Raw genomic sequence first — 72,089 nt, forward strand, 5'->3', positions numbered from 1 at the left:
TTCTCCGAATTAGTTGCCAAATGCTTAAGCCTTTCTGCAGTTTCAGCAACTGTTTCTTCAATCATACCATCTAGTGGCGGAACAGGTACATCTTCAACAGTTATCATGTCATCAATTGATGGATTGTTGGCTGCTTCAAGTACAAATGGACATAATCATGAGAAATATCTTTTTCCCATTTTTACCCATTTTAGTGTGTTTTGGCATCAAAATGACTCCAAAATACTAAGATAACTCCTCAAAATGTTATCAAAAAACTGTATAATTTAGGAGTTATCAAATTCCCCATACTTAAACCTTTACTTTCCCTCAAGTAAACCTTATAAATTATTTCATGGGTATTAAAGTAAAATTACAAAGTTAAAAGTATGTCTTAGTAAGAAGTTAGTATTTATTATTCATAAGAAATAGTCTAAACTAGACCAAAGATTACAAGTAGTCCTAAAGGTTTTTAAGTCAGATTTATACAGTTTGGTCATCATTGGACTCTTTTGTTTTCTAACTTTAAAAAGTTTATGGTTCTCATTGGAACTCTTTTCTTTTGTTGGCCTTCATTGGGCTCTTTTTCCTTTTATTTCTTTTGCTTTCATGCTTAGCTTTTAGCTTTATACTTTGTAAGTTTTTCTAATTTGGCCCTTATTTTGGACTCTTTTTGCTGCCTCAGTGGTCCATGCTTCTTATGCGATATGATAGTGGCTATAAGCTTGCACTCGTTTCACAATTTTTGGCTTTTAACTTCTTATCTTAAACAAGTAATCCGATCTCGAAATTGAGAGTAGTTCTATTATTAGCATTAAGATTAAGTTAGTAAAAAGACATAAGTTTGACTAAGAATTTATACTTTCGAAAAATTGAAAAAATTTTAAAATTATACCCATTTTTCATCCTTTTCGGGAAAATTTTATAGTATTTTTTTTTCAAGTGATTAATCAATTCCCTCCCCACACTTAGATTATGCAATGTCCTCATTGCATTTATTATAAAATAAATGAAATAAATAAATAAAGGACATAATTAAAAATAAGGGAAAGAGTGATGTTACTCGATTTGTAGGATCATAGAATGATTTGCGAGCACTTTTGCAGACTTCTTTTGAATTCAATAAGTAACTTGACACAATATTAAATAACAAAAAACACAAAACACAATACGAACATAATATTTTATTAATAATTCTTCATTACTTAAACATTAAAACACTTATGAGCTATATTGCTCTTACATTCATAATAAAGCAATTAATCAATTAAAACACTTGGACATAATATAGTCCTAATAAACATATATAAAGGGATAGGTAGTTTTGATTATAGAGTCGTTTGCGCGTCTCTTTTCTTCTTAAGGAATTACTCCTTAGGCTTATTATCTTCACACTTACTTTTTTCATACTCATTTAACGCTTTAATTTGTTGCAAGAAATTCAATGTGATGTCAAGACCCCTACGAAAATATATTTCAAATGAAACACTCAACTCATGGATATGTTTTCTCACTTCAGTGCTAAGTTTATATTGCTCTTTTATAAATTCAGTAACAATTCTACCCACGGTAAAGTCATCATCATCTTCTGTATCAACTTTAACCATTTTCACATTAGAGCGAGGAACTTTGGATCTTGGAACTAACGAAAAAGATACAAATTTTGCACCATAACGAATAGTTAACGAATTATCATCATAGTTGATGGTAGCACGAGCGGTAGCTAGAAACGGAGATACTAGGATTAAAGGAGTTATTGGATCTTCTTTCATGTCCATTACAACAAAATCAATTTTGTAAAAAGCATAACCAACAATAACTTCAGCTTGTTTAACAATCCCTAATGGTTCATGTAAACGACTATCAGCAAAACACACATTTCCTTTGATTGGTTCCAATGATGGTAATCCTAAATGATTATAAATGGAGAATGACATAACATTAATGCTAGAACCAGTATCAGCTAATCCCATAACTGGAATTGGACCACGAATTAAGCAAGGGATTTGAAATTCCCCCGGATCAGTGCACATAGCAACCGGAACATCAGGTGATGAATATGGATCTACCAGATTAATTGTGAAGGAATAAAGAGGGCGAAAGCCTTCCTTTCTTCTTTCTTCCATCTGTCTCATAGTATCAGCTAACTAATCATCTTTATCTTCACATTCAGATTTTTCAAATTTTTCACTATTAACTTCATTATCCTTATCAACCTTTTCATTAAATTCTTCTTCCTTCTCATCAAACAACTCATGCATGAAAATTACCTCATCACGATCAAGACCTCGAACCTGTAGTGACCCGAACTTTTCCATGTTTATATATATTAATTGAGATTGATGTTTACATGATTAAATGTTTCCAACATGTTAAGCAATCAAACTTGTTAAGACTTGATTAATTGAAATATGTTTCATATAGACAATTGACCACCCAAGTTGATCGGTGATTCACGAACGTTAAAACTTGTAAAAACTATATGATGACATATATATGGATATATATATATATATAGTTAACATGATACTATGATAAGAAAACATATCATAAAGTATATTAACAATGAACTACATATGTAAAAACAAGACTACTAACTTAATGATTTTTGAACGAGACATATATGTAACGATTATCTTTGTAAAGACATTTAATGTATATATATCATATTAAGAGATATTCATACATGATAATATCATGATAATATAATAATTTAAAATCTCATTTGATATTATAAACATTGGGTTAACAACATTTAACAAGATCGTTAACCTAAAGGTTTCAAAACAACACTTACATGTAACGACTAACGATGACTTAACGACTCAGTTAAAATGTATATACATGTAGTGTTTTAATATCTATTTATACACTTTTGAAAGACTTCAATACACTTATCAAAATACTTCTACTTAACAAAAATGCTTACAATTACATTCTCGTTCAGTTTCATCAACAATTCTACTCGTATGCACCCGTATTCGTACTCGTACAATACACAGCTTTTAGATGTATGTACTATTGGTATATACACTCCAATGATCAGCTCTTAGCAGCCCATATGAGTCACCTAACACATGTGGGAACCATCATTTGGCAACTAGCATGAAATATCTCATAAGATTACAAAAATATGAGTAATCATTCATGACTTATTTACATGAAAACAAAATTACATATCCTTTATATCTAATCCATACACCAACGACCAAAAACACCTACAAACACTTTCATTCTTCAATTTTCTTCATCTAATTGAACTCTCTCAAGTTCTATCTTCAAGTTCTAAGTGTTCTTCATAAATTCCAAAAGTTCTAGTTTCATAAAATCAAGAATACTTTCAAGTTTGCTAGCTCACTTCCAATCTTGTAAGGTGATCATCCAACCTCAAGAAATCTTTGTTTCTTACAGTAGGTTATCATTCTAATACAAGGTAATAATCATATTCAAACTTTGGTTCAATTTCTATAACTATAACAATCTTATTTCAAGTGATGATCTTACTTGAACTTGTTTTCGTGTCATGATTTTGCTTCAAGAACTTTGAGCCATCCAAGGATCCATTGAAGCTAGATCCATTTTTCTCTTTTCCAGTAGGTTCATCCAAGGAACTTAAGGTAGTAATGATGTTCATAACATCATTCGATTCATACATATAAAGCTATCTTATTCGAAGGTTTAAACTTGTAATCACTAGAACATAGTTTAGTTAATTCTAAACTTGTTCGCAAACAAAAGTTAATCCTTCTAACTTGACTTTTAAAATCAACTAAACACATGTTCTATATCTATATGATATGCTAACTTAATGATTTAAAACCTGGAAACACGAAAAACACCGTAAAACCGGATTTACGCCGTCGTAGTAACACCGCGGGCTGTTTTGGGTTAGTTAATTAAAAACTATGATAAACTTTGATTTAAAAGTTGTTATTCTGAGAAAATGATTTTTATTATGAACATGAAACTATATCCAAAAATTATGGTTAAACTCAAAGTGGAAGTATGTTTTCTAAAATGGTCATCTAGACGTCGTTCTTTCGACTGAAATGACTACCTTTACAAAAACGACTTGTAACTTATTTTTCCGACTAGAAACCTATACTTTTTTTGTTTAGATTCATAAAATAGAGTTCAATATGAAACCATAGCAATTTGATTCACTCAAAACGGATTTAAAATGAAGAAGTTATGGGTAAAACAAGATTGGATAATTTTTCTCATTTTAGCTACGTGAAAATTGGTAACAAATCTATTCCAACCATAACTTAATCAACTTGTATTATATATTATGTAATCTTGAGATACCATAGACACTTATACAATGTTTCGACCTATCATGTCGACACATCTATATATATTTCGGAACAACCATAGACACTCTATATGTGAATGTTGGAGTTAGCTATACAGGGTTGAGGTTGATTCCAAAATATATATAGTTTGAGTTGTGATCAATACTGAGATACGTATACACTGGGTCGTGGATTGATTCAAGATAATATTTATCGATTTATTTCTGTACATCTAACTGTGGACAACTACTTGTAGGTTACTAACGAGGACAGCTGACTTAATAAACTTAAAACATCAAAATATATTAAAAGTGTTGTAAATATATTTTGAACATACTTTGATATATATGTATATATTGTTATAGGTTCGTGAATCAACCAGTGGCCAAGTCTTACTTCCCGACGAAGTAAAAATCTGTGAAAGTGAGTTATAGTCCCACTTTTAAAATCTAATATTTTTGGGATGAGAATACATGCAGGTTTTATAAATGATTTACAAAATAGACACAAGTACGTGAAACTACATTCTATGGTTGAATTATCGAAATCGAATATGCCCCTTTTTATTAAGTCTGGTAATCTAAGAATTAGGGAACAGACACCCTAATTGACGCGAATCCTAAAGGTAGATCTATTGGGCCTAACAAACCCCATCCAAAGTACCGGATGCTTTAGTACTTCGAAATTTATATCATATCCGAAGGGTGTCCCGGAATGATGGGGATATTCTTATATATGCATCTTGTTATTGTCGGTTACCAGGTGTTCACCATATGAATGATTTTTATCTCTATGTATGGGATGTGTATTGAAATATGAAATCTTGTGGTCTATTGTTACGATTTGATATATATAGGTTAAACCTATAACTCACCAACATTTTTGTTGACGTTTTAAGCATGTTTATTCTCAGGTGATTATTAAGAGCTTCCGCTGTCGCATATTTAAATAAGGACAAGATTTGGAGTCCATGCTTGTATGATATTGTGTAAAAACTGCATTCAAGAAACTTATTTTGTTGTAACATATTTGTATTGTAAACCATTATGTAATGGTCGTGTGTAAACAGGATATATTAGATTATCATTATTTGATAATCTACGTAAAGCTTTTTAAACCTTTATTGATGAAATAAAGGTTATGTTTTGTTTAAAAATGAATGCAGTCTTTGAAAAACGTCTCATATAGAGGTCAAAACCTCGCAACGAAATCAATTAATATGGAACGTTTTTAATCAATAAGAACGGGACATTTCAGTTGGTATCCGAGCGTTGGTCTTAGAGAACCAGAAAATTTGCATTAGTGTGTCTTATCGAGTTTGTTAGGATGCATTAGTGAGTCTGGACTTCGACCGTGTTTTCTTTAAAAATGATTGCTTAACATTTTTGTTGGAAACTATATATTTTTAACATATGAATATTATGTGATATATTAATCTCTTAACGTGTTTGATATTATGTGATAGATGTCTACCTCTAGAACAAGTCCCATTGACTCACCTAATAATAATGAAGAGTCAAATGTAAATTGGAATAATTTGTGGACTGATTCACAAGTTCCCGAAGAGGAACCGGAAGAAGAGTCGGAACCGGAAGAAGAATCGGAACCGGAAGAAGAATCGGAACCGGATGAAGAAATAGAACCGGTGGGGGAAATAATAAAACGGTTAAGTAAAAGAAAATCCTCAACCAACCGACCAAAGTTAATTATGGTCAATGGTGTTTCCGCCAAGGAAGCAAAATATTGGGAGGATTACCAATTCTCCGATGAATCGGATTCCGACGAGAATTCCGATGATGTTATAGAAATTACCCCAACTGAATTTAAAAAGGCAAAAGAAAATAATAAGGGAAAGGGCATAAAAATAGAGAAATCTAATTCCAACCCCGATGAACTTTATATGTATCGTCAACCCCCGAAGTCCTTAAGTTGTAACAATGACCCGGGAACCTCTAAACCACCAGGTTTTTCTAAACCAATGTGGACAACGACGGCTCGTATTAGGGGAACATCATATATCCCTAGAAACTTGGCAAAACGAACCAAAACCGAAGAAGAAGAAACGAGCGAGTCGGAATAAGATAGTTGTATTCGTGTGGTGTAATATATGTAATATAGTGTTCTTATGCTTTATGATATATGTAAAAATTGCTTGTATTAATAAGTATTTTTTTATGAATCTAACTCTTGTCTATTTTACAGTTTAAAAACACAAAATGGATAGACAACCCAATATTTTAAGAGACCTACCCGGAGACATGATTGATGAAATCTTGTCTAGAGTCGGCCAGAATTCTTCGGCACAACTATTTAAGGCGAGATCAGTTTGTAAGACATTCGAAGAACGTTCCAAGAATGTCTTGGTTTATAAGAGACTTTCGTTTGAAAGATGGGGGATATCACATTGGGAAACCCATAAGTTACGATGTGTTTACTTTGACGCATATATTGCGGGGAACCCAAATGCTATTTTACGCAACGGGTTAAGAAATTATTTTGACTCAATATATCCGAATATTGGACTTCGTGATTTAGAAAAAGCGGCTAACATGCAACATAAAGAAGCATGTTATGCTTACGGATTAGTAATGTTCGCTTCTCACCAAAGTGAGAACAAGAACATTGGGCTACAACTATTAAACAAAACGTTTCCACAAGTGACGGAGTCGGTAATTGGGGTAAGAAATGAGGTTTTTAGATTATTACGGGACTGTTGGACATTACGTAACCCTCGTCCCTTTGATGACGTTACAACACGCTGTCTTATCAACGGCCATAACGGTTATGTTGCACAAGACCAAGGATGGGAAGTAGTCCTAGTAAAACCAGAATGCATGACTTGTTTCTGGACGTATGAATTACGTGTATTTATTGCCTTTGCTGAACGACTTGTGTACTAGCTAGAATTGTCTTCACAACTATCTTGTATCAAAGTTATTGTGTGCTATATTTCATGCTTTATGTAAAATAAGCGGTATTGTAAGTTTGTAAAATATTGTATAAAAGTTTGAACGCGAAATATTATTATAATCAGTTTTTCATATAGAATTGTAGTAGTTGAATTGTATATTAGCTACTAAGTATGAACTTAACGGGTAGGTACTACCCGAATTTAAACTTATAAAACGCTAATATGAAGAAAAAGCTTTTATAAATGAGTTCATATTATGCTACGAAATACTATTAACTACTCTTAATATTCTGTATGATTAACTTGTTCCATTTAACTATTTTGAAGGAAATGGCACCGACTACTCGACACACCGTGAATATGAATGAAGAGGAATTCCGTACTTTTCTAGCTTCAAACATAGCCGCAGTACAGGCTGCGCTACATACCAACAATAACCTTGGATCTAGCAGTACAGGAAATCGTGTAGGATGCACCTACAAAGAATTCACTGCCTGCAAACCTTTGGAATTTGATGGAACCGAAGGACCGATCGGATTGAAACGGTGGACCGAGAAGGTTGAATCGGTGTTTGCCATAAGTAAGTGTACTGAAGAGGACAAAGTGAAGTACGCTACGCATACCTTCACAGGTTCTGCGTTAACATGGTGGAATACCTATCTAGAGCAAGTGGGACAAGATGATGCGTACGCACTACCGTGGTCAGCATTCAAGCACTTGATGAACGAGAAGTACCGTCCCAGAACCGAGGTCAATAAGCTCAAGACAGAACTTAGAGGGTTACGAACCCAAGGATTTGATATTACCACGTACGAAAGACGATTCACAGAATTGTGCCTATTATGTCCGGGAGCATTCGAAGATGAGGAAGAGAAGATCGACGCGTTTGTGAAAGGATTACCGGAAAGAATCCAAGAAGATATAAGTTCACACGAGCCCGCCTCCATACAACAGGCATGTAGAATGGCTCACAAACTAGTGAACCAGATTGAAGAAAGAATTAAAGAACAGACTGCTGAAGAGGCCAATGTGAAGCAAGTCAAAAGAAAGTGGGAGGAAAACGGTGATAAGAATCACCAATACAACAACAACAGCAATTACAACAATAATCGCAACAATTATCCCAACAATCGCAACATCAATCGCAACTACAACAAACGGCCCAACAACAACAACAACAACAACAACAACAGCAACTACAACAATCATCCCAACAACAATAATAACCGCAACAACAACAACAATCAGAAGCAACTATGCCAAAGGTGTGAAAAGAATCACTCGGGGTTCTGCACCAAATTTTGCAACAAGTGTAAAAGAAATGGTCATAGCGCGGCGAAGTGTGAGGTCTACGGACCAGGGGTTAATAGAACGAAAGGAACAAATGGTGTCGGAACGAGTAATGGCGGAGCAAGTAGTGTCGGAGCAAGTTATGCCAATGTATTTTGTTATAAATGTGGAAAACCAGGCCACATTATTAGAAATTGCCCGAACCAGGAGAACACGAATGGACAAGGCCGTGGAAGAGTTTTCAATATTAATGCGGTAGAGGCACAGGAAGACCCGGAGCTTGTTACGGGTACGTTTCTTATTGACAATAAATCTGCTTACGTTTTATTTGATTCGGGTGCGGATAGAAGCTATATGAGTAGAGATTTTTGTGCTAAATTAAGTTGTCCATTGACGCCTTTGGATAGTAAATTTTTACTCGAATTAGCAAATGGTAAATTAATTTCGGCAGATAATATATGTCGGAATCGAGAAATTAAACTGGTTAGCGAAACATTTAAGATTGATTTGATACCAGTAGAGTTAGGGAGTTTTGATGTGATAATCGGTATGGACTGGTTGAAAGAAGTGAAAGCGGAGATCGTTTGTTACAAAAATGCAATTCGCATTATACGAGAAAAAGGAAAACCCTTAATGGTGTACGGAGAAAAGGGCAACACGAAGCTACATCTTATTAGTAATTTGAAGGCACAAAAACTAATAAGAAAAGGTTGCTATGCTGTTCTAGCACACGTCGAGAAAGTACAAACTGAAGAAAAGAGCATCAATGATGTTCCCATTGCAAAAGAATTTCCCGATGTATTTCCGAAAGAATTACCGGGATTACCCCCACATCGATCCGTTGAATTTCAAATAGATCTTGTACCAGGAGCTGCACCAATAGCTCGTGCTCCTTACAGACTCGCACCCAGCGAGATGAAAGAACTGCAAAGCCAATTACAAGAACTTTTAGAGCGTGGTTTCATTCGACCAAGCACATCACCGTGGGGAGCTCCTGTTTTGTTTGTCAAGAAGAAAGATGGTACATTCAGGTTGTGTATCGACTACCGAGAGTTGAACAAACTTACCATCAAGAACCGCTACCCACTACCGAGAATCGACGACTTATTTGATCAACTACAAGGCTCGTCTGTTTATTCAAAGATTGACTTACGTTCCGGGTATCATCAAATGCGGGTGAAAGAAGATGATATTCCAAAGACTGCTTTCAGAACACGTTACGGTCATTACGAGTTTATGGTCATGCCGTTTGGTTTAACTAATGCACCAGCTGTGTTCATGGACCTTATGAACCGAGTGTGTGGACCATACCTTGACAAGTTTGTCATTGTTTTCATTGATGACATACTTATTTACTCAAAGAATGACCAAGAACACGGTGAACATTTGAGAAAAGTGTTAGAAGTATTGAGGAAGGAAGAATTGTACGCTAAGTTTTCAAAGTGTGCATTTTGGTTGGAAGAAGTTCAATTCCTCGGTCACATAGTGAACAAAGAAGGTATTAAGGTGGATCCGGCAAAGATAGAAACTGTTGAAAAGTGGGAAACCCCGAAAACTCCGAAACACATACGCCAGTTTTTAGGACTAGCTGGTTACTACAGAAGGTTCATCCAAGACTTTTCCAGAATAGCAAAACCCTTGACTGCATTAACGCATAAAGGGAAGAAATTTGAATGGAATGATGAACAAGAGAAAGCGTTTCAGTTATTGAAGAAAAAGCTAACTACGGCACCTATATTGTCATTGCCTGAAGGGAATGATGATTTTGTGATTTATTGTGACGCATCAAAGCAAGGTCTCGGTTGTGTATTAATGCAACGAACGAAGGTGATTGCTTATGCGTCTAGACAATTGAAGATTCACGAACAAAATTATACGACGCATGATTTGGAATTAGGCGCGGTTGTTTTTGCATTAAAGACTTGGAGGCACTACTTATATGGGGTCAAAAGTATTATATATACCGACCACAAAAGTCTTCAACACATATTTAATCAGAAACAACTGAATATGAGGCAGCGTAGGTGGATTGAATTATTGAATGATTACGATTTTGAGATTCGTTACCACCCGGGGAAGGCAAATGTGGTAGCCGATGCCTTGAGCAGGAAGGATAGAGAACCCATTCGAGTAAAATCTATGAATATAATGATTCATAATAACATTACTACTCAAATAAAGGAGGCGCAACAAGGAGTTTTAAAAGAGGGAAATTTAAAGGATGAAATACCCAAAGGATCGGAGAAGCATCTTAATATTCGGGAAGACGGAACCCGGTATAGGGCTGAAAGGATTTGGGTACCAAAATTTGGAGATATGAGAGAAATGGTACTTAGAGAAGCTCATAAAACCAGATACTCAATACATCCTGGAACGGGGAAGATGTACAAGGATCTCAAGAAACATTTTTGGTGGCCGGGTATGAAAGCCGATGTTGCTAAATACGTAGGAGAATGTTTGACGTGTTCTAAGGTCAAAGCTGAGCATCAGAAACCATCAGGTCTACTTCAACAACCCGAAATCCCGGAATGGAAATGGGAAAACATTACCATGGATTTCATCACTAAATTGCCAAGGACTGCAAGTGGTTTTGATACTATTTGGGTAATAGTTGATCGTCTCACCAAATCAGCACACTTCCTACCAATAAGAGAAGATGACAAGATGGAGAAGTTAGCACGACTGTATTTGAAGGAAGTCGTCTCCAGACATGGAATACCAATCTCTATTATCTCTGATAGGGATGGCAGATTTATTTCAAGATTCTGGCAGACATTACAGCAAGCATTAGGAACTCGTCTAGACATGAGTACTGCCTATCATCCACAAACTGATGGGCAGAGCGAAAGGACGATACAAACGCTTGAAGACATGCTACGAGCATGTGTTATTGATTTCGGAAATAGTTGGGATCGACATCTACCGTTAGCAGAATTTTCCTACAACAACAGCTACCATTCAAGCATTGAGATGGCGCCGTTTGAAGCACTTTATGGTAGAAAGTGCAGGTCTCCGATTTGTTGGAGTGAGGTGGGGGATAGACAGATTACGGGTCCGGAGATTATACAAGAAACTACCGAGAAGATCATCCAAATTCAACAACGGTTGAAAACCGCCCAAAGTCGACAAAAGAGCTACGCTGACATTAAAAGAAAAGATATAGAATTTGAAATTGGAGAGATGGTCATGCTTAAAGTTTCACCTTGGAAAGGCGTTGTTCGATTTGGTAAACGAGGGAAATTAAATCCAAGGTATATTGGACCATTCAAGATTATTGATCGTGTTGGACCAGTAGCTTACCGACTTGAGTTACCTCAACAACTCGCGGCTGTACATAACACTTTCCACGTCTCGAATTTGAAGAAATGTTTTGCTAAAGAAGATCTCACTATTCCGTTAGATGAAATCCAAATCAACGAAAAACTCCAATTCATCGAAGAACCCGTCGAAATAATGGATCGTGAGGTTAAAAGACTTAAGCAAAACAAGATACCAATTGTTAAGGTTCGATGGAATGCTCGTAGAGGACCCGAGTTCACCTGGGAGCGTGAAGATCAGATGAAGAAGAAATACCCGCATCTATTTCCAGAAGATTCGTCAACACCTTCAACAGCTTAAAATTTCGGGACGAAATTTATTTAACGGGTAGGTACTGTAGTGACCCGAACTTTTCCATGTTTATATATATTAATTGAGATTGATGTTTACATGATTAAATGTTTCCAACATGTTAAGCAATCAAACTTGTTAAGACTTGATTAATTGAAATATGTTTCATATAGACAATTGACCACCCAAGTTGATCGGTGATTCACGAACGTTAAAACTTGTAAAAACTATATGATGACATATATATGGATATATATATATATATAGTTAACATGATACTATGATAAGAAAACATATCATAAAGTATATTAACAATGAACTACATATGTAAAAACAAGACTACTAACTTAATGATTTTTGAACGAGACATATATGTAACGATTATCTTTGTAAAGACATTTAATGTATATATATCATATTAAGAGATATTCATACATGATAATATCATGATAATATAATAATTTAAAATCTCATTTGATATTATAAACATTGGGTTAACAACATTTAACAAGATCGTTAACCTAAAGGTTTCAAAACAACACTTACATGTAACGACTAACGATGACTTAACGACTCAGTTAAAATGTATATACATGTAGTGTTTTAATATCTATTTATACACTTTTGAAAGACTTCAATACACTTATCAAAATACTTCTACTTAACAAAAATGCTTACAATTACATTCTCGTTCAGTTTCATCAACAATTCTACTCGTATGCACCCGTATTCGTACTCGTACAATACACAGCTTTTAGATGTATGTACTATTGGTATATACACTCCAATGATCAGCTCTTAGCAGCCCATGTGAGTCACCTAACACATGTGGGAACCATCATTTGGCAACTAGCATGAAATATCTCATAAGATTACAAAAATATGAGTAATCATTCATGACTTATTTACATGAAAACAAAATTACATATCCTTTATATCTAATCCATACACCAACGACCAAAAACACCTACAAACACTTTCATTCTTCAATTTTCTTCATCTAATTGAACTCTCTCAAGTTCTATCTTCAAGTTCTAAGTGTTCTTCATAAATTCCAAAAGTTCTAGTTTCATAAAATCAAGAATACTTTCAAGTTTGCTAGCTCACTTCCAATCTTGTAAGGTGATCATCCAACCTCAAGAAATCTTTGTTTCTTACAGTAGGTTATCATTCTAATACAAGGTAATAATCATATTCAAACTTTGGTTCAATTTCTATAACTATAACAATCTTATTTCAAGTGATGATCTTACTTGAACTTGTTTTCGTGTCATGATTTTGCTTCAAGAACTTTGAGCCATCCAAGGATCCATTGAAGCTAGATCCATTTTTCTCTTTTCCAGTAGGTTCATCCAAGGAACTTAAGGTAGTAATGATGTTCATAACATCATTCGATTCATACATATAAAGCTATCTTATTCGAAGGTTTAAACTTGTAATCACTAGAACATAGTTTAGTTAATTCTAAACTTGTTCGCAAACAAAAGTTAATCCTTCTAACTTGACTTTTAAAATCAACTAAACACATGTTCTATATCTATATGATATGCTAACTTAATGATTTAAAACCTGGAAACACGAAAAACACCGTAAAACCGGATTTACGCCGTCGTAGTAACACCGCGGGCTGTTTTGGGTTAGTTAATTAAAAACTATGATAAACTTTGATTTAAAAGTTGTTATTCTGAGAAAATGATTTTTATTATGAACATGAAACTATATCCAAAAATTATGGTTAAACTCAAAGTGGAAGTATGTTTTCTAAAATGGTCATCTAGACGTCGTTCTTTCGACTGAAATGACTACCTTTACAAAAACGACTTGTAACTTATTTTTCCGACTAGAAACCTATACTTTTTTTGTTTAGATTCATAAAATAGAGTTCAATATGAAACCATAGCAATTTGATTCACTCAAAACGGATTTAAAATGAAGAAGTTATGGGTAAAACAAGATTGGATAATTTTTCTCATTTTAGCTACGTGAAAATTGGTAACAAATCTATTCCAACCATAACTTAATCAACTTGTATTATATATTATGTAATCTTGAGATACCATAGACACTTATACAATGTTTCGACCTATCATGTCGACACATCTATATATATTTCGGAACAACCATAGACACTCTATATGTGAATGTTGGAGTTAGCTATACAGGGTTGAGGTTGATTCCAAAATATATATAGTTTGAGTTGTGATCAATACTGAGATACGTATACACTGGGTCGTGGATTGATTCAAGATAATATTTATCGATTTATTTCTGTACATCTAACTGTGGACAACTACTTGTAGGTTACTAACGAGGACAGCTGACTTAATAAACTTAAAACATCAAAATATATTAAAAGTGTTGTAAATATATTTTGAACATACTTTGATATATATGTATATATTGTTATAGGTTCGTGAATCAACCAGTGGCCAAGTCTTACTTCCCGACGAAGTAAAAATCTGTGAAAGTGAGTTATAGTCCCACTTTTAAAATCTAATATTTTTGGGATGAGAATACATGCAGGTTTTATAAATGATTTACAAAATAGACACAAGTACGTGAAACTACATTCTATGGTTGAATTATCGAAATCGAATATGCCCCTTTTTATTAAGTCTGGTAATCTAAGAATTAGGGAACAGACACCCTAATTGACGCGAATCCTAAAGGTAGATCTATTGGGCCTAACAAACCCCATCCAAAGTACCGGATGCTTTAGTACTTCGAAATTTATATCATATCCGAAGGGTGTCCCGGAATGATGGGGATATTCTTATATATGCATCTTGTTATTGTCGGTTACCAGGTGTTCACCATATGAATGATTTTTATCTCTATGTATGGGATGTGTATTGAAATATGAAATCTTGTGGTCTATTGTTACGATTTGATATATATAGGTTAAACCTATAACTCACCAACATTTTTGTTGACGTTTTAAGCATGTTTATTCTCAGGTGATTATTAAGAGCTTCCGCTGTCGCATATTTAAATAAGGACAAGATTTGGAGTCCATGCTTGTATGATATTGTGTAAAAACTGCATTCAAGAAACTTATTTTGTTGTAACATATTTGTATTGTAAACCATTATGTAATGGTCGTGTGTAAACAGGATATATTAGATTATCATTATTTGATAATCTACGTAAAGCTTTTTAAACCTTTATTGATGAAATAAAGGTTATGTTTTGTTTAAAAATGAATGCAGTCTTTGAAAAACGTCTCATATAGAGGTCAAAACCTCGCAACGAAATCAATTAATATGGAACGTTTTTAATCAATAAGAACGGGACATTTCAGAACCTTATCATCTTTTGACTTTTCTTCTTTAGTAGCAGTCAACTTCTCTATTTCTTGATCATATTCTTCCTCAACCATATCAAATTCCCACAAATACTTTAAACCAGATTCATAAACATCAACCCTATTCACTTCTTTAATCACATTCACCTTTTCAAAACAAACTTCCTTAGAAACTTCAGATTCAACCGGAACTTTACCCTCGACAAGTTTGAATAACATAGTAACATTGCGCTCTAAGTTTCGAATGGACGCTTGATGATTATTTTGTACTTGGGAAAATTTAGCTTTTATGTTATCATTAGCTTCATTTTGATTTTTGATGAAAGGGAGGATGCTTTCTTCAAGATTTGATTTTTGAGCATTAGAAGGATTTGGAGTGAAGGGTGCTCTAACAGGAAAGAAACCAGGTGGGTTTTTATTATTAGCAGGATAAGGCGTATTATAATTATTACGGTAGTTCGGGTTTCCTTGAAATTGATTAACATACGAAACATTCTCAACTTGCTCCATGGTAAGACTAGCAACACAATCTTTAGTAGCATGAAGACCTTGGCACTTTTCACAACCTACCTTAATCATGTGCATATTTCCTTAGTAAGCTTTTCAATCTGCTTTCCTAAATTACCCAATTGCACATTCATAGCCTTAACCATATCTTCAGAATCAAAACTAACAGATTTTACCGAACGAGAAATATCTAAGTCTTGGTGCCATTCATGGGAATGAGCAGCCAACTTGTTAATCAGAGTTTCAGCTTCTTCGGCAGTTTTGCTCATAATGTTTCCTCCAGCAGATGTATCAGTCTCTCTTCTCGTAGCAATATCACAACCCTTATAGAAAGTAGTTACCTTTTTAAACTTATCCAAACCATGTTGTGGACAACCTCTAAGCATTTGACCAAATCGTACCCAAGCAGAATAAAGAGACTCATTATTTTTCTGACGAAAATTAGTGATTTCAGTTTGAAGGGTGACAGTTTTAGACACAGGAAAGAATCGAGTGAGAAACTTCTCAACCATCGTATCCCAACTAGTAATATCTCCTTCAGGTAACGAGTTCAACCATTCCCTAGCTTCATCTTTTAGTGACCATGGGAAGAGACAAAGATAAATAATATTACTTTCCACATTATTAATGTTAAACAGATTACAAATATCTTTAAAATTCCGAATGTGGGCATTAGCATCTTCCTTCTCCGTAACCCTAAATTGATTATCTTTTAGAAAATGAAAAATAGGACCCTTAATATCTAAATTTTCTTTTATTTCGGGCTGAGTAATAGCATGACCTAATCCTTCTCGAACAGCTTTCATTAACGCTTCCATTAGATCAGTCCATTTTTACTTGAACTTGATCAATAAGTTGAGAAACCGTGTCAACCAGGCCGACGGCTTCATTGGGAAGCCGACGGCTTCCTGTGCCTTTTTCTTGATCAACAAGTTCTTTCAATTTCTATCGATTCTGGAACATTCTGGTACTTTCAACCTCAAAGCCGGCGGCTTCCTTAGAACCATGCCGGCGGCTTCATATAGCCTATTTGCAATTTTCTTCATTTTTGATCATGTTTAATACATAACTTGTACATAATCATTAGAAATATCTTTTTCCCATTTTTACCCATTTTAGTGTGTTTTGGCATCAAAATGACTCAAAAATACTAAGATAACTCCTCAAAATGTATCAAAAAACTGTATAATTTAGGAGTTATCAAATTTCCCACACTTAAACCTTTACTTGTCCTCAAGTAAACCTTATAAATTATATCAAGGGTATTAAAGTAAAATTACAAAATCAAAAGTATGTCTTAGTAAGAAGTTAGTATTTATTATTCATAAGAAATAGTCTGAACTGGACCAAGGATTACAAATAGTCCTAATGGTTTTTAAGTCGGATTTATACAGTTTGGTCATCATTGGACTCTTTTGTTTTCTAACTTTAAAAAGTTTATGGTTCTCATTGGAACTCTTTTCTTTTGTTGGCCTTCATTGGGCTCTTTTTCCTTTCATTTCTTTTGCTTTCATGCTTAGCTTTTAGCTTTACACTTTGCAAGTTTTTCTAAGTTGGCCCTTATTTTGGACTCTTTTTGCTGCCTCAGTGGTCCATGATTCTTATGCCATATGGTAGTGGCTATAAGCTTGCACTCGTTTCACAATTTTTGGCTTTTAACATCTTATCTTAAACAAGTAATCCGATCTCGAAATTGAGAGTAGTTCTATTATTAGCATTAAGATTAAGTTAGTAAAAAGACATAAGTTTGACTAAGAATTTATACTTTCGAAAAATCAAAAAAAAATTAAAATTATACCCAAATTTCATCCTTTTCGGGAAAATTTTATAGTATTTTTTTTTCAAGTGATTAATCAATTCCCTCCCCACACTTAGATTATGCAATGTCCTCATTGCATTTATAATAAAAGAAATGAAATAAATAAATAAAGGACATAATTAAAAATAAGGGAAAGAGTGATGTTACTCGATTTGTAGGATCATAGAATGATTTGCGAGCACTTTTGCGGACTTCTTTTGAATTCAATAAGGAACTTGACACAATATTAAATAACAAAAAACACAAAACACAATACGAACATAATAATTTATTAATAATTCTTCATTACTTAAACATTAAAACACTTATGAGCTATATTGCTCTTACATTCATAATAAAGCAATTAATCAATTAAAACACTTGGACATAATATAGTCCTAATAAACATATATAAAGGGAAAGGTAGTTTTGATTATAGAGTCGTTTGCGCGTCTCTTTTCTTCTTACGGAATTACTCCATAGGCTTATTCTCTTCACACTTACTTTTTTCATACTCATTTAACCCTTTAATTTGTTGCAAAAAATTCAATGTGATGTCAAGACCCCTACGAAAATACATTTCAAATGAAACACTCAACTCATGGATATGTTTTCTCACTTCAGTGCTAAGTTTATATTGCTCTTTTATAAATTCAGTAACAATTCTATCCACGGTAAAGTCATCATCATCTTCTTTATCAACTTTAACCATTTTCACATTAGAGCGAGGAACTTTGGATCTTGGAACTAACGAAATAGATTCAAATTTTGCACCATAACGAATAGTTAACGAATTATCAGCATAGTTGATGGTAGCACGAGCGGTAGCTAGAAACGGAGATACTAGGATTAAAGGAGTTATTGGATTTTCTTTCATGTCCATTACAACAAAATCAATTTTGTAGAAAGCATAACCAACAATAACTTCAACTTGTTTAACAATCCCCAATGGTTCATCTAAACGACTATCAGCAAAACACACATTTCCTTTGATTGGTTCTAATGATGGTAATCCTAAACGATTATAAATGGAAAATGGCATAATATTAATGCTAGAACCAGTATCAGCTAATCTCATAACTAGAATTGGACCACGAATTAAGCAAGGGATTTGAAATTCCCCCGGATCAGTGCACATAGCAACAGGAACATCAGGTGATGAATATGGATCTACCGGATTAATTGTGAAGGAATAAAGAGGGTGCAAGCCTTCCTTTCTTCTTTCTTCCAACTATCTCATAGTATCAGCTAACCAATCATCTTTATCTTCACATTCAGATTTTTTAGATTTTTCACTATTAACTTCATTATCCTTATCAACCTTTTCATTAACTTCTTCTTCCTTCTCATCAAACAACTTATGCATGAAAATTACCTCATCACGATAAAGACCTCGAACCTTATCATTTTTTGACTTATCTTTCAGTAGCAGTCAACTTCTTTATTTCTTGATCATATTCTTCCTCAACCATATCAAATTCCCACAAATACTTTAAACCAGATTCATAAACATCAACCCCATTCACTTCTCTAATCACATTCACCTTTTCAAAACAAACTTCCTTAGAAACTTCAGATTCAACCGGAACTTTACCCTCGACAAGTTTGAATAACTTAGTAACATTGCACTCTAAGTTTTGAATGGACGCTTGATGATTATTTTGTACTTAGGAAAGTTGAGCTTTTATGTTATCATTAGCTTCATTTTGATTTTTGATGAAAGTGGGGATGCTTTCTTCAAGATTAGATTTTTGAGCATTAGAAGGATTTGGAGTGAAGGGTGCTCTAACAGGAAAGAAACCAGGTGGGTTTTTATTATTAGCAGGATGAGGCGTATTATAATTATTACGGTAGTTCGAGTTTCCTTGAAATTGATTGACATACGAAACATTCACAACTTGCTCCATGGTAAGACTAGCAACACAATCTTTAGTAGCATGAGGACCTTGGCACTTCTCACAACCTACCTTAAGCATGTGCATTTCCTTAGTAAGCTTTTCAATCTGCTTTCCTAAATTACCCAATTTCACATTCATAGCCTTAACCATATCTTCAGAATCAAAACTAACAGATTTTACCGAACGAGAAATATCTAAGTCTTGGTGCCATTCATGGGAATGAGCAGCCAACTTGTTAATCAGAGTTTCAGCTTCTTCGGCAGTTTTGCTCCTAATGTTTTCTCCAGCAGATGTATCAATCTCTGTTCTCGTAGCAATATCACAACCCTTATAGAAAGTAGTTACCTTTTTAAACTTATCCAAACCATGTTGTGGACAACCTCTAAGAATTTGACCAAACCGTACCCAAGCAGAATAACTAGACTCATTATTTTTCTGACAGAAATTAGCAATTTCAGTTTGAAGGGTGACAGTTTTAGACACAGAAAAGAATCAAGTGAGAAACTTCTCAACCATCGTATCCCAACTAGTAATATCTCCTTCAGGTAACGAGTTCAACCATTCCCTAGCTTCATCTTTTAGTGACCATGAGAAGAGACGAAGATAAATAATATTACTTTCCACATTATTAATGTTAAACAGATTACAAATATCTTTAAAATTCCGAATGTGGGCATTAGCATCTTCCTTCTCCGTACTCCTAAATTGATTATCTTTTAGCAAATGAAAAATAGTATCCTTAATATCAAAATTTTATTTTATTTCGGGCTGAGTAATAGCATGACCTACTCCTTCTCGACCAGCTTTCATTAACGCTTCCATTGAATCAGTCATTTTAATTTCTGAACCAAAAAGAGATCCCAAATTAGAATCAGGACTAGACGGAGTGCTAGATAATGAATCATCACTAGAAGTAGTTCCTTCTTGGAAATCTAATTTCTTAACAATTTTCGAATCCTTAGAAAGTTTAAATAATATATCAGGATTTGACAACGTTCTTTGTAAGACCGGTTTCTTAGACCGAGTAATCATGTGATCTAAAATCACGAAAAGAAATGTTTTAGGAGAAAATTTTTTAAGCCTTAAAGGATTTATGTATTTAAGTTTTCTATTTATGAAATATCTTATGATATACGTAAATTTTAAATTAATAAATATATTAAATATTAAAGACGTAATTAATAATATAAATATTAAATAACAACTTTTATCGCATAACAACGAATAATTAAACCTACACGGCCTATCGAATCTTTCAATACTTAAGTGACCCGTCAGCATCTAGGTTTGGGCAGGAGCCTTTAAATCGGAACCCCACCAACCCTCTCCTAAAGGAAGACAGTCATCACCTGTTTTCAAGAAATTTCAATAACCAAAGTATATCGAATTTCCGTATTTACCGCGCTACACTTCCCCTGAAGGAAGGTGCTCCACTTCCCCGGCAGCGGCATCAAAAAGTTGATGTGTTGAAAGTGTGTGCAGTAGTGCTTAGCTTATTCTTGAACTTTTAAATTTATAAAACCTTTTATTATTACACTTTAACACCCTAACGAGTAACAAAACCCGATCAAAGGTAGTAATTTAGGTTATCGTCCCATGAGAAGTGTCGGTATCGATAAGAGTTGTTTTATTATTTAATTCTTATTAAAGAATTAAAGATATATTTTTATGTCTTTTATGAGATAGATTTCTCTTAGGAAAGAGTTTGCTTTTATAGATAAACAAAACAAAATAAGGAATTGAAGATTCAAAATAAAATATAAATAAAAATCAAGATACAAGTAAATATACAAGTGATTACATGGACAATCAATTCATACGGGATTCATATTAGATAAGTTTCATGACTTATATAAACACAAACTAGAATAACAATCATAGACCAATTATTATCCCTTAATCGGTTAAACTAAGTGTTGCATAGTAATCAATAAGTAGGACTTAAAGCAAATGCTAGATATGTGATGTGTATAACTAACATCTTAATTCTTCATGTTCAATTCAATTACATGATACATACCAATCTTGTGATGAGGATCAATATGCAAATAGACTGACAAATTATATAAGTTATTAAATACCAAGTAGATCAACTCAAGTTACTAGCTGAAAGTCAATTACTACTAAGTTTTCATGCAATCATTAATTAAACAAATTCAAACGAAAGATCTTCGATTAAACCTAACAATATCAACTTCTATTATATAAGTGTAATTCAAATCAAATAAGTTTATCACTATTAAACTCTTTAATTTAGTTGCATGCAATTCAATTTAACAAGTTTGATGGACTAGATCTAAACAAGTAGCATGAATCAAATAATAGATTTATCGGATCAAGGACTAATCAACCCTAAAATCATGTTATTTAATCATTAAGCATGGCAAACAAGTGTAATCAAGCAAAACAGATTCGAAACAGTTTAAATATCATTACAGAAACTCAACCATACGGATTTGGAAAAGAACCAGAAACTGCACAGAATGAAGCACGAAGCCGGTGGCTTCCTTAACACCAAGCCGGCAGCTTGGGTGTGAAGCCGGCGGCTTCATCTGAATCCCAGATGAAGTGTAACTTTCGTCCACGTAATCACTATGAACATTTAGTTCATAGTAAAAGACGAACAGAAACGAATACAGAAAATAAAATAGACAAAACATTAAATTAAGGATAGAATCATACCTTGAAAAGAAGGTAGATGTAAAAATACTTGAATTAAATCTTGAATCTTGATTACAAAAGAGTAAATCTAACCTAAGGGTTTAGAGAAAACCCCTAAAAAATGACCTATCTACTTCTAAACTTTTGAACATATGAAAACTGAGACCAGGGGCTTCAATTTATAGGATTCTGGGGCGCTGGCCAAGCCGGCGGCTTCAATGGGAAGCTGGCGGCTCGCCTTGAGTCGGTGACTCCTCGTGCAAGTTAAACTTAATCAGCAAGTCAATTTTTGTAACCGTCATACTAAAGCCGGCGGCTTTAAGCCATGCCAGCGGCTTTACTTGATTCGTCGGATCTTTCTGATTTGATCTTGATTTTGTTTCCATTTTTACTTGAACTTGATCAATAAGTTGAGAAACCGTGTCAACCAGGCCGGCGGCTTCATTGGGAAGCCGGCGGCTTCCTGTGCCTTTTTCTTGATCAACAAGTTCTTTCAATTTCTATCGATTCTAGAACATTCTGGTAATTTCAACCTCAAAACCGGCGGCTTCCTTAGAACCATGTCGGCGGCTTCATATAGCCGATTTGCAATTTCCTTCATTCTTGATCTTGTTTAATACATAACTTGGACATAATCATTAGAAATATCTTTTTTCCATTTTTACCCATTTTAGTGTGTTTTGACATCAAAATGACTCAAAAATACTAAGATAACTCCTCAAAATGTTATCAAAAAACTGTATAATTTAGGAGTTATCACCAGCTCATCCAGAATAGCTATCAGTTTCATGGATTACCGAATGACGGTCCTAATTCTCACCTTTATAAATTCATATCTCTTTCGAACTCCTATAAACAGCCAGGGATAGGACAAGATATAGTTCGGCTATACTTGTTTCCCTATTCTCTCACTCATTATGCTCAAACTTGGTTCGAAGGACCGAAAAAAGATTTCATCACGTCATGGACGGAGATGGCTACTAAATTCCTAACCAAACATTTCCCTCCTTCTAAACAAATCAAAATAAAGAATGACATCATTAACTTTAAACAAAGTTATGATGAATCTCTTTACACTGCATGGGAGCGATTCAAAACCCTGCTGAAGAAATGCCCTAATCGCCAGCTAGAACGGTCAGCCCAAATCTGTACCTTCTACAATGGTCTTAAGGTAAATCATAGGACGACGATCAATGCATCAGCTCAAGGGAATCTGATGAACCAAACCGCAGTGGAAGCATGGGAATTGCTCGAGAATATGACAATGCATCATCATGACTGGAACAGTGGTGAAACAACTTCATCATCTGCCCCACTCTCTGCACTTAACAATCAAACAGAGGCCATCAAATCCCTCATGGATAAGATGGAATCTCTTGCTAAATAACTTGAAGAATTGAAGACGCAGCCGCAGCAGGTCAACCAAGCAACCAAGCTCATGCTTGTGTTAATTGTACCAACCCGCAACCTAATGAAGAATATAAAGTTTAGTACGAAAACCCTGACGGTTCAGTCTGTTACGTTCAATACCCAGCTCGTCCAACAAATCCCGGATTCAATCAACAACCCAGGGTTAATCAATTTCAGCGAAGCAATCAGCCTTTTCGCTATCGATATCCACCTTATCCAGCCCAACAATCTCAATTGACCTACGATCAACTACTTCCACTCACTGGTTCACCAGTCGAGGAAAATTCTGCTACCACCCAAATTACAAAAGCAACTAACCGCACTCTCGGAGCTGATGATCAGTTGACTCAGTTCATTCAAAGACAATAACAGCTAAATCAGAGAACTGCAGCCAGGCAAGATCAGACGGAGATACTAATGAGAAATCAATTGGCTCTGCTCAAAAGTCTGGAGACGCAGCTCGGACAGTTATCACAACGCCTTGAAACTCGACCAGTAATACTATCCAAAATCCCCACATAGAAGAAGCAAAGCAAATGGATTCTGTAATCCCAGAGGAAGAACCACGGAGAAGTTTAGCTAGGCTCAAGAACAAATCGACATATACTCAGAAGCTTACCCCGGCAACTCCAGTTCGAGTACCCTATCCTGGAAGGCTACAGGAGGAACCATCCAAGCTTGATTCCTTTAAACTTGATGGAAGATTCCTGGACACTATGTCCAAAGTCCCCAACCAGAAGAGATACATACGTAAGCTTCTCTCTACAAAGGAGAGGATACCAGATTCTAACAATATTCCTCTGAGTGAAGAATGCTCTGCATTACTTAGGAACTCTCTGCCACCAAAGCTAGGAGATACGGGCCGATTCGTTTTACAATGTTCAATCTACTAATCTGGAACCATTCATGCGCTAGCAGATTTAGGAGAAAGTATCAACCTAATCCGCTACTCTCTCTACAAGAGATTAGAGTTAGGAGACTTGTCACCAACTAAAATGACAATCCAACTTTCCAATCACACAATTCGATATCCTAAGGGCATAGTTGAGAACGTCTTGGTGAAAGTCAAAAAATTCTTGTATCCTACGGATTTCATAGTAATGGATATCAAGGAAGACCTACACACCAGTAGTGTTAGGAAGATCTTTCATGAATACGGCTAGGACTGTCATTGATGTGTACAATCAAACCTTGATCTTACGATCACATGGGGAGAGCGTTACCTTCCAAATTGACCGACCAACCGATCTTTCTGGACAAGCAGAGATGTTTGCTATTTCCACCAGACGGATCACTTCCGATGATGAGTCTTCACCACCAGCCGATGATATTGAGATGGGTGTCAAATCACAGTCTGTAGACGACCCAGAAATGGAAGAAGAGGATCCCAGCGAAGAAATAGAGGAAGAGGAGGAATCTGGAGAGGAAGAGAAAATGGAAGACGTAAAAGAAACTGCGACAATACCCGCTTTAAGCATTGAGCGTCACGAAGAGTTAATGAGGCTTGAGACGGAAGACCACTGTTTAATCATTCGCTTCAAGAAGAAGACTGACAGGGCTGAGGTTAAGGATATAGAAATTTATCCTACAAGTATCAAAGTGGAGAATCAGAATACTGAAGAAACCCATTCATTAGACGCATCCTCAGAAGAACAATATACCGATGATGACGAGGAAGAGCAACATGAAGACATTCTGAATAACTCACACTCTCCAACCGAACCAGATCAAGGGGAGCCAGACTCTTCTTCAGATCGGATTCTGATCATATCCACACACGCAGACATGATAACCTTCATCAATGATACCGATGAATTTGAAGATATTCTCGAAGCCATCTGTAAATCAACAAATGATTTTACGCTACGCTTAACAGAACGAATCATGGCTATCCGAGAAGAACACAACCTCTATCTCTAAAGAGAAGACAATGATGTTGAAATCCTAGAAGAATGCATTCAAGACTTTATCAATTCTCTTCACGATCATATCTACTGAGAAGAAAGGCAACGAGCGCACAATTCAGTGGTTCGCACTATTCTTGAGACAAGATTCTGTCGAGATCAGAAGATCATTTACCCTAAGGTTTATAACGCCTTAGCCGGATCTGCACTTCCGTTCTCAGCAAACCACCGAGCACTACTGACTCTCATCCGGAAGCACATGGATCTTTCCACCGGAAGCCCGACTTATCACTATGATTTGCAAATGATCGAGGATATTCACAGCTTTTTTGCTCTCTTGGAAAGAGATAATTTCGAAAGCACACCAGATAGACTAATGATTTACGTAACAATTGATCACCATGCTGATCTGATTATCAAAGAGTTACGAGACGCTGTTACGGAGGAAGTAAGGTGAAACAATCCATTATCTCATCTTGAACCAGATCGAGTCATAATTGCCACCTATGTTACGAAGCAGATGTCACGTATCTTCCACGAATCCACAGATCTAAGTTTCACATTTAAAGCTGGATGTCGGGAGATATACTCAAAGACGGTGACATTAATGCTCGGGTCCGGATTGCTATTCACTTCTTTTTAGCTTCGTCTTTTAACAAATCTGTGCAAAGCTACAGACTCTTACTGTGGAGATCACCATTCTGAAGACTTCGAGATTCTAAAGATACAGTTTCTAACATTGTTTGAAGACCTTCGAAATGAGCATCCCATCAGAGAAACAATCACCACCAGCACTGCTTCTATGATTGACATTCATGGGTCAACCAGCAGAGCCGTGGATCATATTCTCATCGGACTTCAAGACTTATCAAGAGCCGAAACTTCGCACTACTTATCTTTCAGAAGATCTTCAAAGGAAGTACCGGACCTTCTACCACTATTGGTCCGACACTTTCTCAGGATTTATCTGGCAAGACTCACGTTCCCTCGAGAAGACCAGGATTACAACCATCAGCAAGGAATGTTTGCTTTTTAAAGCGTCACTACGATCGAGCCAACGACCTAAAACAAAAGCGCTTCTTAGGAGGCAACCCGTGCAATGAAGTAAAGTAGAAGAATAAAGGATGATAAATGAGCCGATCAATAAAAGACGCAAGGATTGAAAGCCGGCTGCATCTGCTAGGGGTATTTCTTTCTTTTCGCTACTAGCTCAAGATTCAAACTATGCCACATCCTAGCTTATCACTAAGTGTGGGATTCCAACCCAATTAAAACACCAAACAAATACTCCTAAATCTTTAACTAAAACTCCTAAGTGTGGGATACACTAGGAACATTGAGGACAATGTTCGTCTAAGTGTGGGATGTTGGTATAATCTTTTTATGCTATATTAAAATAACCCATTACGAAGATTCCAAGTCCTTAAGCCAAATTTCAAAAGTTTTACAAAAGAAAGCCTTTCGGAAAAAGTATTTTTGAAAACCTGAAACGTTTGTTAGTAAAAGTAAGGCTTAAGTAGGGTGGAAATCTTGTTAGGTTGAACCAAATCTCTAATAGAGCATTGCATGACTAAGGCATTATCGACCTAAATTGATTATGGTGAGGCACCCCAAATAAGACCAACATTTATCTTTAATGCTTCACTATTTTCCATTGAGAGTGACGATGTTTGTGCTCAGAATCAGAACTTGCTTTAGATGTACATTTCCAAGCAGCGAAACGTGATTCGGTTATAATCAGAAGAGCCAGCCATTTGTCAAAAATAAACCTTCCACACCTCCACTACTTGTACTCCACCACCACATCCACATCATCTTTACTATTACTCAAAAAATCCAGAAAATGAGATTCCTTCCGAAAACCCAATGTTATAAACCCGTCAAGTATCATGGAAAAGGTATTGAAAAAGTTTACCGGCAAAAACTTTCTCTAGATGAAGTCTCCAATATATATATATATATATATATATATATATATATATATATATATATATATATATATATATATATATATATATATATATATATATATCAAGTTCTAAAAAAGGAGCAGAACTAATAAAGAGAAATGCCGAAGAAGAACTTGACTGAAATGATTATCAAATGAAGAAAAGTTCAAAAGTGCCTCTCAAACACTTCAGCACTCCTATCTATCCGAATAAAAGTATGTATAAAGACTGCATTACCCTTTTTCTCACCCCTGTAAAACAACTTCACTACCACTCCAAAATTCCTTTTCCATCATTGACAAATGACCTAGAAGCTAAGATTACTACCGTTCTCGCATTAGCAGCAAGGAATTGAGTCTTTTTCAAGCCTATGATAATGGGTGCCGCATGACTGGATATGAGTGAATTCATTTCTTAGATCTTTAGGGAACCCTAAACACTTGTGTGATTTGAGTGACCCGTGAAAGCTAGCCTATGTCATGTAACCTCCTCGCATGTTTGCAGAGATAGTTTCAATCATAACATAGATGACTCACCTTATCTTTTTGCTCTTATAATAAAAGCAAACCGCTTAGGCTATTAGAAAAGAAACTCCGAAAAGATTTCTTAAGGAAATGAGAGTTTGCATGAGGACAAGCAAAGTCTAAGTGTGGGATATTTGATATCGGCTAAAAAGTCACGTTTTCACCCCGTTATTAAGGCCCAAAAACAAGAAAGATTCGAACTTTGTCAGAAAAATACCCACTTCGTCTGTTAGAATTGAAGAACAAGTAATTATGAAGACAGTGCAAAAGAAGCAAGAGAATCGGAGCTAAAACGAAGATTCTAGAGCGAAAACGGCGAAAGACAAGAAATCAAGTTACGATCCAGCAAACCAGCAATCCAAACGGCTTGCCAAACGTGCTGCCAAATGGCTTGCCAGTATGACAAATGACCTTCCATACGCCCAGATCAAACGGGCACGTTAAACAGCTTGCCTTGGCAAACGGGCCCTGCAAACGGCTTGTCAAACGGCCTGCCAGCCGTTTGCAGGCAAATTTCATGCTTATTTAAAGGGTCTTTGTCATTCATTCCAACACACACTTCAATTCACATCTTTCTCTTTCTTGTACAATATTAGTCATACTTTCAAGGTCTTTGACTCCATGCGGAAAACCTAGTACCCGGAGAAGAATGCTGAAGATTGTATTAGGAGCGGTCTGGAGTCTTGAAGTTGTCACTTTTGTATTCGAAACACGTTTAATCTACTGGTACTTCTATCCTTTATCTTTATATAATGTATTCTATCATTATGTTCTGTGATATTGTTGCCATGATTAGCGAGTAGTTATCTTTAGTGTATGCTATGATGTAAGCAGTTATAATTCCAAAATAATGTTATGGTTTATGTATACTGTTGAAATGCTTTCCGATTATGCTTTAAACTCAATCGCTTTTCCAACTAATAGAACGTAGTTATTGGCTCTGTTATTGGGAAGTCGCGAACCCTGATTCAGAGTACACTATATGTGTCACCCCTTGGTAAAAGAAGTCTATCGGATACAACGAAAGATTGACTGAGGCACACCGGTTGTAGTAAGTCTATCGAGCTTTGGATTCTGTTTGAAGACTCTTTCGTAGTGAAACATCTGACTAGACCCTTAGTACATTGTCTTTCCCAGACCATGCTAGTGTAGTCACCAAGCATATAAACATCGTACGTGCACGCTGAAGCACATCGGTTGTTGTAAGCTGTACCTCTGCTAAGTAAGGCCATGGAACCCGGTCAGTGTTGATTAGTACACTGCACCATAATGCGGTCTCAAGCATTGCACCCCGCTTGAGGGATTCTTAGTTAATTAAGGAACTGTTTGTTTAGACCCATAAAGGATTGGACCTTTAGGATAACCGAACGGGTTCATGGAAGTCAGCTTGACTTGGCCATGGTGTTCTTTATGGTTGAACTCTTTTAAGGGCCTAATTATCTTTTAAAACCAATCATTAACGAAAGCATTGAAACACATCACGTCTCTCGGATATGGTAAACCATGTATTCTATTATGCTTAAGAAAGTTTAGACCTTTGTGCAAAGTTAATAGGTCACCCATCCGAGTCGCTCAATTGAATGAGCCGTCTGAACGTGTATGCCTGTAGTCAGACTGCACGGGCGTCGGGGGTAAGGGACGTTGCTGTCTATTCAGAATCTTCAAGCCTAACACAGTACCCAGTGACATGTCTTATGACAGGGGCGTTTAGGACCAGTGTATTGAATACAAGGCCTCTGCCTATTCATGAGCCAGCATTCCATAATCTCGGCAGAATAACTGATGAAATCATAGTATGCGCTTACTTTAACCTTATCTGAATTACGAATTTTATCGCATTTACTTTATCTGTCTTATAAACTAGAAAATCCCAAAATTAAGTAACCACTACTCCTTCATAACTATCTTAGGCTTAAATATAGGTTCGATTCTACTGATATCCCATAATTACGACTCTAGGTCATACTTCCCTTACTCATACTAAGGACTAGTATGATTTAGGCCCCGCTAAATATAAATTTAAAACAGTACCCCCCCTCTTGGTGGTTGATTCTGACGTGTTGCGACCTAACGACACCGCACAAATAAAACTGTCCGTTTTGGCCATATCACAAGTTTTTCGAATTTAAGATCCCGCTTCTTGTTTAATTTTCACAATTTGCGAGCCCGCAAAAGAACGCATGTGGAATGGCACGATATTAAGTAAAGGCCCAAGGAGTCCCTGGGCAAAATCATTAACAAGTATACTAAAGAGGTAGCAAACATTCCAGACCTACTAGAAAGTCAAAAAGTGTCAGGCTTTATACATTGTATTGACACTAAAATACATTTGTCTTTATGGCAATGATTGCGCAGGAGAGTTCCACAAACTTTTGCAGAAGCAGTAAAAGAAGCGCATGATCATATGCAATCTCAAGAAGATGTAAATCAAAATTGCGGAATGAATTTTCCGTATAAAAATAATGATGATGATCAGCATCGAGATCAAGGAAGGTCATCAAGATCTGGAAAAAGATATAATAGTGGTCTATCGCGAGGCGGTAATTACAACAGTAACAAATACCTCAAGAATGGAAATAATAGAGGCGGAGGTAGTTATAAGAATAGAAGTAATTACATTGATAACTACGCGCTCATCAAAGATCTTACAAAAAAACCAAAAGAAATACTAGCAATCGAGCCGGTATGTAAAAACGTAGATGCTCCGGCACCTCTTCCTGAATACACGAAAAAGGACAAAAGAAAATTATGTGATTTCCATGATGATTTTGGTCATGAAACTAATCAATGTTGGCAGATAATTGAAAGAGTAGTGCAAAAGTTAAAAAAGGAAGACTGCAACATCTGAAGAAAGCTGCAAAACTGCCAGGCGATAAGCCAAAGAAAGAATACCCTTGGCAAAAAAAAAACCCAGCCAAAAGGTAAAGAAGTTGAGAAAGTTATCAACATGGTAATTGGTGGAAGAACAAACCACGGCCGCAAGGCAGAAGTACCAGAAGAATGGGAAAACATTCATATTCTATTCGCGGAAACTACGAAAGAACCCTTGACACACCAATTACAATTAAGGGGCGCACCAAAAGTTGCGAGTACACAATAAAACGTTTGCATCTAGACACTGGTTGCGGTGTCGACATCATGTACGAACATTGCTTTAGATTATTATCTAAATCCATACGCTCGCAACTAATTGCGCCCACCAACATGTTATCTGGATTCTTTGGTGAATCCACGCAAATTGAGGTCATTGAGCTAGAGCTAGAACTGATGGATGATGACAATAAAGAAATGGTAAGAAGCACTATGGTCGGGTTTTACGTGGTACGGTCATACTCCCGATATAACCTTGAAAAATTTAGGCACAATTCCTGTTACGGTGCATGGTCTTGTGAAATTCCCAACACCGTTGGGTATAGCAACTATAAGATCAGAAAAGTAAGACGCAACATTCTCAGTGGTAGAACAAGCAGATGAACAGCCCAGTGTCAAAAAACAACTGCCTAGTTGTATGATCATATCTAATCCACGATACCCTGATCAGCAAATTAAAGTTGGTAGCAGTTTATCTGATGAAACAAAATTTAAGCTTTGTGATATACTGGCATCCAACAAGGACGTATTCTCATGGACAAAAGTAGATATGACCAGGGTGCCAAGAGAAATTGCAGAGCACAAGCTCAACGCAAATCCAAGCCTCACACAGTGGGACAAAAGAAAAGGGGTATGGTACCCGAAAGAAAGTGAATCTTCGAAGGTGGAAGTCGACATTGTGCTGGGCATTAAAGCAAGACTTGGTTTATGCTGAAAGGGTTGGGCGGATGAACTAACCTAACGTGCTTTGGGCACACCACACAACAAAAAGGCTTTAACAAAGATATACCATTCAGTTCAGTAGCAACATCGAAGAGCATAAACTCATTTGATGAAAGTAGCAACATCGAAGAGCTGCGTGAAAATCTCAACCTTATTGAAGAACGCAAAGAAATGGCAGTAATACAAGAAGCAATCAGCAAGCAAAAAATTGCAAGCTACTATAATAAACGTGTACAACCATTATCTTTCTAGTTGGATGATTTGGTTTGGCGCAAGAATGAAGCAAACAGAGTGGACGATATTGGAAAATTAGGCCCAAAATGGGAGGGGCCATACAAAGTTATTGGAATAAGCGATACAAGGGTGTATCGACTTGCTGATGTAAGTGGAAAATTAAATAAAACGCACCTGGCAAGCGCAAACATTGAAGAGGTGCTACATGTGAAAAGAAAACAACATGATTGATCACCTCATTTATCTGTTTAAGCTTTTTATTTTGTAATTTTTATCGTTCTTCTCATGTGCTGAAAGATTGCACAATTCCGCACTTATTCTTTGTACACGCAATATGCTAAAACATTGCACAATTCCACTGAAACATTGCACAATTCTGCTGAAACATTGCACAATTTCGATGAAACATTGCACAATATTTCGTTGTGCTTAAACATTGCACAATATTGCGCTGTGCTGAAACTTTGCACAACATTACGATGTGCTGAAACTTTGCACATTAGCGCAATGTAGTGCTATGTGCACTATCAACTTCCTTTTGAATTTGTTCTTGAAATTCCAAATCCAATTGAACTCCCTTTTCCTTGCCACCTCATATTGTAAAGTGTGCATTTTAAACCTAGTTTGCTTGACCCATTGCATATTTGTAACATGTATGCATATTATGAACTAGGCTAATACAAATGGTATTCTCATGTTCATCTTTTAAATCATTCCTAACCACGACTACATCTTTGATTTCCTCTTTCATGACTACATCTTTTATTTTTTCTTTTACTAATATTATGTTAAACTAAAATTGATTATTTTTATCAACTCCCTTAAAGATATCAACAACATCATCGTTGTTGTTTTGTACACGACTCGACTTATAAAATCCGTTCAAATCACAACCGCTATTATGCACATCGTTTGAAACCTTATAACAAGGAATAGATAGCAATGGTGAATCAGTTTGTTTATTTTATGATATTGTTAATATCTTCTTGCACCTTAGCTAAACAAAAATCACCATGAAGGGTTTTGTGTTTCAGTGTTTGAACATGCTAACACCATTCCTTAGCTTTCGGTTGCAACCCCCAAACAAAGATATCTATCACATATGATTCAATTAAACCCTTGTTTTCGAACAAAGAATTGAATGCTTCGTAATATTTGTGAACCGTATGATATGCTATTTACGATATGGATGAAATGGACGGTTTTATTCGTGCGGTGTCGTTAGGCCGCATGACGTCTGATTCAGTTGATCAAGTCAGCACACAGTGGTTTTGTTTATTTATATTATGCGGGGCCTAAATTTACTTTTACTTTCTAAGGTGTAGAAGATGTAAGTTAACCTAGTGTCATATTTTTTTGCTGATTAACGAATTGAAGATCAAGTGGATAATTGTCTTTTAGTAAAATTACCTGGATAAAAGATAGTAGTTGATTTTAGCTAAAGGTCCTAAATGCAGAAAAGTAAATAAAGTGGAAGGATATCCGAAGTATGCAGATCAAGAAATGTTGGCCAAGATATCAGTATTGGGTTAGGGAATGGTAATTATGCTTATGTTAAAACTATGCTTAGAATGATGTAGATCTGGTTGGATGAGCCAATTACACAGACCTACTTATCTCTGAACTCTTGGAGTTCTCTTTGAGCAGTGACAAGCATGTCACTTGGTCGTATAATTGAAAGGTAACAATACCTCGGAGGTTGTCCTCAGTAAAGTACTAGGTTTATTAGTGATTTAAGCTCTAATCCTAACCCTCGTTATCAGTTTAGGTAACTGAATAACAATGTGTCGTGTTGATTAAACACTAATCACAAACGGAAGGAATCCGTCGGGTTTAAGTTGGCAAAACCTTAAATGAAAACTAACAACCATTTTATCATACTAATGAGATCATAGTAATTCAAGCATTATACAGTATCATAGTTAACATAGTAATAGTAAAGCAGATAGAAACCTAATGAATACCTAAACAGTTGATATGACTAAGACATAAGGCAACAATCAAACAAGAACATGCAATAGGCTTGGGTCACACAGTTAAGGCACTAACTAGATCTTAACAGCTCCTAAGAGGTCTCTTTGGAACAGTCAATATGCATACTAGGTCATTCATGTCTCAATTCCTAAGTTCCGTGTCCTAAAAGTGCATTAAATGCCTCTCGGGAACTCCGGCCATACCGAGTTCATAGAATCTTCAGATACAGTATAACCAGGGGTCTTAATCCTATGAAGTAGCTAATTTCATATAGGTGGACAAGTCCTGATTACAACCTAGGTTGGTCAATCGTTAAGATACTAGCATACAAATCTATCGGACTTCCTAGTTCAGTATTATAACAATAATCGTACTAAATTAACATAATTACGCTAACCCAAACTTCTATCATGGCAACATACAGATTAATTAAGCTATCATGGTAATATCGGAACGCATTATTAAACATAAAAAGTAAGAACACATGCTTAATACAAAAGACAAGCGTTTTGGATAAAAACCTGAAACGGCCGAAGAAATCTACCCGAGATCGCAGGGACTCGCGGGGATATCCTCCGAAAAATAAAAGCTAGGCTAACTACTACTAAAAACTAACTAAAACCTTGAAAATATGAAATGTATTACAATTTGAGTGTGTGTTGAAATGGATGGAGAGAGCCCTTTAAATAGACTTGATTTTTGCCTACAAACAGCTGGCAGGCCGTTTGGCAGGCCATTTTTGGAGGCCGTTTGCTAAGACAAGCCGTTTATCGAGCCCGTTTGCTCTGACCATTTGGCAGGCCATTTGCCATACTGGCGGCCCTTTTGGCAAGCCGTATGGCAAGCCGTTTGCTTGCCTGGTCAGCCTAATTTCACTGGATCGTAACTTGATTTCTTGTCTTTCACCGTTTTCGCTCTAGAATTTTCGTTGTAGCTCCGTTTCAATTGATTCTTTTTGCATCGCCTTCTTAATTACTTAATCTACAAAATCAACCGAAAAAGTGATAATTTTGCTGACAAAGTTTAAATCTTTATTGTTCTAGGGCTTAATATTAGGGATACAAATGTGACTTTTTGCCCAATATCAAATACCCCACACTTGGCTTTGCTTGTCTTCAAGCAAAAAGCGGGAATATAAGGATCTTTCTAATAGACTCTCCCTTGCCCCACCCGTAGATCTTTTTATTATGCCTTCATCAGAAGTCGGCACGTCTTTCGAAAGTATTAGAAAAAGTTTCGAGCTTCGATGGTTTGGTCGCTAGATTTCAATTGCTTCCATAGTGAAAAAGTCGTATTTCCAACTCTCAGATGTAGAGTATACATGATCAGGTTCCTCACTAGCAGATTACTCATATCACCCAAGTGTTTAGGGTGTCTTATTCTAATTGTATTGTCGCTCAGAAGTCAGTCGTGTAACAGTTCTCATCATAGGCTTGGTAAAGCATCGATATCTCCACCGGTTAAGTAAGGACGGCATTGATCTTCTTCTTAGGCATTCTTTCAAGAGGAAGACGAGTTACAGGGTTTGGTTGGGAATTTATGGATCGGTGAAAGGTATCCAGATCTTTTGATTTTTGAGAGAATTGTTAGACTTTGATTCTTCAGAGTATCCATTTTGGATAGAGAACGGCTTGAATTCCGTAAAAGTTTTTTTCGGAAGAGGCGGATTTTGCTAAGACTTTGTCTAGAATTTTCTTTTGCTCTTCCGGCATTCTTCTTCAGGGCATCTTCTAAGGTTTTTCTTTTCCTTTATTCATAGAGACTTTGCTTTAGAGACTTTGCTCTTTCATAATTTTTTTTTATCGGCATACCCTTTCTTCATAACTTTTATCTTTCGTTCCTGGTGCCCAGAGAGGAAGTGATAATCCACTGAAATTAGGTCTTTGACCTATAAAAAACAATCAGGGGTTCGGAATCTTTCAACAAGTGTTTTTGAAGCGAATTTGATCGATCTATCTCTTTATTAATCTCTGGATCTTTTGATGAATGGAAATGAGAGTGAATGTGAATGGTGTATTTTGGGAGTGAATTTGGGGTGAATATTTATGATTCATCAACTCTTTATGTGAGTTGGTCGGTTTAAATTGCGTGGAGTGGAAATGGAAATGGATGGCTTTTTGTCTTCTCTATTCAGAATGATTTCGGAAGGAGTATCACACCTGCACCACGTATGGCGCTCACTAACCATTGGTCTTGAAACGTATGTCTGAACCAAGTTCTAACTTGAACCGTACACCAGTATGCTCATCAATTGAAATAACAAAGTACTGTAGATTTGATGGGTCGTACAGATACTTTGTGTCCAAGATTCCTTACCTTTTGGGGAGTAGGGGTCGTGCTTGATCATGCGTAGCCTTTTACATATTTTCTTAAAAGAAATCTTTTGACACAAAACATAAGTTTCAGCTTAATCTTTCCGTTCTAATAAATGTTCCGAAAACCGATTTCTAGCAATTTTATTAGATCTTTTGGGCAAAAACAAAGCAAGAATTTTTCAAAATTACCCAATATCCATTGCTTAATTACTTTTTAGACAAAAGAATTTTTTAAAACTTGGCATTTTATGGTTACTTGACCTTTACAACTTCTACCTTTAAAGCCTTTACCCATTACCCCACACTTAGAAGAACATTGTCTCTAATGTTCTATAGAAAGCATATTTTGATACTTTATAAATTAAGGACATTGACTTCTAAAATTTCGAAGTTAGTTGCGGGGGTTACCCTACACTTAGAGATTTTAGTGCGTTATAATCGAATAGGTTTGAGGAAGGATTACTTCCCTATGGTCGTGTTACTTTCCTAGTGATGGGCCTTCCTACGGTCAATCTCCTAAGGACCGGTCTCTTTTGATAATATTTCTGCATGAAGAACAAAAAGAGAAAGGCAGCATTTCCACTATATATATAACTTTTTAGTACAATGCTTCAAAAAGATAAACTAACATAAAGTGAAATAAAGTAAAATAAAGTAGTCTATGGGATACTATCCTGGTCAATGTGCTGAGTCAGCACTGTGAAGTAACTGAAGATATCATCATCCTCCTCTAGTCTCGGCAAGTACTCAAGAGGTTGCCCTATATCCAATTCAGGGCCTAGTAGTGAATCCAGACATATAGACAACTCCAGGTGGGATAGGCTCAGGAAAGGCTCCCCGTCAGGTATGCTCCCGGTGATCTCAAATGTCTAGGTCGTTGGTGGCTCAACTGATATGGGAATAGTGACTAAGTGATAACCCCTAGGTAGCTCAGTGACTGAAATTGGCTCGATGACTGGAGAAGGCGGCGTGATGTGAATAGGAGTAGCATGTGTAGGCATGCCAGCTGAGGCAACTGAGTGAACTGAGGCCGGTGTGTAATGCCTGGGCATAGCTTGTCGTGTTAGCTGAACACGGCGCGCTAGCCTAAATGAAAACAGGCCCAGAGTACTGCGCGGCATCCCCTTGAGCTGAAGGTATGCTCTGAGAGCTCGGCAGAGCCTCTGCTGGTCTCTGAGTAGTGCCCATGCAACATCAGGGTCACTTAAAGTGGCTCCATAATGTATCACCGTCTGTGGCTCATGTGTCTCTGGTAGCTGTGTGTGCTCGGCTGGTCTCCTGCTAAACGTCTAGATCGTCGAAACGGGAGGAGCAGGCGGTGATATGCCAATGTCCTCCTTAACACTCTCCAATATCAATCGCCTTGGGCCTAATTGCCCTGTTGATGGCCTGTTCTGATCAACACTGCTTCCAGATGAGTAAACTCTAGGAGTCCTTCTCCTGCGAACTGGGATGTAAACTGAAGCTTCTGAACTTGGCATTTTTCCTAAACACATTCAACAAACTTGTACGTACTAAGTGATCATATACATAGCATTATATATGTATATTTTATTTTCTAAAAGCCAAGAGTAGAATTACGCGAGCAATAACCCAAAGTTGCAGAATATTCACTGAAAATAAAGATAGCGGATCTGTTTCCGCATTAATAAAAGAATGCGGTTTATTCTGCTAAGTTTTTGCGGATAGTAAAGCAAGCCGCAGACCGCGGATATTTCGAATACTATAAATAGAGAGCATGGCCTCTCATTTATAGGTTGTTGATTCTCTGCCATTTTCCTAAAGTCTTTGTAATCTTCACTTGTGATCTTGCCCAAGGAACTTTACATTGCTTTCAAGGTGAATTATGTTAATTAACAATCAAGATCGAGTCGGGGTGGTTGATCACTTGATAGTTAAAGTGAAAGACGATCATCGGGGCAGAAAATAATCATCAAACATCCCATTCTCCATAAAAATCTCATTGCACTCAATCCGTAATTAAGTAACTCGTTAATTAGGGATTGATCAATTGGCACCATCCGTGGGACACGTCTTATGAATTAAACTTGAAATTTTTTATTTTGTGCCATCAAATGATTAATTGTCTTGTTTAATTCTAATCGTGTGTTATTTTGATGATTCACAGGCGAATACGTGTGTAATTGGCGGTAAATTTCTTGATTAATTGTAATAATGAGCAATATTGGAAATGATAGCGGTATGGCTGTCGCTGTGCGAGCAAGTGCCCAAAAAAGAGGACGAAAGCGAAAGTCAGCACGAATATATCAAATTTGGCAGTTTGCGCAAATTAGTTTTCCAAAAATGTAAAGCGGTGATTTCTCTGAAATGCCGATAGTAGTATCGTACAAAATTGCAAAAACTGGAATCACAGTTATGAAGGTTCATGTTGATAATGGCAGTAGCATTGATATTGTTTATGAACAATGTTTTGTTCGACTGCCGGAAAATATTAGAGCAAATTTACAACCAACCGCGGCTTCCCTAACCGGTTTTGCGGGAGAATCTTCATTACCTATGGGCGTTTTGCCCTTAGAGGTTGAGCTCGTGGATGAAAATGATGATGGTTTAGTGCGGTGAGCACAGCTAGATTTCTATGTTATACGAACCTCGTCTCGCTATAACATGTTGTTAGGTAGAACTACCTTAAGTAAGTTTGGAATTGTCCCGTCTACAATTCATGGCATGGTCAAGTTTGCAACACATAAAGGTGTCACGACAATATGTTCAAAGAGTATCATGCCCATCTGTGCGGCTGTCAATGTAAAAAGTGCGAGGCAGGAAACTGCTGATGCCGCGGACAATATGGTAATGATTAACCCTGCATATCCAGAGCAAAAAATTAAAGTGGGATGCAATGTTAGTGCGGATACTAGGAAGCAAATTGTGCAGTTACTTGTGCAGTACATGGATGTTTTTGCTTGGTGCAAAAATGATATGACTGGTGTTCCGCGTCATATTGCGGAACACAGACTTAATGTGAATCCAGCTTTAAAACCTGTAGTGCAGAAGCGAAGAGGCATGGCCCCAGATTGCGTGAAGTGGTTATGTGAAGAGGTAACAAAACTGGTGAGAGCTGGAATTTTGCGCGAAGTCCAATACCAATCATGGATTGCGAATCCAGTTTTGGTGAAAAAGCCTGATAGTTCTTGGAGAATGTGTATCGATTTCAAAGATTTGAATAAAGCGTGCCCTAAGGATAACTACCTGCTTCCAGAAATTGATTGAAAAGTAGAATGTTTGCATGCTTTTCCATATAAATGATTTTTGGACGCGGCAAGGGGTTATCATCAGATTCCAATGGCTCAAGAGGATGCAGATAAAACCGCATTTCATACGGGCAAAGGCATATTCTCTTATATAATGATGCATTTTGGTTTAATTAATGCGGGTGCGACATATCAACATTTGATTGACACCGCGTTCGAAAAGCAAATCGGGCATAATCTTGAGGCTTATGTAGATGATTTAGTAATCAAAAGTACAATGCAAGAGCGAATTATTGAAGATATGTGCGAAACATTTGACACATTGCGAAGAATAAACATGAAGCTTAATCCGCTAAAATGCAGTTTTGGCGAAACTGAAGGAAAATTTTTGGGATATCTTGTTACAGAAAAAGGTATTCAGGCTAATCCAAAGAAAATTGCGGCTATTGAAAATATGACCGGACCAAGAACGATTAAGGAAGTGCAAAGTTTGACGGGAAAGTTAGCCGCATTAACGCGTTTCTTATCTAAAGTTGCTGAAAGACAATTATCGTTTTTCAAGACTTTAAAAGGTTGCTTGAAACGAAAAAGCTTTGTTTGGTCAAGCGAAGCAGAAACCGCATTTCAAGAAATGAAGAAGTTGTTGAAAACTTTGCCTACATTAACAGCGCCAATTGATGGCGAAATTCTTTACCTTTATATATCAGTAGCAAATGAGGCTTTCGGCTCAGTTTTGATTGCAGAAAGGGATAAAATACAAAATCCTGTGTATTTTGTCAGCAAAGCTCTTACAGGAAGTGAAATAAACTATGCTCCGATTGAGAAGTTTGTGTACGCGCTTATTTTAACATCGCAAAGGTTAAGAAGATATTTTCAAGGGCATCCAGTGCACGTGTTAACTAATATGCCGGTCAAGCAGGTCTTAACAAAACCAGAGATATCTGGTAGACTCGCATTGTGGGCAGTAGAGTTAGGTGCTTATTAAATCTCTTAACTTCCACGCAGCGCTGTAAAGGGCCAGGTTTTAGTGGATTATCTCGCTGAAATGACTGGGGAGTTGGAGGTGATTAATGAGCAAACAACGTTAAAACCGGTACTTGGGAGAAACTTGGGATTTGTTTACTGATGGTGCTTCATGTGCAGAAGGCGCAGGTGCGGGTTTGGTTTTGGCAAGCCCAAGTGGTGAGGAGCATACATACGCATTGGGTTTTAATTTTGGTGTGACAAATAATGAAGCGGAATATGAAGCGTTGCTTGCTGATTTAAATATTGCGCGAAAAATGAATATCACTAAGTTGCGGGCATTTACAGATTCGCAATTAGTAGCAAATCAGTTTAATGGCTCTTTCGAAGCAAATGATTCTTCAATGCAGAAATATTTACAGTTATTGAAAGAATTGGCAGAGCGGTTTGAGCATTTTGAACTCGCGCAAGTGCCAAGAAGTCAAAATAAGAAGGTAAATGCTTTGAGTAAGTTGACCACCTTAACGTATAATGACCTAACGGTTGTGTCTGTTGAAGAAGAACAGCCAAATTGGATGGAACCAATCCTGCAATACATCTGCAATGATACTTTGTCAGGTGATAACCGCGAAGCTCGTTTAGTAAGAGAGTGAGCTCCAATGTATATAATTCAAAATGATATTTTATATCGCAAATCATACTGCAGTCCATTGATGAGGTGTGTTGGCCCAGTTGAAGCAGAAATGATAGTTGATGAAGTGCATAACGGTTCTTGTGCACTGCATTCAGGCTATAAAACTATTGCGGCAAAGATTATGCGGATGGGTTACTTTTGGCCATCTCTGTATCACGATGTTGCAAAGATTGTTAAGCGTTGTAAAAGTTGCCAAAGGCATGCTCCGCAAATTCGGATACCAAGACATGATATGATTCCTGTTAATTCGCCATGGCCATTTTACAAGTGGGCTATTGACATTGTAGGGCCATTTCCCGCAGGGCCTGGTAATGTCAAGTTTCTAATTGTGGCAATTGACTATTTTTCAAAATGGGTTGATGTTAAGGCAGTTCGCACTATCACTGGTGTGCAAGTGCGAAATTTTGTATTGGAATGCATTGTTTGTAGATTTGGTATTCCACGAGAATTGCTTAGTGATAATGGTGCACAAATAGCAAAAGATCCTTTTAAGACATGGTGAACTGATTTAAAAATAGTACAACAGTTTACATCGGTCACACATCCACAGGCTAATGGCTTATGCGAAGTAACTAATCGAGATATCGTAAGGGGTATTAAAAAGAGGTTGTGCGAAAAATGAACTGGTTGGGTAGATGAATTACCCAATGTGTTGTGGCACATTGAACTACATTCAAGAAGAGCACAGAGAAACACCTTTTAGTTTGGTATATGGCTCTGAGGCAGTAATACCCGAAAATCCTTGTGCCAACGCATATAGTCGCTAACTTCGAGAAAGAAGCGAATAATGATGTATTGGGCGAAAATCTGAATTTAATCGTGGAGCGAAGGTTAATAGCTGCTATTAGAGAAGTAAATAATAAACAGCAAATCGCTAAATATTATAATAAAAGGGTGCGTGCTTTATCTTTTGATATAGGCGAATGGGTACTACGGAATAACGATGCAAGTAGAGCTGAAAAGCTTGGAAAATTGGGACCTAATTGGGAGGGTCCTTATCAAATTATGGCAATTAGTGCAGCATGTTCATATAAGCTCGCAGATGTGGAAGGGCGAACTTTACCTAACGCGTGGCATGCCGCTTTATTAAAGCGATACTATGCGTAATTCTGCAAAAACTAACGAGATGGCCAAAATGTATAAAGTGCGAAGTTAGTTGCAAGGCCTATAGTTAATATTTATTCTATGTGTTCTTATGTTTAATTTTTGCAAGTCTTGATCACGCTTGTAGGAATTTCAAAAGTTGACACTTGTAAGAATATGTGAAGAGTTTATTTGTAAAATGCCAAAAGCTTATGAAATGTTTTGTATTTTGTTTCATAATGATGTGGTATTTCGCAATGTGTAAATAGCAAAGTGATGAAATTGCCCACTTTTGCAGAAGTATAATTATTGCGAAAGGAACTTTAAATCCTAAGTGTTTGATTTTGCCGATACTTAGATGCTTCGCAATACTAATTAATTGCCTAAGGATCGTTTTGGCGGACTTAGAAGATTCATAACGTATAAATATATACGCATACAGATTGTTTCGCAAAAGTACGCATTTGTTATGTGCACAATAATAGAAGTTGGAAATTGCAAAGGACAAGTCCCTGTTATGAATATTGTTAATGAAAGCGCTATATAAATAGAAAGTACTTGCAAATAGATATGAAAATATGAAACTTTATTAATAACTGCATAGAGATAGCTGCGTGCTAAACTTTACAAATATTATCATAGCTTTGATAAATCAAGCTCAATGATGTCTTTAACAGTAGCGTCATCCTGTTGACTTATCGCAGTAACTTTAGGGATTGGAATGTCCACTATGTTTCCTTGCGCAGTAGCAAAGGCGTCGCGAGCGTTAGCAAGCGGACATACACGGTCTTCAATCGCGGATGGAAGTGGATTTGGTATGGTGCAATGAGGAGCAATTTCATCCAAAAATTCCACTCTTTCGCGCAATCGTAGAGCAGCAGCGTAAGTTGAAAATTGAACGTTCACGGGATGCGAATTGAGAACTTTTCTGGCAAACTCCGGTAAATGTTGGCGGAGTTGGGTGAACTCAAGTTTTGCAGAGGCTGACGCAGCTTGAGCGTTGTCTCGCTCTGCAGTAAGTTTTGTTACCTCCTCTTTTTAATGAATTATGGTAGCTTGGAGGTTATTTTCTTTTTCAGCTGCTGCATAAACTTGCAGTTTTAAGTCATCCACCGCGGTTTTTGCCGCGGTGAGTTCATAGGAGAGGTTAACACAGCGCTTTTCGCTGTCTTCAGCCTTAACCTTCTCAGCATTGTACTTCAGCTGTTCAGCCTCAAGAACATTGAAAAATTGTTCTTGACGGCATATCACATCATATGCCGAATTGAAGCACATATAGAAATTCTGAACGAAACTGTTATGCGCGTCGAGCGCGGAAAGCTTAGAAAATTCACGGCGAAGCTCGCCTGGGATAGCCAACTTCATCTGTTGACACTGGTCCAGAGCAGCAGCAAAAGAGGCATAAGTATATCCCGGTAAGCCATCGATCCGCACACCATAAGAGTCAGGTGGAGTGCGGAAAAGCTCGGTAATTTGCTCCACGGTGTGTGGGCTAAGGTAAACTGGATTGAAAGGCGAGTCACCTGCAAAACAACGCAATTAATAAAGTAGCAGAATAATAGTGTCGGGAAAGTTATACGCATGAAATAATGTTTGCGATATACAAGTTTGCTGATCCCCTTCATAATTCGATGAAATTGGATTATCGAATAGGGTAGTGTCTTGTTGCTTGAGTTTCTTGCTTTGCGACGATGGTGATGTTTGGAATGGTCGTTTAGTAGAGCTCGGTTTAGATGACGGAGATTTGGATGTCAAATCAACGATAGGAAATTGTTTTTCCTGCTTGATTTCTCGCCCGGAGGATCCCGTCGATTTGGATTCATGACTTGTTAATAGTTTCGTAATTAGTGCCTTTGGGTTAACCTTGCTATCAACTTCGTCAATTTTCATTTTGGGTTGAAGAAGAGTTGTGATTGAAGAATTTGTAAAGGTTAATTGAGAATTTGGGTGATTGCGAAATATGTCAGATGGTGGGAAATTTGTGATTGTGGATCACGATATATATAGTGGAAGTAAGATTGGCAATTGATTGTGTTAATTAACTGTTGTGATAACTCAAATGGTAATATTTGAGACAACGGATAAAAACGGTAACCTTGTTTGCTGTAACGGTAACAAAGGTAAAGCAAAAATGACTTAATGCGGGTAATGGTTATGATAACTGCGGATTTTTAGAGTTTATCATGACACATTTCCTTCGCAAGATGTGCCATAATAAACTGGGGGGACTTGATCATACACATAGCATTGTATATGTATATTTTATTTGCTAAAAGCCAAGAGTATAATTACGCGAGCAAAAACCTAAAGTTGTAGAATATTCGCTGAAAATAAAGATAGCGGATCTATTTCTGCATTAATAAAAGACTGCGGTTTATTCCGCTAAGTTTCCGCGGATAGTAAAGCATGGCCTCTCATTTATAGGTTGTTGATTCTCTGCCATTTGCCTAAAGTCTTTGTAAGCTTCACTTGTGATCTTGCCCAAGGAACTTTACATTGCTTTCAAGGTGAATCATGCTAATTAACAATCAAGATCGGGTCGGGGTGGTTAATCACTTGATAGTTAAAGTGAAAGACAATCATTGGGGCCCAAAATAATCATCAAACATCCCATTCTCCATCATAATCTCATTGCACTCAATCCATAATTAAGTAACTCATTAATTAGGGATTGATCACTAAGCGCAAGTATGGCGCTTAGTTGTTAGTACACAGAGATAATATCTTAAGACTGAAAATAATTGAAATAAAAATAAATAAAAGTAAAAAGGATAAGTAAGGGGTGCCTCCCAAGAGCGCTTTGTTTATCAAGTTGTTACATCTCGACTTTTCCTTGTCAGATCTTCAGAATGGATCAAAGGAGAAGAGGTTCTCCTCCTTATCGTGGTCTTCTAGATAAGCTATTAACCGGTTGCCGTTGACTTTGAAGTTGCCAGTAGGTCCTTCCAATTCCACGGCTCCGTGTGGAAAAGCATGCACAACTTTGTATGGGCCACTCCATCTTGATCTAAATTTCCCAGCGAACTTCTTGAACTGAGAATTAAAGAGCAGAACTTTATCTCCAGGGGCGAACTTTGTAGGAATCAATTTTGTGTCATGCATAAGCTTCGTTCATTCCTTGTAGATGTATGACGTTTCGTATGCTTGGTCTCTTAATTTCAGCGAGTTCGTTCATTTGCATTTTTCGAGGTTTTGCGGTAACTGAGGGATCGAGGTTGTGGGTCTTCAACGCACAGAGAGCTTTATATTCAAGTACCAGCGGAAGGTGACAGGCTTTTCCATAGATCATGCGGTAGGGTGTAGTTCCTAGAGGATTCTTGTAAGCAGTCCGAAATGCCCACAGAGCATCGTATAGTTTTTCGGCCCATTTATTTCCATGATGGCCGACAGTTCGTTCTAAGATTCTTTTGAGTGCTCTGTTCGTGACCTCTGCTTGTCCGTTAGTCTACGGATGATAGGCAGTGGACATTTTGTGGGTGACTCCGTATTGTTGCATCACCTTCATAAATTGAGTATTATAGAAGTGTGTGCCTCTATCACTTATTATAGCATGGGGAGCTCCAAATCTACAGAAGAGTCTCTTCAGGAAGTTGGTGACGACTTTGGCATCATTAGTTGGAAATGCTTGGGCTTCGACCCATCTGGAGACGTAATCTACTGCTACGAGGACATATTCTTTCCCATTAGACTTTGGGAATGGGCCCATGAAGTCTAATCCCCATATATCGAAGATCTCTCAAGCTTGGATACTAGTCCGAGGCATGTCATTCTTCATAAAGATAATACCTTGCCTTTGGCATGCGTCGCAACGCTTTACAAGCTCTTGCGCATCTCGGAATATAGACGGTCAATAGAATCCTGATTCGTAGACTTTTCTTGCGGTTAAATTTGCTCCATGATGACCTCCAGTTGGTCCATGGTGACACTGGTGAAGAATCTCTGCTGCTTGTTTCTCATCCACGCACCTCTTGATTATCTAATCAGGGCAAATTCTAAACAGGTAAGGATCTTCCCAGTAGTAGTACTTAGCATCCCTGAAGAACTTCCTTCTTCGGGAGGTGCTCATCCCCTTTTGTACTACTCCAGCAACTAGGTAGTTGGCCATGTCAGCATACCAAGGAGTGTCAATAAACTGTGATCCTATGTGAGTTTGTCCTAAACTCATAAGCTGTTCCTCCAGAAATTTATCTCTGATATCTTGTTCAGCAAGTTTTTCCTTTGTTGGGTTCTCCAAACGACTAAGATGGTCTACTGAGACGTTCTCTGCTCCTTTCTTATCTTTAATCTCAATATCGAATTCTTGAAGGAGTAAGATCCATCGTAGGAGTCTTGGTTTCGCGTCTTGCTTAGTGAATAGATATTTGAGGGCTGAATGATCTGTATAGACTGTAGTTTTGGACAGGATGAGATAGGAACGGAATTTGTCAAAGGCGAATACTACAGCTAGTAGCTCCTTTTTCGTGGTAGTGTAATTCTCTTGAGCTCCGGTCAAGGTTTTGCTTGCATAATAGATTGGATGAAAATGCTTGTCTACCCGTTGTCCAAGCACAGACCCAACTGCGAAGTCACTCACATCACACATGATTTCAAATGGTAGACTCCACTCAGGAGCTATCATGATGGGCGCATGTGTTACCTGTTCTTTCAGATAGTTGAATGCTTTTCGACATTCTTCATCTTAGACAAACGGGACTTCCTTTCCTAGGAGATGAGTGAGAGGTCATGTGACATTTTTCCCTTACTGTGGTAGGTTTTGGAAGCTTAGTAATGGTCTCAATCATAGCCTTATCAACTTCTATTTCTGCTTTTGAGATCTTATGTCCTAAAACTATCTCTTCTTTTACCATGAAGTAACATTTTTCCCAATTCAGAACTAAATTTGACTTTTCACACCGGGTGAGCATCTTGTCAAGGTTTGAAAGGCATGAATCAAAGGTACTACCAAAGACTGAGAAGTCGTCCATGAAGACTTCCATACAACATTCAATCATGTCGTGGAATATTGCTACCATGCATCGCTGGAATGTAGCTGGTGCATTGCATAACCCAAAGAGCATAAATCAATATGCAAATGTTCCATAAGGACAGGTAAAGGTTGTTTTCTCTTGGTCCTTTGGATCGAGGGGAATTTGAAAGTAGCCGGAAAAACCGTCAAGGAAACAATAGTATTCATTTTCTGATAGACGTTCCAACATTTGATCGATGAAATGTAATGGAAAATGATCCTTTCGGGTTGCATTGTTTAGTTTACGATAATCTATGCAAACCCTCCAACCGGTGACTTCCCGAGTTGGATTAAGCTCATTATTCTCATTTTGAATTACGGTTGTCCTTCCCTTTTTGGGTACCACTTGAACAGGACTAACCCATGGTGAATCAGAGATAGGATAGATCAGACCGGCGTCTAGGAGTTTGATTACTTCTTTCTTGACGACTTCTTGAATCATGGGGTTGACCCTTCTTTGCCTCTGAATTGAAGGTTTGAAATCATCTTCCATGAAAATCTTGTGGGTGCAATAGTTGGGGCTGATCCCTTTGATGTTGGAGAGCTTCCAAGCAATTGCCTTCTTATACGATTTCAAAACTTGAATCAATTTCGCCTTTTCTTGTGGCGTGAGGTCTTTCGAGATGATTACAGGGAGTTGCGATTCTCCTTCTAAGAATGCATACTCCAGATTATCGGGTAACTTCTTTAACTCCAATTCTGGAGGTTCCTCGATAGATGGCTTCATTCTAGCTATTTCCTTTCGGTCTAACGAGTCATACTTCTCCAGGAATTCTGATTCTTCAGTAGCGGTCATTGATGCTATCTGTTCTTCATTTCTGGAAATCGTCCTTCTTAATGCTTCCTCTTCAGAAACGTCTTCTTTAGTTTCGAAGGTAGGTTCAAGAAACTCTTCACATTCCTCCTTTGATTGGGGCTCCTGATATACCAGAATGAAGTCTGTTTCTTCATTCGGTCTTCTCCTTAGTAGAGGTAAAGGAATGCCATGTCCTAGCGGTGCTATTTGAGTAGTCTTGCGAAGAAAGTTACTTTCAGAGAGGGGAGATATGTGCTGACTAAGATTTATGGCTGAATGGTTGTCAAGATTTCCTTCAGGAGGTGTAAAGAATAGATCCTTAGAAATTTGATCTTGACTACATATAGCCATAGTCTCTTCCAGGTATTCGTTGACGAGTTCTTGAAAAGAATCAGAGAGATTCACATCTTCTTCTTTAGGATGGTTCATGAGGCGATCAACATTGAATGTGATTTATTCTCCTCCAACCCATAACTTCAATGATTTCTCGTGCACATCAATTACGGCCTTGGCAGTATTTAGGAATGGTCTGCCAAGAATGAGTGGGACCTTCGTGTCTTCCTCAATATCCATAATGATGAAATCAACGGGAAATGCGAACTTATCCACTCTAACTAGGACATCTTCAGCTATTCCCCGAGGAATCTTAACCGATCTGTCCGCGACTTGGATAGTCATTCTGGTAGGCCTTAAGTCATTTAATCATAGTTTTTTGAATAATGAATAGTGCATTAGGTTTACACTGGCTCCTAAGTCCGCTAACGCATTTCTAACTTGGACATCTTGCAGGTAGCAAGGTACCGTGTGAAGGTATTTTGTATGCCCGAGAGACATATTAAAGTAATGCGGCTAATGTGTTATGATCCAAGTCGGGTCATACCTAATAACAAACTTACCGACACTTTATTTGTATTTGATCTTAACAATTGTATCATTGATTGAATACGCGACACTTGAATTTTAAGAAAAGGTTTCTTAAATAATTTTACTTGATATGTTTATATAAGTTATGGAATAACTTATATAACAAGGATTTAATTATTTATAGGTTAAATAATTAATTAAGTTATGTTACATTTTATAAAATTGGTTTTATAAAATATACATAACAAATAATATACAAGTTTATAAAATGTGTTTTATAAAATCATGTTTTATAAAAACTGATTTTATAAATTCAGTTTTTTTATAAAAGTATATTATAATAAGATCATTGGTAGTGGCATTGGAGGTTCAAGACACATGCTAGAGATTCTTCATTGAATGGCCCATACTTTTCCAAGTTTCTATAAGCATGCTCCTTGACTAAAAGCCATACACACATGAGAACATATCAAGCTTAAGTGCAAAAAAAAAAAAACTGCATTCTGCTGCAGTTTTGGCCGTGAGGTTTGGAGCTCCAAAGGGAATTATTCAAGCACATTTTGCAAGTAATTTAAGTGTCTAATTAAATCCTAACTAAATGCTAAGTGTTGGTGTATAAGTTTGGGGTATTTCTCCTTGAGGTTTCATCATTTTGAAGCTCCATTCTTCTTCATCTTGCAACTTTGAAACAACCCTCAACTAGCTTGAGGAGGTATAACTCTTACTTACTTGTTGTTATATGTAAGCATATTTCAAGACTTGATATTTACATGGAATTCAATTTAAATGGTTAAACATATAAACATGTTTTCTTAATAATCATGCTTCCGCTTGTTATAACTTTACATGAATGGGTTTTATGATCAAGTTAACATTATGAACTTGTTGGTATGTTGAATTCCATCAATGGTATCTAGAGCCGAGGTCTTTGGAATATGCTTCTTATATGGTTTATAAACCCATGAATTTTGTAATCTATAAACATGCATGAAAGTAGATTACAAAAACTTTTCGGGTTTGGAGGGTTGCTTGGTTTGGCCCAAATTCTTGGACACCCAAAATGGGTTTTGGGTTGTTCCATTTTGGTCATATTTGTTGTTCACAATCATAGCCACGACCTTGTGTTTGAATGGATGTCATTTGGTTGATTTATTCATTCATTTGGTTTGTAATAATTTATTCAATTTGGTTTGTAATAACTATTCATTTGGTTATGTAATTTATTTTATATTTGGTATGTAAAATAGATTAGGTTGGATTTTCATTTTTTTAGACAAAATGTATTAGGATATATTTTGTAAAATGATGAAGATGATGAAGACTTGAAGAACACATGAAGAAGCATTTGGATGCAAGATTAAGTGGGAGATTTAAAATCTCCTACTTTGTGTTATAACCCCATTACCGGTGGCATTTGTTTTCGGCTAAACAAATGTCCACCAAAATGTCTTGATTGTGAACATATGATTTTGCATGTGTGGTTGTTTTGTATGATTATGTGGATTGTATTTTTGTATGCTACAAGTTAATCACACAAGTCAACAACTTGAAAATGGCAATTTAATTGGTTAAATTAAAACATTATTAACGACATGCAAAATGTCAATTTAAATGGTTAAATTAAAAATGGCTAAAAGGACATTAATAATCAGTTGTTAAGAACATGATAAGGATCATATATATAAAATGGTTTATATCAAGTAATTGGCTAAAATTACAAGACTTGAAAATGGATTTCAAATGAACCATACACTAAATGCATGTTGGTGTATGGCATGATTGTTTTATCAATCTAGAATTAATGAAAACTTAAAATTCCTTATTAACAAGGTAAACAAGTTAAACGCCATCCTTTTGTGCCACACTTAAAAATATTTGGGAACTCATAACGGGATAAAGGTCACCTAACCGTTATGAGCAAACTAATATGATTAAGGTGAATTTCGCACACTTGTGGGATAAAGGTCACCTAACCACTTGTATGTTAAATTTACACGTTTACACAAGTAGGACGACTTGATTTGGGAATCATGAACTTAGGGTCACCGAAGCATGAGAAACAAATAGGCGTTGATGGGATAAATATTCCATGCAAAAGGATTGCATGATCCCATAACTTAGAAGTTGCAAGAGGATTGCAATTGTCATGCAATGACTACCTAGCTAAATCAAATGACGGGATAAAGGTCACCTAACCGAAATTTGGTTTACCGTTAGATTCTAAAATTTAATAAATATCAATTGGATTTAAAGGGTATTGATTGTTAAATTAAAATTAATACTTAAACAACTTTGTTAAATTTGGTAGATGGCCGCCAATAACAACAACAACATTCCAAACGCACCTATCAACTTTAACAACCTATCGTTGAGGTCAATCCTCGAAAAGGAAAAACTCAACCATACGAACTTCATGGATTGATTCCGTAATCTAAGAATTGTCCTCAAACTTGAGGATAGGGCGTATGTGTTGGAAGACCCCATTCCCGATCAACCGGACGAGGATGATACGGAAGGCATGGCTTATTGGAGAAATATTGCACCGATTCGTTGCAAGTTTCTTGCCTAATGCTTGGGACTATGATACCTGAACTCCAAAAGGATTTCGAGCATCATAGTGCATACGACATAATCACACAGTTGAAGGAGATGTTCCTTCAACAAGCTCGTGTCGAGCGCTTTGAAACGGTCCGAGCGCTTCATGCATGTCGGATGGACGACTCCCAATCCGTTTCATCTTATGTCCTTAAGATGAAAAGCCTAATTGATCGAGCAAACCGTCTAAATTGCAACGTGTCTAATGAATTAGCCACGGACCTTATCCTAAATTCCTTGTCAAAGAGGTTTGACACATTTGTAATGAATTACAACATGAATGGATGGGATAAGAGCATTGGCGAATTACACGCCATGCTTAAGACAGCAGAAGCAAGCATGGGTAAAAGGGCTTCACCCGTGTTTATGATCAATGAAGGCGGGTCCAAAAACAATAACACTTCCAAGCCGAAGGCGGCTAAGAGGAAAGGACCCACCTTCCAAGGTAAGGGAAAAGGAAAGGAGAATATGGTTACCCCAACCATCAATAACAAGAAGCAAAAGGTTGTCGGAAAGGCTAACCCCAAGGAAGATCCGTGTTTTAGTTGCGGTGAAATGGGCCACTGGAAACGCAACTGCCTGGTCTACCTAAAGGAGTTGAAGGAAAAGAGGGATGCAGGGCAAAGCTCAGGTAATGTATATATGGTATACATTGAGCTTAGTATTACTTCTTCTAATACATGGGTATTAGACACATGATGTGGAACACACATTTGCAATTCTTTGCAGGGGTTCAAAAGAAGTGATCAAGATGCGGGAACAACAAGTCTCTTCATGGGAAATGGAGCAAGGGTGCAAGTGAAAGCTCAAGGAGACTTTGTTTTAAAGCTTCTAAGTGGTTTGGAGCTTACTTTGAAAAATGTTTTGTATGCACCCGATTTATCATGAAACATTATTTCTGTATCCTGATTGAAACAATATGGTTTTAATCATAATTTCATTAATGATGATATCCATGTTTCTTTAGATAATGTGTTCTATTTCAAGGCTTCGCCTTCGAATGGTATTTATGAATTGGTTCATGATGACACATCATACAATAGCTCAATGTTCCATGCAAACACCAAGAAACTCAAAAGGGATTTGAGTGATTCCTACATATGGCATTGCCGCCTTGGTCACATAAACAAGAATCAAATGCATACACTTCAAAAGAATGGACTTTTGAAATCAAATGAACTAGACTCGTTTGATGTATGTGAATCTTGTTTACAAGGCAAAATGACTAAAGCACCTTTCAAAGGGACCTATGAAAGGGCTAAAGACTTATTAGGATTAATACATTCAGATGTATGTGGACCTTTTAAGCCCATAACTAGGAATGGTGAAAAATACTTCGTTACTTTCATTGATGACTTTAGTCGTTTCGGATATGTATACTTGTTAAGACATAAGGACGAAACTTTTGAAGCATTCAAGGAATATCAAAACGAAGTACAAAATCAACTCAATAAGACAATCAAGGTACTTCGTACTGATAGAGGAGGTGAATACCTAAGCGATGCTTTCCAAGATCATCTTAGAAGTTGTGGGATTATCTCGCAACTTACTCCACCCGGGACACCACAGCTTAATGGTGTGTCCGAAAGGAGGAACCGAACCTTAATGGATATGGTTCGATCTATGATGGCTAGAAGCTCATTACCTCTATCATTCTGAGGTTATTGTCTATGCTCCACGGCTCGTATACTAAATATGGCCCCAACCAAGAAAGTGGAACGAACTCCTCATGAGATGTGGTTTGGAAAACCTCCATCCCTATCATACTTAAAGGTATGGGGATGTGAAGCTTATCCTAAGCGTTACGTCCCTAATAAGTTGAATGCTCGATCCACGAAGTGTATCTTCATAGGATATCCCAAGGATGATATGGGATACTATTTCTATGTTCCAACCGAGCAAAATGTATTTGTTGCTCGAAAGGCTGAATTCCTTGAAACTAAGTTCCTAATGGAAGGAAATAGTGAAAGGAAGATAGATCTTGAAGAGGTTCAAGATCAAGCAGATGATACACAATTGGTTGACACTAGCACTCAACATGAAAATGTTGAGAATGATCAAATGGATGATCAAAATACACAAGACGTTCGCAGATCTGGTAGGATTAGTAATCCTCCTGAGAGATATGGGTTTCTCATGGATGGTTGCTATGTGGTTGATTTGGATGAAACAACAAACTACCAAGATGCTTTATCAAGGATTGATAAAGATAAATGGCAGGAAGCCATGAACGCTGAGATGCAATCCATGTATGACAACCAAGTTTGGGAACTTGTTGCGCAACCTCCTGGCTCTAGGCTAGTTGATTGTAAATGGCTTTTCAAAATGAAAACTGACATACATGGAAACTTGGATACATATAAAGCTAGACTTGTAGCAAAAGGTTTCACTCAAACTCAAGGGGTTGACTATGATGAAACTTTTTCGGCTGTGGCAATGCTAAAGTCTATTAGGATATTACATGCCATTGCTGCTCATTATGATTATGAAATATGGCAAATGGATGTCAAGACCGCTTTCCTAAATGGACATCTTGAGGAATATGTCTATATGGTTCAGCCTGAAGGTTTTGTTGATCCGAAATATCCTAAAAAGTTATGCAAGTTAAAGAAGTCAATCTACGGATTGAAACAAGCATCTAGAATGTGGAATCATCGATTTAATGAGGAGGCCAAGAAATTTGGCTTCATTAAAAATGGTGATGAAGCATGTGTATACAAGAAAGCTAGTGGGAGCACTATCATGTTCCATGGGTTATATGTGGATGATATATTATTATTTGGGAACAATATTTCGGAAATGCAAGGTGTTAAAACTTGGCTAAGTAAATGCTTCTCCATTAAGGATCTTGGAGAAGCACAATACGTTTTGGGGATTGGGATCTACAGGATAGATCCAAGAAACTGATAGGTTTGAATTAAAGTGCATACATTGAAAAGATCTTGAAAAGGTTCAAGATGGAAAACTCTAAGAAAGGTTTGGTACCTATTCAAAAGGGAACACTTCTCAGTTCATCTCAGTGCCCCACCACGAAAGATGAACAGGAGAGAATGAAGAAAGTCCCATATGCGTCTGTCATTGGGTCAATCATGTATGCAATGATATGCACTAGACCGGATGTGTCATGCGCTCTTAGCCTGACAAGTAGATACCAGAATAACCTAGGAAACAGTCATTGGATTGCTGTCAAAAGTATATTGAAATACCTTAGGAGGACTAAGGATATGTTTCTGATATATGGGTCTGGTGAGGAGGAACTCGCTGTAAAAGGTTACGTGGATGCGAGTTTCCAAACTGATCGAGATGATTCTCGATCACAATCCGGTTATGTCTTCATGTTAAATGGAGGTGCAGTCTCTTGGAAGAGTTCAAAATAGGATGTTGTTGCTTTATCCACTACAGAGTCGGAATACATCGCCGCATCATTGGCAGCTCAAGAAGCTGCATGGATGAAGAAATTCATCGACGACTTAGGAGTAGTCCCTTCCATTCAGGACCCTCTTGAGATCTTTTGTGACAACGAGGGTGCGATTGCTCAAATCAAAGAACCTCGTGCTCACCAAAAGACCCGTCACATTGAGCGGAGATTCAACTACATAAGGGATGAAGTTGAAAAGGGAAAGATATGTATTCGCAAAGTTCACACAGATCTTAACATAGCAGATCCACTCACGAAGCTCTTACATGGATCAAAACATGCAGGACATGTTTGTGCTTTAGGGCTTCGATATTCTAGTGATTGGCCATGATCTGTTTTAAGTATTGTAACAGAACGAAATTGTTTAAACTCATTAATATAATTATGGTGTTAATTTATTAATCTTGAGTCAGGTTCCTATTTTGCATATTTTATCCATGAATAAGCTATTATTCTAAATTCCGTAGTCGATCACATTTGTGGGAGCAAGTGTGAGGTTTAGACTATTATGAACTTGGGTTGGTATACATTCACGGGATGAATGTGGGGCAAGGTTGCAACCAAGGTTCATAGATATTTATGGGATACAAACATTGGAAGACCCGCCCTCAAGATTTACTAAATGGAGCCTTTGTGGTTGATCACATGTAATCTTGAGTAAAGGCGAATATCATTGTATCCTCTGACCTGAGATACATATTGGGTTCAGATATTTACCAAGTATTGTACCTTGATTCTTTCCTTCACTATTCTGAAATATGGTAGTTCATAAGGAAGAGCTCAGGTGTAATGCAAAGTATATATCTAGGACATATGTAATCAAGATGGAATTTGTCCCTCTTATTCGTTGAGAGTCAGATGTCTAAGGCCTGATAAAGTTAAGTCTAAAAGAGAGTGATCACTCTGTGTCTCTTGGATTTAACATGACATCTAGGACGAAAGGATAGAATGAAAGATTCACCTATTCATATTCGAGATGGGAACTCGAAAGGGATGATGTTATTGAATGGCACAAAGTCATGACATATTGGGGGTGATGGACGGTCGTTAGGTGGTATCCATCGCTTGCATTAATTTCTTATGTTTCTCGTGCAAATGGGAGATTGAAGGTATTTCGTATGCCCGAGAGACATATTAAAGTAATGCGGCTAATGTGTTATGATCCAAGTCGGGTCATACCCAATAACAAACTTACCGACACTTTATTTGTATTTGATCTTAACAATTGTATCATTGATTGAATACGCGACACTTGAATTTTAAGAAAAGGTTTCTTAAATAATTTTACTTTATATGTTTATATAAGTTATGGAATAACTTATATAACAAGGATTTAATTATTTATAGGTTAAATAATTAATTAAGTTATGTTACATTTTATAAAATTGGTTTTATAAAATATACATAACAAATAATATACAAGTTTATAAAATGTGTTTTATAAAATCATGTTTTATAAAAACTGATTTTATAAATTCAGTTTTTTTATAAAAGTATATTATAATAAGATCATGGGTAGTGGCATTGGAGGTTCAAGACACATGCTAGAGATTCTTCATTGAATGGCCCATACTTTTCCAAGTTTCTATAAGCATGCTCCTTGACTAAAAGCCATACACACATGAGAACATATCAAGCTTAAGTGCAAAAAAAAAAAAAAAAACTGCATTCTGCTGCAGTTTTGGCCGTGAGGTTTGGAGCTCCAAAGGGAATTATTCAAGCTCATTTTGCAAGTAATTTAAGTGTCTAATTAAATCCTAACTAAAGGCTAAGTGTTGGTGTATAAGTTTGGGGTATTTCTCCTTGAGGTTTCATCATTTTGAAGCTCCATTCTTCTTCATCTCCATCTTCATCTTGCAACTTTGAAACAACCCTCAACTACCTTGAGGAGGTATAACTCTTACTTACTTGTTGTTATATGTAAGCATATTTCAAGACTTGATATTTACATGGAATTCAATTTAAATGGTTAAACATATAAACTTGTTTTCTTAATAATCATGCTTCCGCTTGTTATAACTTTACATGAATGGGTTTTATGATCAAGTTAACATTATGAACTTGTTGGTATGTTGAATTCCATCACCGTGAATCTTCCAGTATCTCCTAACTTGGAGAAAATTACATGTTGTAACACTAACGAGCATTCTTCACTTAAGGGCAAGCTAACTATCTCTCTTAATCTCTCTTTGTTTGAAAGCAGTTCTTTGAAAAATTTAGCACAGTTGGGCATTTCTACTAAACATCTACTAGTCGTACATTCAAATGCAAATTCTTAATAATATCCCAATACTTAGCGAATTTCGCTTCTTGTTTTTCCTTCCCAAGCCTACCTGGGAAAGGTATGCGGGCGCGCGGAATAATTTCCGGGGCCTTTGGAGAGATAGGTTCCAGTGGATTGACAACTGGCTCAATTGACACAGGTTCCTTATCGGAAAAATCTTGTATGGGTATATTGACAGTTGTTTCCTTCCCTCCTCTAGTGATTACTAGGACTTCAAACTCACTACACTCTATATTGACCTTAGTGGTTAATCGTTTAAGCGTAAGCTGAAAATTAGTGATTAATTCTTCAAAAGTCTTTATCAAAGTGTCGAACTTGTTCTGATATTCTATGACTTGAAGGTTTATCGTGTATTGCTTTTTCATAAATTCAACTAAAATTTCTTTAGAGTGGAGAGTAGGTTTGTGCAACGGGAAGATTATATTATGATCCGAGCTATTTTGTTGTTTGTGTCCCATTTAGGGTAAGGATACCTTAGATTGGTTCTAGTAGCATCGGAGTTTCTAGGAATTGGTAAATTTTGAAGAGTGAGGGTGAGATCTTGTAACCTGGTTTCCAGCATTTTTACCGTTTGAGTGAAGACGTCATCCTTCTCAGCAGCTTCATTGTTCCAATCTTCCTGTTGTGCAGATATTGTGTCCAAGAGATTCCATGCTTCGTCTGCTGTACGGGACATGAATTTGCCTTACGAGGCCATGTCTAGGAGAGACTTATCATCCTTGGTCAAACCATTGTAAAGCGTACAGATTATGTCTGCCTGACTTAATGAATGATTCGGACATCTTTTAAGCAACATCTTTATTCTATTCCATGCTAGTCACAGTGACTCGTTTTCTTTTTGAGAAAAGTTTGTGATATCATTTCTTAAACAGGTTTGCAGGGAGGGTGGATAAAATTTGTTTAGAAATTTAGTGGCTAAATCCTCCCATGTATGGATTGAATTCGGGTTAAGTTCGTTAAACCATGCTAAAGCGTGTGCAGAAAGTGAATATTGAAAAAGATGAAGTTTTAAAATGTTTTTCTCATTTTCTTCCTTCTTAAAAGAGTCAACCAGACTGATAAATTTGTTTAAATGAAAGTTTGGAGCGTTAGTCAGTAATCCTTGAAATTTACAGATCATACTGACTAGTTTAATCATGTATGAACTGATTTCAGGAATTCCTTCGGTTCCTAAGGTGATTGGTCCTCCTCTTTCCTCTAAGCATGACTTATGCATAGAAGCAAGGGTGTCTTGTTGTTCCATTTTTTAGATTTTCTGTTTAAAAAGACTTAAAATAACTTTTAAAAAATATTAATTTACTAAAAGGATCGATAATTTAATAAAAATAATTATTCTTGAAATTCGGTCGCTAACCAGATCGGATATCTTAACTGATAGGATTTCTCACAGATTACTTGTATCGAGGTGGCCAGGCCAACTAAGGAGAGGCATGATCCTTTTGGTTCTAATATAATTGGAGACTGTTAGGAAAATCTAACAACCAAGTCCGTGTATAATTGTCTTTCATAGACACCACCAAACAATACTTTGTCTGTTTAAAATCTTTCTCAATCAAAATATTTGATCCCCGGCAGCGGCGCCAGAAAACCTTGATATGCTACTTACGATATGGATGAAACGGATGGTTTTATTCGTGCAGTGTCGTTAGGCCGCAGGACGTCTTATTCAGTTGATCAAGGCAGCACACAGTTGTAACAACCCAACCCGTTAACCAACAAAAACTGCAAAATAAAAAAAAATTCGAAGCAGGCCTGCCCAGGCTGGGTGCGCGGCGCGCACCCCTACCTGTGCGTGACGCGCACCCCTACCTGTGCGCGGCGCGCACAGGGCCTGGCAGCTCGCTGTCCAAATTGTTCCGTTTTCGTAAAAAGATCTAACACTTCCCATCATTTTTAGACGAAATGCTTTTCACATCATATTAGTATAAGTAAAACAAACACGAATCAATGATAAAATGAGTTTTGCATTGCGGGGCCCACATACGCTCAAAATACCATTAAGTACGAAATACGAGTTTCGACCACAAAAAGTTTAATTGCCAAACGTCACTAGAGCATGGTGTTTGGGGTTAAACTACCCAAATCTTGGTCGAACTTCCAAAAAGCTAAAACCCCCGAGAGCCATAATCCAAGCGAATACCTTTGCCCTTATCCAAGCCGGATCCTAAAAAGGTAAACAATGAGAGGGTAAGTTAACGCTTAGAGAATGCAATAATTATACACATACATATATAACCTACGTACTTGCAATCACATACACAATTACCTCATACACGCTAGCAATTTAAAAGACGTACCAACGCAAGGTATAACGCTAAATCTCCAAGACCACAAGCTAGCACAAACAATAGCATATATAACTCGAATAATATAAAGTGCCACACTACAAACACATAACCATGGTTAACCAATAGTACAAAGGAATGGTACTTCGAATTTCCCATCGGTGTTGCCAACAACCGTTAGCGTACAACGAATTATAACACTAACCTCGGAGTGGTATCGATCGCCCGAACTTTAAACCCACCCGTCACGTGTAATGTGGTAGCGAACGCCCGAACTTTAAACCCACTATACACGCCCACACACATACATGACATGGCATCGAACGCCCGAACTTAAACCCATATCATATATTGACCCGATGTGGTATCGACTGCCCGAACTTAAACCCACATCGAATCTCGTACAAGTAAATACATTATATACACACATGTATAATCATTCCACTCACCTTGTCGACTTGGCGAGATTTCCAACAATAACTTGTAACCTTCAAAGCGAGTCACCTAACATAATTAATTCTCAATTAATTCACATAATAAGTTGGACTTTCCACCAACTAGCCTCACTAGTGCATTTATGACCCATTTGCACTAGATTCACACATTAAAGGTCAAGACTCCCAACTAATCACTAAAAGCTAGTGATTAAGGTTCTAAGACTTCCATCAACACATAACTAGGGTGTTTTCATACTCAATTTATCCCGCTAGGTCAAACCCACCCATTTGACCCATTTCTAGTCAACCATAAACCCTAGAACCAATTTTACTAACAACACAAGTGAGCTAGTGAATAACTAACCATTTTAGACTCAATAACACTAATTATTACTTTGAAACCCTAGGTTAGTCATTCTTGAGTCCTCTTAACTCAATCTTACCCAAAACCTCCAAAATCACCAACAAAAGGTTTTATGTTCAACACTAACCCAAGTTCTAACCCTTAAACAAATTAAATTAGGGAAATCAAAATTAGAACTTACCACCACAACCAAAACGTAGCTATTGAGGAGATGAACAACTTTATAACTCGAGCTAAGACCCGAAACTAGCTCCTTCTTCCTTTACTTGAGCTTTCTCTCACTCAAATTTGGGTTTCTCTCACTAGAATTAAAGTAGAAAGAAAATGGTGGTTGAAAGTGGAGTTATGACTCCCAACCAACTGATCTGGTGGCCTTAACTCGTCCCCTAAGTGAAATTACCACAATGCCCTTCCAAAATATCTAATTAAAAAGGCAGAACCCGGCTACAGTAGGAGTGCACCGCGCGCACCCCTAAGTGCGCTGAGCGCACTTAGGCCTGATCAGAATCCGACTTCTGTTTAATTCCAGAATTATTCCCATGCTTTATGTACTATATTTACACTTATATACAATAGATATTAGGGTGTTACAACTCTCCCCCACTTGAATCGGAGCGCGTCCTCACGATCCAAGCCGCATGACAAGCAGGAAGATAAAGCAACACGAATTCTTTGGGTTCCCATGTAAACTCGGAACCTTTACTACGATGCCATTGGACCTTAAAGGTCATCACCTCTTTATTACGCAACATATTCACCTTTTCATCAAGTATAGCAATCGGCTCTTCAACATACTCTAACTTGTTGTTTAGCTCAATCTCATCCAATTTCATCCATGACGAATCATCCGCAAGACACTTACAGAGATGGGAAACATGAAATGTATTATGAATCCCCGCAAGCTCTTCGGGTAATTCCAAACGATACGCAACTTCACCAACACGAGCCAAAATCTTAAATGGTCCAATAAACCGAGGAGCTAACTTTCCTCATTTTTGAAACCGAATAATACCCTTCCACGGCGAAACCTTAAGCATCACCATGTCACCTTCTTGAAACTCGATCGATCGCCTACGTTTATCGACATAGGACTTTTGTCTCTCTTGTGCCGCTTTTAAACGATCCCGAATCATTTCGATTTTATCATTTGTTTCTAATACCAAGTCAGTGCTCCCGACTTCCCTTTAACCCACTTCACCCCAACAGATCGGGGTTCGACACCTTCTACCATATAACATCTCATATGGTGGCATTCCAATACTAGAGTGAAAACTATTATTGTACGAGAATTCCACCAAAGGCAAGTGTTCATCCCAACTACCACCGAAATCAATAATACACGCTCGTAACATATCCTTCAATGTTTGATTCGTACGTTCGGTTTGACCGTCCTTTTGAGGATGGTACGCCGTACTCATATTCACCCTCGTTCCCATGTCCTCATGAAACTTCTTCCAAAATCGAGAAGTAAAACGCGTGTCCCGATCCGAAACGATAGACGCGGGAACGCCGTGTCTCGATATCACCTCCTTAATGAACATTTTCACAAGTGCCTCCGACGTAATTGCTTCTTTAATAGGAAGAAACAATGCACATTTCGTCAATCTATCAACAATCACCCAAATAGTATCAAATTGGGTTCTTGCCGTTTTTGGCAACTTGGTAATAAAATCCATGGTAATATGCTCCCACTTCCACATTGGAATTTCTAGCGGTTGCAACTTACCATACGGCTTTTGGTGTTCGGGTTTAACTTGCAAACACGTGACGCATTGCTCAACATACTTAACAACGTCGAGTTTCATGCCCGGCCACCAATATTCTTTCTTCAAATCAAGATCCATTTTCGTCGTGCCCTGATGAATGGAATACTTTGACTTATGTGCTTCATCAAGTAGCACCCGCCGGTAATCACCCATCTTAGGCACCCACACTCTTCCTTGAAAAGACAACTAACCACGCGAACCCATAGTAATGAATTCTGATTGCCCCACAATTCATTCCGCATGCTTGTTGTGAACGTAAGCCTCTATTTGAATCACACCAAGCTTTTCAAGAAAATCGTTAGTAATAATCATACGTAACAATCCCAATCGTAATGCCGGGTGGTGACTCTTTCGGCTTAACGCATCTGCGACCACATTCGCCTTGCCCGTATGATAAAGTATCTCACAATCATAATCCTTCACCACATCCATCCATCTACGTTGATGATAATTCAAATCCCATTGATCAAAAAGATGTTTCAAACTCTTGTGATCCGAATAAATCATACACTTGACATCATACAAGTAATGGCGCCAAATTTTCAAAGCATGGACCACCGCCGCTAATTCGAGATCATGAGTCGGGTATCTCTTTTCATGTTCCTTTAATTGGCGAGAGGCGTAAGCGATGACTTTACCTCGTTGCATTAGAACACACCTGAGCCCATTCAAAGAAGCATCACAATAAACCGTCATATCATCTACACCTTCCGGCAACACTAAGACCGGAGCTTGACACAATTTCTCTTACAACAATTGAAAAGCGATTTCTTGCTCGTTCTCCCAATTGAATCTCGTATTCTTCCTTGTCAACCTAGTTAATGGAGAAGCAATCTTTGAAAAGTCTTGGATAAATCGACGATAATAACCGGCCAATCCGAGAAAACTTTGGATTTCCGTAGGCGTAGTCGGTTTTCCCCAACTCTTCACCGTCTCTATCTTTCCTGGATCTACTTGAATACCATTCTCGTTCACAATATGGCCAAGGAATTGAACCTCCCTTAGCCAAAATTCACATTTTAAGAACTTAGCGTACAACTTCTCCTTCTGCAACGTCTTCAACACACTACGCAAATGATGTTCATGTTCCTTCATACTCCTCGAATAAACAAGTATGTCGTCGATGAACACAATTACCGATTTGTCCAAAAGGCATCACCACAAACTCAAAATGCCCGTAACGTGTTCGAAAAGCCGTTTTCTCAATATCTTCCTCACGGACCCGCATTTGGTGATAGCTGGACGGTAGGTTAATTTTTGAGAAATACGTCGCACCTTGGAGTTGATCAAACAAATCGTCAATCCTAGGCAATGGATAACGATTCTTGATCGTCACTTTATTCAACTCCCGATAATCAATGCACATACGCATACTACCATCTTTCTTCTTCATGAATAAGACCGGAGCACCCCATGGCGAAGCACTCGGTCGAATAAAACCCTTCTCAAGTAGCTCTTGGATTTGATTTAACAATTCTTGCATTTCTGTCGGCACTAAACGATAAGGAGTTTTAGCAATGGGAGTAGCTCCCGGAACCAACTCAATGAGAAATTCAACTTGTCTTTCTGCCGAAACACCCGGTAACTCATCCGGAAAAACGTCTTCTAACTCACTTACCACTAGAATTTCGCGAATGAATGGTGGCTCATCACGAGTATCAACAACATGGGAAAGAAAAGCCATGCCACCACTAACAAGGAAACGACGTGCCCGTGCAAAAGTGCATATCGGCACAAGTCTTCTACGCTTATCGCCATGAATAATTAACTCTCCCCCACTTGGGGTCTTTACACGAATAGATTTTTTATGGCATGCAATATCGGCTCTATTATGATCGAGCTAATCCATACCAACCACGATATCAAAATCACCCAAAGTCATCGGGATGAGATCAATTTTAAAGTTTTTGGCACCAAACACAACATTACAATTTTTACACACATCAACCACTAGCACCGTCTTGCCATCTGCTATTTCGACTTCTACCAGACGACTTAACTTAGCTAACGGTTTATTAATTTTAGGCACAAATTTTGGAGACACAAACGACAAATTTGCACCGCTATCAAATAGAATCCTCGCCGGATTAGAGTTAACCATGAAAGTACCTGAGACGACTTCATTGGATTGCTTAGCTTTCGTCATTGGTCATCAAATAATTACGCCCCCTTGCCGACCCTGCCGCCTTCTCTATTCTCTTAACTTGATTAATGGTGTATCCTATCGTATACACGCATAAAAGGCATAATGGTTGCATAAAAGTAGCATCAGGAAGGCTGGAAACAACAGTTTTGTGGAGTTAACCGTCCAGCGTTCTCTGTTGTACAGGCTGCTCCGTCATGCATAAGCCCTGAAGGCCGCCTAGCACGTAAGCCCTGGCCAGAGAACGCCACCTTCAGCGTAAATTTCGGATCACAAGTAACAGAATGTATCATCATCTGATACGTGTCCCCAAGCAATCTGGTGGATCTGACACTATAAATAGACCCCTTGGGTCGTCATTTTACACAGTTCAGATATTCTGACAACTTTGAGAGCTGAGACTTCACTTCTCTCTCTCAACTTTCTCTCACTAGAAGTCATTCGGCTAGCACTCTTACGCTCTACGGACGACGGATTGATTAAGCCACCCCACAAGTTTCTGCAGGGATTATTTCCCGAGGGTAAAAATCAATCGGCAACATTCCGCCCTCCTAAAGCTAGATTACTTCTAGTATCTTGGTGACACACTAAGCCTTACCTCATAAGGAAATAGGTGTTAACAATGGCGCCAACCACTAATGCAAAGAACACACGAAACAGAAAAGGAACAAAAACAACTGAAGCTCCATTTGTACTTGAAGCAGTCAACAATCCATCAACTGACGACATGATAACTGTTGAAGATGTACCCGTTCAGCCACTAGATGGTACGATTGAAGAAACAGTTGCTGAAATTGCAGAAAGGCTTAAAAATTTGGCAACTAATTCGAAGAAAAGGCCAGTAATCGAAGAAACGACAGCCAAAAGTGCAAAAAGACTTTCAAATTTTGTTACTAATACAGAGCGACGACCATTGATGCAACCACGGTGATGTCCATCATTTATACCTCTTCGGCGGATGGCGGATGGTAAAGACAAGCAAATATTGAAAAGGCAATCTATATCAAAATACAAGTTATCCAGGCTACTCGACAAGCTGGGCAGTCTTATTGACGATTCTGGGGATGATAACGACCTGAGCTATGATAATAATGACTCTGATGATGAAATTGACAAAGATGAGTTCATGTCAGAGAAGCAGGCAGTGTTGCTATTAAATGACATTCTTAAGCAAACAGCTCCGGCAAAATATAAGCAACGCTTAGCGCATCCCGCCATCCGTGTTGTGACTGTGGACAATTTCTTTACCCTCATTACTGGAGAGCAAGCCACCAAGCCACCAGCCATGGCAGAATCTACACAGTGTTTCATTGATTGAATTGCTAATTATCCATTGCCCAGAAATCTTGCTATACCAATAATTGGAATTTATGATGGCACAACGGATCCGAAAGATTTTCTGACTATGTTTGAAGGTGTTATGAGGTTGCAGCATTGGGAGGATGAAACTGCGTGCCATATGTTTCCTATGGTACTGCAGAAAATGGCACGCGAATGGTTTGCTAGTTTGCCGCCAAGGAGTATTACTAGTTTTCTTGACTTGAGAGCAAAATTTGTGATGCAATACCAAAATCTCTGGAGCTGTACTCTGACACATCTTGACGCACACGAGATCACAATGCATCATAACGAATCTTTGAGCAATTTTATGAAGCGTTATACACTTGAAGCACAGAAGATCCCTGATTGTCCAGAATCGCAGCTTGTATCTGGTTTCATCTTCTGTTTGGACCAGCGACAGTTTAGTGTACTTGTTCATGCATTACGGTATGACTTGCCAAAAACATTGCACTAGGCTTTGGAGGTTACACAGAGGCATGTTCGAGCTGGTGAGCGTGGGTTGAACAAGTTTGATACTGGCAGTAGTAGCAAGCCGCACAACGGAGGATGGTATTTTGACAGAAATCAGAGAAGGAATGACAATTTAAATAGAGGATGGAGAGGAAACAATCACCCTAATGATTTCCACCACAACAGAAGACCAATAGAAAGGCACCCATTAATAATGGCGCTTACCAAACTCCGAAAGAGATTCTCTTCACTGAACCAATTTGGACCACTTTCAATGCTCCAGCACCTATGGAAGAAAGGGAGGGTCCAAAGAGTGAGTTGTGGTGCGATTTCCATGAGGCTTGGGGCCATGATACGGACAATTGAAAATCTTTGATGAGAGAAATTATAGCGAAAATCAAGGAAGGAGAGCTGAATCATTTGTTGCCTGGCAAACAGTACAGGAGGAATGATCCTCGCAGGAAATTTGCGTGGCAAAGGAATGATGGTAACAGAGGATGCCGTGGAGAGAACAGAAGAGAGCAGCATGGTGGAAGAGATAATCGGAACCAACTGCAGTACAGAGACTGGATCACAGAACCCGAGACAACTCCAGAAGTTGTAATCAGGATGGTTTGGATCAACGACAGTTATTATGAAGAAGGTGAATCATCAAACAGCAATTTGGACAGCTGGAGATATGCTCCAATTATCTTTCAGCCAATTCAGAATTGGGCATTGTCCGTCCAACCAGTGATCATCTCAGCAGAGATAGCAAATAAGTTTGTTAACTGTATCTACACAGATACGGGAAGTGAAGCTGACATCATTTACTGGCATTGCTTGAAGACTTTTCCAAGGCATTTGCAGAGCAGAGCTAGGCAAACGAGGTTGAAAGTTTCTGGATTAACGGGGGCACAGGTAAATGCCATGGGGCAGATTCGTTTGGAAGTTATTATGAGCACATTCCCATTGTTGAGAATAGAAACAATCGATTTCACAATCATAGATGGAAATTCTCGATTTAATGTCCTTTTTGGAAGGGCAGCGTTGGCTAAATTCGGAGCGATAACATCGACAGCTCATGCAGAGATCAGGTTCCCAACTCCTAACGGAGTAGCCGCCATACATTCACAGTATGTGGCACCGGCTAGGGAGAGATCCACATTTGTAAACTTACCAAAAGGCAACGTAAACTGGAGAAAGCATGATCGGTTGTTTAGTGATGATGAAGTTCAGGAGTTTTTCATTCCATAATCAAGTGTGTAGGCCGGATAGCGCTGGGCACTTGGCGTGTGAAGAATCAAATCTCAGCATGTTATCAAGAACAAAAGTTTATTATCAGAGCAGTTTTTTAGCATTTTTATGAAGATATTGCCTTTTACAATCATTGTATTCATGCCAAAATACACATGTTTGGCATTTGAAGAACATATTTTCGCATTATATGAAGAGCAACGTTTATCAATTTACTGTGAACCATTGTGGTTATTTTACAGGGCATATGTTAGCAATTGCATACATTAAACATTCATGGCGTACTAATTAGGCTTGATCCACCTAAATTTGTCATCAATTGTTTATGTACTGCACAGTACCGAACAATAAATTTTATATTTTTCTTAAACAAAGTGCTGCCCGTAACAAATGTAAAACATTACATTTATAACCTGCCCACAGAAGGAGTGTATTTTTAAAATACCTCCGATGGCGGAAGCTTTTGTGCCGGCCAGTAAAGGCACAAGGGATCGGCTAGAAAACGTTTAAAGTTTTACTAGAACGCACCGAGGCATGATACAAAACTCAGATACTTGTCATGACAAACATTATAAAAACTTACTTCACAGAACGAAGTTCTATATTTTATGTATGAAGGCAAAATAATTAGCAATTCTTCCTCATATACTTTATGACGGAAGGCGTAAGACGGAGAGTCTATTGATTTGTAATCATTCTTCTAAAACACTTCATAATTCTTCCTCATTAATTTTATGACGGAAAGCGTGTAACAGAATTCAGACATCATATTCATTTAGCAAAACTTAATACTACAAGGCATCTACATATGAATTACCTTATACACTTTTCAAAATGATTTGCTCAATTATACACTGCACAATTGTGTATAAAAATTTTATGCTCAGGTGCATAATCGATTGGTTTTAAAGCATTAAGCATCAAAATATTTGCAACAAGCATGTAAACACACGTAGTCATCACAATAAAGTCAGTATGTATATAATGTCAAGGTCAGAAGGAAATTTATTACAAAACATTGTTTGACATTTTTACAAAAATCAATCAAACTGCACGCTAAGCACATCTTGAGCAGATGAATCTTCTTTGCTGCATACTTCATCATAAACGTTTATCTTCAAATTTATCAATTTGTCTTTAGTCTCATCAACCTTTTCCTGAGTACCAGGAGGCATAAGTTTGGTAATAGCAGCAGAAGGGGTCTGGTTGGGAGCAAGGCGTTGAAACAGCTTGCCGGTCACATCAGCAATAGCATGGGTGCAGGCAGCATCAACATAATTATTGTAGGGATTCCCTACAAGACTGGATCCAAGCACCTTAGCTATCAGACCTGGTATACCCTTCTTAAGCTCAGCAAAATAACCTTCGCCTTTCTCCGCCCTCCGGAGAAGCTCATCAGACTTTTCCCTCTCTGCATTCAGCTGCTTCTCCAGCTCACCCACTTTCACCTGCTCCTCTTTAAGTTTTTTCTTCTCAGCATCCCTTTACCCTTGCAGAACAACAGCGACATCTTGAGCACTTTTTAGCTTAACTTCTTTAGCCTTTATTATTTTCTGCGCATCACTTAAGGCACGCTCAGCATCAGCAGCTCTTTTACGAGCATTTTCACCTTCAGCTATGTCTTTACGGGCTATAGCAAGAATAGACTCTTGATGCTTCTGCAGTTGCAACACAGAGTCCAGATGATTGGTTAGCAGTACATGAGCTACCATAGTTGATTCCCTGAGTTGATCAGAACGGAGAGCGGTGAATTGGGGTTTCAGCTTAGGGATAACACAACCCTGTACAAGAAAAATTTTTATGAGTAATTTCAGGCAACTCACATCAATAAGTTACAAACGTATACATGCAGATAATGCTAAAAACGAACATATATTTCATAGCATTATTCCTCAAGAAAGACAAGCTTTTAGTTGCAATTGTTCTATTTACAAGTGATATTCGTTTAAATAATAAAAGGTGAAGACAAAAGACAGATTCGACGAATTGAAGACGCAAACGACCAAAAAGCTCAAGAGTACAAAATACAATCAAAGTGGTATCAATTATTGATAAGAAACGTCTCGAAATTACAAGAGTACAAGATTCAAAACACAAAGTACAAAATATAAAATTGTACGCAAGGACGTTCGAAAATCCGGAACCGGGACATGAGTCAACTCTCAACGCTCGACGCAACGGACTAAAAATTACAAGTTAACTATGTATATAAATATAATATAATATATAATTAATTATATTAATTATATATATATTATATTTATAAATAAATCGTCGGCAAGAAAGACTCCAAAAGCTGGTGAGCTGTATTTACAAACTCCGCGACTCGCGGATTTGAAGGCCAAAAGGGCCGCGAGTCGCGGAGCCCCAAGTTTTGAAAGTCCCTATAAAAGCAACCGAATTCTGATCGCAAAAATCATCTTTTTTTCCTTCTTCTCTCAATATATACGTAATATATATTTATAATTTATAATTTTAATTTTAATTTTAATTCTAATAATAAGGGTATGTTAGCGAATGTTGTAAAGGTGTAAGTCGAAATTCTGTCTGTGTAACGCCACGCTATTTTTAATCATTGTAAGTTATGTTCAACCTTTTTACATTAATGTCTCGTAGCTAAGTTATTATTATGCTTATTTAATCCGAAGTAATCATGATATTTGAAAGGACCCGTTCATATACATTATAAACGATTCACAATAGTTGATTACATTGCGAGGTATTTGACCTCTATATGATACATTTTATAAACATTGCATTCGTTTTTAAAAGACAATCTTTCTTTACATCAAAAATTGACAGGCATGCATACCATTTCATAATATCCACTATCCAACTATAAATTGATTTAATAATAATCTTTGATGAACTCAATGACTCGAATGCAACGTTCTTCGAAATATGCTATGAAAGACTCCAAGTAATATCTTTAAAATGAGCAAATGAACAGCGGAAGATTTCTTTAACACCTGAGAATAAACATGCTTTAAAGTGTCAACCAAAAGGTTGGTGAGTTCATTAGTTTATCATAATCATTTATTTCCATCATTTTAATAGACCACAAGAATTTCATTTCCAGTTCTCATAAATATACGTCCCATGCATAGAGACAAAAAATAATCATTCATATGGTGAACACCTGGTAACCGACATTAACTAGATACATATAAGAATATCCCCTATCATTCCGGGATCCTCCTTCGGACATGATATAATTTCGAAGTACTAAAGCATCCGGTACTTTGGATGGGGTTTGTTAGGCCCAATAGATCTATCTTTAGGATTCGCGTCAATTAGGGTGTCTGTTCCCTAATTCTTAGATTACCAGACTTTAATAAAAAGGGGCATATTCGATTTCGATAATTCAACCATAGAATGTAGTTTCAATTACTTGTGTCTATTTCGTCAAACATTTATAAAAGCGCATGTATTCTCAGTCCCAAAAATATAAAGGGTAAAAAGGCAAATGAAACTCACCATACTGTATTTTGTAGTAAAAATACATATAACGTCATTGAACAAGTGCAAGGTTGGCCTCGGATTCACGAACCTAAATTAATTATATATATTTATGTGTTGGTCAATATTTGTCTAACAAATTAGGTCAAGTCATAGTGTACCACAATCCTAATGCTCGAGACTAATATGCAAAAGTCAACAAAAGTAAATTTGACTCAAAATAATTTCCAAAAATTTATACATGATTAATATATAGTTTAAATATCGTCGTTTTATATTTTTAAATATTTTTAAAAGATTTATTAGAGTAAATAATATAATTTATTTATTAATAAATAAAATTTTATATTATATTTATATAATAAAATATACTTTTATATATATTAAGTAATAAAATTTATAGGGTTCATTTAATGTTATAAAGATAATATGATACGTATTATTAAAGTAAGTTATTACACGTAGTAAAATATGTTTGTATCAAATATTTATTTGATAAAATAATATCTATAATGATAGTAAGTAAAAGTTGTATTATTTTGTAATAATAATTATTATTATAAAAATATCAATATTTATAATTACTAAGATGACATTATGATAAAACGATAATTCTAATTATGATAACTTTAATATTTACGATAATTTTTAATATTATCTTTAAAATAATAATTCTATTTAAAATAATAATAATAATAATAATAATAATGATATTTTATAGTAATAATGACATTTCTATTAAAATGATAATTTTAGTTAAAATGATAGTTTTAATACTAACGATAATTTTAATAATAATAGTAATGATAAAAATAATAAGAACGATAATTTTATCTAAATCAATATCTTATAATATTTTAATTTCATCATGATACTCTTACCCATTATTTCCTAATCGTTTCGTTTAATAGCTTTTAATCGTATTTTATATCGTGTTCGTAATAATGATAATAATAGTAATCAAAATAATTAGGTGTTACAAATATTTGTTTTAATTACACTAATATTAATAATGATAGTTACTATAACATTATTAACGATAATACTAATAATTATCTTAATGATAATATAGTAATAATAATAATAACAATAACAATAACCATTTTTAAATAATGATATATATATTAATAATGATAATAATAATAATAATACCAATAATAATAATAATAATAATAATAATAATAATAATAATAATAATAATAATAATAATAATAATAATAATAATAATAATAATAATAATAATAATAATTGGATAATAATAATAATACTAATTATAACTTTAACGATAATAACGATAGTAATAATAAAAAAATAACAATTTT

At 37.0% G+C, this 72,089-nt stretch overlaps 1 protein-coding gene across 1 annotated transcript; it reads left to right on the top strand.

Annotated features, from left to right (window-relative positions):
• The first annotated feature begins 39,000 nt into the window (after positions 1 to 39,000).
• On the top strand, positions 39,001 to 39,603 carry LOC139901033 (uncharacterized). Its single transcript, XM_071883775.1, has 2 exons — positions 39,001 to 39,278; positions 39,348 to 39,603. The coding sequence occupies exons 1-2, from the start codon at positions 39,001 to 39,003 to the stop codon at positions 39,601 to 39,603; spliced, it is 534 nt and encodes a 177-aa protein (XP_071739876.1).
• The last annotated feature ends 32,486 nt before the right edge of the window (positions 39,604 to 72,089 follow it).

This window comes from Rutidosis leptorrhynchoides, chromosome 3 (assembly GCF_046630445.1).
Source record: "Rutidosis leptorrhynchoides isolate AG116_Rl617_1_P2 chromosome 3, CSIRO_AGI_Rlap_v1, whole genome shotgun sequence".
NCBI lineage: Eukaryota > Viridiplantae > Streptophyta > Magnoliopsida > Asterales > Asteraceae > Rutidosis > Rutidosis leptorrhynchoides.

Bases quoted from the DNA above. Each gene is read 5' to 3' on its own strand.
- LOC139901033 (XM_071883775.1), top strand. From the start codon at position 39,001: ATGTTGTTAGGTAGAACTACCTTAAGTAAGTTTGGAATTGTCCCGTCT. The intron at 39,279-39,347 runs GTACATGGATGT...TGCGGAACACAG, and splicing joins ATTGTGCAGTTACTTGTGCA to ACTTAATGTGAATCCAGCTT.